The sequence below is a fragment of the Myotis daubentonii genome, chromosome 3, assembly GCF_963259705.1.
Source record: "Myotis daubentonii chromosome 3, mMyoDau2.1, whole genome shotgun sequence".
Taxonomy (NCBI): Eukaryota; Metazoa; Chordata; class Mammalia; order Chiroptera; family Vespertilionidae; genus Myotis; species Myotis daubentonii.
This window is the reverse complement of record NC_081842.1, coordinates 1,626,857-1,695,964: the sequence shown is the minus strand read 5'-3', so window position 1 is coordinate 1,695,964 and position 69,108 is coordinate 1,626,857. Positions and strand designations below refer to the sequence as shown.

Sequence of the window (69,108 nt, the reverse complement as noted above, 5' to 3'; positions counted from 1 at the left end):
CAATGACTGGCAGGGGAGGGGCGGTGCAGGAGTGCTGCGGTGGAAATGGGCTCGCTGCGCAGGGACCGCTCACGAGGTGACCTGCTGACCCCGTCTGGTCCGGGCCTTTTCTCCCAGGTGTGCCCCTCTCTCCTCGTCCCCTCCCAGCCGCCAGGTTTGCAGCCTCCGCAGCCGGCCAGCCAGGTGCCCACATCCCTCTCGATGCCGCCGGGCCCCAGGGACCTGCCAAGGCCACGGAGGCACCGGGCCCAGAGGGCACAGCGGCCTGGGTGAGGCGCCTGGGACGGGTCTTCCTTCTCGAAGTTTCGGAAGTTCCTGCGAAGGTTCACCGCGCGAGGTCTTTCTCACAAAGCAGGGCCGCCCGCGCCTGTGCCCTTTGTCCATCTGGTCAGAGAGAAGGCTCACACCCATTCGAGAGGAACACTCTTCAAACAGCTCCAGGATGCGAGAGAGACGGCGGGCAATCCTAGGGACAGGAGGCCTCGAGTCCTGAGCTGACGAAGCCGGAATGCCAAGCCCTGGCTCGTGTGCCCAGTGGTTGGAGCGCCGTCCTGGGCACCGAGGGCTCGGGCTCATTCCCCGGTGAGGGCACGTACCCAGGGTTCAGGTTTGAGCCTTGGTCAGGCTCCGGACAGGAGCAACCGATTGGTGTTTCTCTTTCTCCCTTCTCTCTGTGGAATCAATGAGAAACACGCATCTCCAGGGAGGGTTAAGGACAGAAGCAGGTGCAAGGGCCTTGCCAGGGCAGGACGGCTCCCTGGGTCCTGCGCGTCCTCCGGGGGCAGTGGGATGCCGTGAGTCTGAGGCCTCCGCCCTCTGAGTGAGCCCCGAAAGCTGCGCGGCCACACAGGCCCAGCCCAGCCCGTGCGGACACACTGCGCGCAGGGCACGTGCCCAGCACTCCTCGGCCGTGTGGGGCCGCCGCCGGCGCACAGGGGGTCCCCAGCAGCCCCTCCCCGCCAGGCTGCAGGGAAATGGCACCGCCAGGAAGATACTGGGACAAACACCCTCTGAGCGGAGCAGCAGCGCCTGTGAAAGGCCACAGGCTTGTTCTAACAGAGGCCCGTTGTCGGCGGAGCTGAGAAGATTCTGTGTTGAACTCGCATGGGAACTGACACATGCCAGAATGACGGCTCTGTGAGCATTTGCACATTCATCAGCTTCCCCAGCTTTTTATGGTGAGAACTTTTAAATCTATAAAAAAGTGGAATGCCTAGATACCCTGCACCCAGAATCTCTTTACACTTCACCGCACACCTACACACAGCACACACACCACACACAGACCACACTCATCACACACCTGCACACACACCACACACACAGCACCCACAACTGCACACACACACCACACACAACTGCACACACACCACACACAACTGTACACACACACACCACACTCGCCACACACAGACCACACTCACCACACACCTGCACACACAGCACACACACACCACACACACAGCACACACAACTGTACACACACACCCCACACTCGCCACACACTTGCACACACACCACACAAACCACACTCACCACACACCTGCACACACAGCACACACACACCACACACAACTGCACACACACCATACTCGCCACACACTTGCACACACACCACACACAGACCACACTCACACACACACCTGCACACACACACACTTGCACACACACACCTACACACAACACACACACCCCCACACCCAGTGCACACACACATACACACCTCTACACACACACCTGCACACCCCCCGCACCCTCCCCCCACAGCACACACCTGCGCACACACCTGCACACGTTTAGCATCTCTGACACTCAGCAGTGCCTAATAATCTAGCTTAAATGACAGCATCTCCTGTTCTCCCCCAGGTCCCAGCGCTGATGGTGCCTCGTGCAGGTGCTCACAGCTTAGATCTGCAGACAGACTGGCGGTGTGCAGACAAGTCGGCGCCAGCCACGGCTGGACGGGGTTGTCTGTTGTTCCTATGTCAATACGATGGTGAATTGTCTGGTTCCCCCTGCTCTGTCAGTCAGACCTATTTCAAAGCTATGTTGCTGAACACACCTAGGTAGGAGCTGTGTTATCTCCCTGTGAACTGGCGCTTTTCATGATTATACTAGAGGCCTGGTGCACGGGATTCATGCCCTGTTGGGGGGTGGCCTGTGGGGATGGCCCGCTGCAGGAGGAGCCTCTCATCCCGGTCAGCCGATTGGTGCTCCCACTGTGGGAGCGCACTGACCACCAGGGGGCAGATGCTCAACGCAGGAGCTGCCCGCCTTGGTCAGTGTGGTCCCACAGGAGGAGCGCCGCTCCGCCAGAAACCGGGCTCAAGGCTGGAGAGCACAGCGGTGGTGGGGGGAGCCTCCCCCGCCTCCGTGGCAGCGCTAAGGAGCAGCGAGCCGAGTGGTAAGGAGCAGCGAGCAGGCAGGCAGGAAGGAGCGAGAGGTCCCAGACTGCAAGAGGGATGTCCGTCTGCCGGCTTAGGCCCACTCCCGGGCCTCTGGTGTAGGATAGTGGTCCCCTTTAACCCTAGTAATACCTTTAGCCTTAACATCTACTGTGCGTGATACTAATATAGTGAAATCAGCTTTCCTGGCTGGAGTCCGCCTGGTATATCCTGTGCCCGCTCTCTACTTCCAGTTTTTCTATAGCCCGATGTTTTCTGCAGATACTTTAAAAACAGCGAAAGATTTACTATTATTTTAAAAATGCAGTCTAACAATCTTGTCTTTTACAGGATTATTAGTCCTTTTACTTTGGGAATTATTTCTGTTGCATTACTTTCTGTTTTCCATTAGTTCTGCCTTTTTTTTTTTTTTAAGGGATCTGTCCTCTCTCGTGGAGTGGTCACGTGGCGGAGTGGCATTTCTCATCACTGTTCCTCCAGCACAGACTCCCCAGCCTCTGCAGACACCTGGGGCCGGTGACTCTTCGCTGTGGGTGCCGACGGCCTCGTGGCGTGCGGGTGCACCCTGCCTGCTATCCTCCTGCCCTGCTTCACCTCCTACCGTCACCCTCCTACTCCCCATTTGTATGTTTCCCTGAACGGCACCCTTTTATGTTCCCACTCACTACAGGCCAGTAACCCCCTCTGTCCAAACAGCCAACAATGTTCCCAGACACGGTCGGATGGCCCTGGGGTCACAGCTGCCCCTCTCCACACCGAGAGCCCTGCTCTAGTGACGAAGGTACCGTAACATGTTAGCGCATTAGTCGTACCCATGTCTCAAGTACGTCCTTGTTATTCTCCGAAACACAACAGGACTCCCAGACATGTCGCCTTCCACTGCCCCCTCTTGTCGTCTGAAACCCGGTGATATCTGGATTTCCTCAGGTGTCCCAGTTTCCTTCCTCTAGTTCTTCTTGCGGCTTGTAACGCCCGGAACGTTTCCTTCCGCCTCAATATGTTCTTTAGATGTCAAAGCTCTCACCTTTGTCCGTGTGAGTCTTTCTTTGATCCCTTTTCCTGAAAGCTGTGGTGCAGGGTGTGCGGTTCGAGGCTGGCACCGATTGCTGAAGGACTCCCGGCGCCGGCGACCCCTGGCGCCGGTGACCCCCGGCGTCTACTCCTGCTGGGGTTCCCGTGGTGTCCCCGCTCTGCCGTGGGGGGACCTGCCTTCTCGCCTCTGCTGTCCTGGTCCTTCACTCAGAGGTGGTTTCCTCTGACTCAGTCAGCGTGGGGTTTGTCGGGGCGCCTGTGGAATTTGTGACCTGGAATCTTTCATCAGCCACTACTTCCCAAAGAGTCCAAAGCAGGGACGCTCAGAGTGTGGCTCGGACCCAGACACGGCGACGCAGCACAGGAACTGCGCGGCTTGGCAGTGCGCAGACGGTCCCGCGCACCCGCTCGCCTGTGAAGCAGGCAGCAGCACGGTGTCGAGTGAAACAGTGCGTGTCCCTCATGGAAGGTGCTGCCACAGGCGCTGGCCACCACCTGAGCCTTCAGGGGTCGCAATCCCCGTGCTGATGGAGGGGCCTCCACTTGTGAAGCAGATGCAGCATCTGTGAGACACAGTGAGGCGAGGTGCCGCCTTTCTCCGTCCTTCCTCACCTCCCGAGACCGATCAGACACCTGCTATCACCTCATCCGCCCTCGCACAGCGCGAGGCCTCGCCTCGCCGCCTTCCCACGTCCAGGCTTCTCTGCGCTGCCCCTGGGTCACTGCTCAGATCCCCCTCAGTGCTGGGCACTTTTGAAAAACGTCACCCTGGGATGATCCCCCCACCCCCACCCCAGTGATTGGTAGAGAGAGTGGAAGGCGGGGGAGAAGAGGGAGGCAAGAAGAGAGAAACATGGATGTGAGAGAGACACATCGATTGGTTGCCTCCCACACGCACCCCAACCAGAGCCAGGGATTGAACCTGCAGCCCAGGTATGTGCCCGTGACCGGGAATCAAACCGGCAACCTTTTGGTGTGAGAGCTGATGCTCTAACCACTGAGCACACCGGCCAGGGCAGTGCTGGGTACTTATCTGTGCAAACTGGACAAGGCCCCGGTTCCCAAACAGCTGCTCAGTGCACGCAGGCTGAGCGTTGCTGCAGAGCACCGTTTAGAAGAGATTAGCGTTGAAGTCAGCAGACTGAGTAAAGCAGACGCCTTCCATGTGTGGGTGGGCCTCGTCTAGTCAGTTGAAGGCCCTGAGGGGAGGGACACTAGGTCTCCAGGGGACGAGGGGCTTTGCCTTGAGGCAGCTTTGGACTCAACTGGAAGATCAGCTCTTGCCTGTGGGCTTTCCCCCCACAGTCTGGACTTGCCCGCCTCCACAATCCTGTGAGCTGGTTCCTTAAAATAAGGGTTTCTCTCTCTGTCTCTCTGTCTCTCCCTTTCCACACACACATCACACCTGATTAGTTCTGTTTCTCTGGAGAGCCCTGATACACTCCTTCTATCCCGTTTACTACCTCTCTCTTCCGCTGTGTCCAATCTGCTGTTAAGCCCATCCTCTGACATTTATTTATTTACTAGAGGCCAGGTGCACTGGTGGGGGGGCGTGGCCTGTGGGGATTGGCCCACTGCAGGAGCGGCTGCTCGTTATGGGTTCAATCAGCGAGACAGACCGCCGACTCAGCCTTTAGTAAGCTGGCCAGTGACTACAGCACGTCCCTCCTCACAGGCGGCCTCGTACTGCAGTAGTGACCAAGGGGACAGCAAAGCTTTTATTTGCAACAACTACAAAGCATTTCATTAGCTGTTCCTAGAACTGGCAGGGTAAAAAGTTCAGAAAAAATTCACAAGTACAAATGGGAGGAAAACGGGGTCACACCTGGCTGGGTTTAATCGTCATACATTGTTTTTCTAAGAGAGTAATTTTTCTATGCCATGTTCCCTGCCCCTTAGCACATTATGTCCCGGTCCATGTCCAATGGGAGGATTTATAAGATCAAAATAACTTTCTATTGTTAAGCCAAACAGCAGGGTTAAAGTGAAACTACAGTTTTCACCTGAGATGACTGCTACTGTACTTCACTGCTCACCCGGTCAGCTGAGCGGCGCTCCTACTGTGGGAGCGCACTGACCACCAGGGGGCAGCTCCTGCGTTGAGCGACCCTTTGGTTGACCGGTCGTTCTGGTCGTTCTGCTGGGCTTTAATATATAGGATTATTTTTCATCCTCACCCCAGGATATTTTTCCATTGATTTTTAGGAAGAGTGGAAGAGAGAGGGAAAGACAGAGAGAAACACCGTTGTGAGAGAAACACATCCATTGGTTGCCTCTTGCACGAGCCCTGACCAGGGCCCAGGCCAGGGAGGAGCCTGCAACTGAGGTATGTGCCCTTGACTGGACTCGAACCCGGGACCCTTCAGTCCGCAGGCCGACGCTCTATCCACTGAGCCACACGGGCCGAGCCCATCCTCTGACGTTTAAGTTTCCCTGGCTGTCCTTTGCATTTCCAGAGGTATTTGCCTGCTCCCCCCAAAAGGCATTTTCCCTTCTTGGTGTGCAGCAGGGATCACGGCTCCCGAGCACCCTCTCCCTCCCCAGAGTGAACTGTGCTCTCCCTCCTGCTGTCCCTGCGTTTCTCCCGGAGCAGCCCTGCCCCACCTGTGGACCCTGACCTGTGCCACGCGCTGGCCGAAGGCATGAGGGCGGAAGCGCTTGCCCCACGCCCGGCAGAAGCTTCGGGACCACGGGAGGGTGGCACTTCCTTCCCCTTAGGCACCTCCTTCAGCCCCGGCCCGAGAACGAAGTCCCTGAGGTTGGGACAGAGCCACAGCGGCCCCTGCCCCACACAATGAGGAAGAAACAAGCCTGTTTGTGTGTTTCTATCAGGGCTGTTTCTGTTCTTGCTCACGATGCTTCCTGTTTGGGTCCTGCCTGTCCGACAGCCAGCCCTGAAGTGTTCTGTTTTCTGTGAATCCTCCCCCAAGGATATTTCCCCATGATATTCAGAGATTTAGAGAGAGCAGAAGGGAAGTGGGGGGGGGGAGGAGAGAGAGAGAAACATTGACGTGAGAGAGACATTGATTGGTTGCCTCCCCCACGCACCCTGACTGGGGCCAGGGGTTGAACCTGCAACCCAGGTCCGTGCCCTTGACCAGAAATCGAACCCGTGACCCTTTGGTGCACGGCTGACACTCTAACCACTGAGCCACCGGCCAGGGCATAGCCCTGAAGTGTTTTTTTTTTTTTAAATTAATCCTCACCTGAAGATATTCCTCTATTGACTTTTAGAGATGGTGGAAGGGACAGGGAGAGACAGAGGGAGAGAAACATCGATTGGTTGCTTCCCGAATGTGCCCCTGTTTGCTGGGAATGGAACCCGCAACTCAAGTATGTGCCCTTGACCTGGAATAGAACCTGCAGCCCTTTGGGGTGTGTGTGTGTGGGGGGCACACTCCAACCACTGAGCAACATGGGCCAGGTGGCAGGTTTGATCCTTAAAGCAGCGGTTAAGACATAAACAGAGACAATAGCTAAGAGCTGGAACAGCCCCAGTGCCCGTCCGTGGAGGAGTGGATAGAAAAGCGGAGGGACAGGCACACCCTGGAACACTGTGCAGCTGTGAAAAGAGGGATCTTACCCTCTGGGGCAGCACGGATGGACCTGGAGAGCATGATGCTCAGTGGAATAGCCACACTGAGAAAGACACAGATCACATGATCTCACTCATCTGTGGCATCTAATGAACAGAGTGACCTGACCAACAAAGTAAGACCCGCAGCCGGGAGGCAGGGAGCAGACTGACACGCCTCCATGTGGGGTTGGGGGCGAGAAGAGAGAAACCAAAGACCTTGTATACGTATAGGCACAGCCCATGGACACGGGCCACAGGGCGTGAAGACCTGGGGGTGAGGATGGTGGGAGGGGACTGGGAGGAAGGAGGTAAAGTGGGGAAATGGAAGACATCTGTGACACTATCAACAATAAAAAATATTAAAAAAAGAGACATAAACAGAATTGTTAGGAGGACAGAGAATTTGTGGGAGGACTTGTTTTCACAACTAAACAAATATCCGTCAGAGCAGGGGGAGGTGTGAACAGAAGGAGGTGTGAGCAGGGGGAGGTGTTAGCGGGGCAAGGTGTGAGCAGGGGTGTGTGTGAGCGGGGCAAGGTGTGAGGAGGGGGAGGTGTGAGCAGGGCAAGGTGTGCACGGGGGGAGGTGTGTGCTGGGGAGGTGTGAGCAGGGGGTGTGTGTGCAGGGGAAGGTGTGAGCAGGGGGAGGTGTGAGCGGGGGGAGGTGTGAGCAGGGGGAGGTGTGTGCAGGGGGAGGTGTGAGCAGGGGGAGGTGTGTGCTGGGGAGGTGTGAGCGGGGGGAGGTGTGAGCAGGGGAAGGTGTGAGCAGGGGGAGGTGTGAGCAGGGCAAGGTGTGCACGGGGGGAGGTGTGTGCTGGGGAGGTGTGAGCGGGGGGAGGTGTGAGCAGGGGTGTGTGTGCAGGGGAAGGTGTGAGCAGGGGGAGGTGTGTGCAGGGGAAGGTGTGAGCAGGGGGAGGTGTGAGCAGGGGAAGGTGTGAGCAGGGGGAGGTGTGGGCAGGGGAAGGTGTGAGCAAGGGGAGGTGTGCGCGGGGGAGGTATGTGCTGGGGTGTGTGTGTGCCGGGGAGGTGTGAACAGGGGGAGGTGTGAGCAGGGGGAGGTGTGATCGGGGGGAGGTGTGAGCAGGGGGAGGTGTGTGCAGGGGAAGGTGTGAGCAGGGGAAGGTGTGAGCAGGGGGAGGTGTGTGCAGGGGAAGGTGTGAGCAGGGGGAGGTGTGTGCAGGGGAAGGTGTGTGCTGGGGAGGTGTGTGCAGGGGGAGGTGTGAGCAGGGGGAGGTGTGAGCAGGGGGAGGTGTGAGCAGGGCAAGGTGTGCACGGGGGGAGGTGTGTGCTGGGGAGGTGTGAGCGGGGGGAGGTGTGAGCAGAGGGTGTGCAGGGGAAGGTGTGAGCAGGGGGAGGTGTGTGCAGGGGATGGTGTGAGCAGGGGATGGTGTGAGCGGGGGGAGGTGTGAGCGGGGGGAGGTGTGAGCAGGGGGAGGTGTGAGCAGGGGAAGGTGTGAGCGGGGGGAGGTGTGAGCGGGGGGAGGTGTGAGCGGGGGGAGGTGTGAGCAGGGGGAGGTGTGAGCAGGGGGAGGTGTGAGCAGGGGAAGGTGTGAGCGGGGGAAGGTGTGAGCGGGGGAGGTGTGAACGGGGGGAGGTGTGAGCAGGGGGAGGTGTGAGCGGGGGGAGGTGTGAGCGGGGGGAGGTGTGAGCAGGGGGAGGTGTGAACGGGGGGAGGTGTGAGCGGGGGGAGGTGTGAGCGGGGGGAGGTGTGAGCGGGGGGAGGTGTGAGCAGGGGGAGGTGTGGCCCCAGCCTCCAGCTCGTCCTGCCCCCCAGGACTCCCACCTGCGAAGGAGGCTGCTCTGTCCACTCCTCCCTGGGAACCCACAGAGCGTGTCTCTCTCTAAAGATGTTTTATTGCTGTCAGAGAGGAAGGGAGAGGGCGAGGGCTTCACGCAAGGAGGACGCTCCTCAGACGGAGGGAGGGTTCAGGCAGATCAGCAGGAAGGATGCGGAGGGACCAGGGCAGGGGAGGTTGCTGAGGGGCAGCTCCTTTCTTCTCTCCTGAGCCGATGCGTCCCCAGGCCTCCCGTCACCCCTGGGGGAGGAGCCTGCGGGAGGTAGACAAGCAGTTTCTCCCTCATGGGAGACAAGCCCCAGCTAGAGTGAGGGCCCTGAGAACTGAAAGCATGGTGGCCACTCCCTCACAATCTGCTGTGGAAAATAATGTTAAAATTTTGCACCGTAAAATGACACAAGGAAAGCGCATGGACATCTGGTCTCCACCCAGGCGTGTCGTTAAAAATGCTGTTATTTCAGGTTGTGCTTTTCCTCTTTGGGGGCCTTTGAATCTGCTTTGCTGGGCGATGTGGCACAGGGAAGCGGGGTGTGTGGCAGAGCTGTTTGTGGAGTTCAGGTCACACCCGCGAGAGTATATTTCAGGTAAGAACAGCTTTGTGGAGTGCCTACTGTGTGCGGGAGCAAAAGCACCTACTGTGTGCGGGCAGCAGGAGTGCCTACTGTGTGTGGGCAGCAGGAATGCCTACTGGGTATGGGCAGTGGGAGGGCCTACTGTGTGCAGGCAGCAGGAGTGCCTCCTGTGTGCAGGCAGCAGGAGTGCCTACTGTGTGTGGGCAGCAGGAGTGCCTACTGGATATGGGCAGTGAGAGGGCCTACTGTGTGTGGGCAGTGGGAGGGCCTACTGGATATGGGCAGCAAGAGGACCTACTGTGTGTGGGCAGTGGGAGGGCCTCTTGTGTGCGGGCAGCAGGAGTGCCTACTGTGTGTGGGGAGCGGGAGCACCTACTGTGTGTGGGCAGCGGGGAGGCATCTTTAACGAGTGCACTGAGCCCAAGGCCTTTGCCTCCCTCGTCCAGGTGGGGAAACGGCTCCCAGTAGACAGCAGGCAGGACTACCAAATACCCGCTGAGTGAATGGACATAAAAAATGACAGCAAGCCCTGGCCAGTGTGGCTCAGTGGATAGAGCATCAACCTGTGGACTGAAGGGTCCCAGGTTCGACCCCGGACAAGGGCATGTACCTCGGTTGCAGTCTCGATCCCTGGGCCTGGTCAGGGTGCATGCAGGAGGCAACCAACGGATGCGTCTCTCACATTGATGTTATCTCTGTATCTCTCCCCCTCCCTTCCATTCTCTCTAAAAATCAATGGCAGAAAACAAACAAACAAACAAACAAAGAGATAAGATCAAAATCAATGGGAAAATGATGAGGAATAACCAAAATAATAATAATAATAATAACAACAACAAAGAAGGCCCGCAAGAGCCTCATGCAGGTGACAGCCCTGCGGTGTGGCATCGTGAGCACGTGGGGACCAGAGAGAACTTTATTGGAGCGCCGGCCCCACGTAGAACAGGAGGAACAGGACCCCGAGGAGGCACCCCGAGTCCGCGCTGTCCAGAACCGTTTCCCAATGGCCTGTGGGTGGTCGGTCGGTCGGTCGGTCGGATCTTACAGGATCCGCTCTTATCCCTCAGGCCAGTGCTTTTCTTTCTCACAACTGAGGCGTGTCCCTATGTCAGTGAGCGGAGAGGCTGAGCAGCACGGCCCCTGTGGCGGCTGCTAACTCACCGGGGCCTCTGTGAGCAGCCGGGCCCCCCGCGAGGAGTCCTCGGGCCGAGTGGCCATTGGCAGGTAAACCCAGGCTTGGGTTCGAGGCTCCGGACCTGGCCCAGCGTCTGAGTCCCGGGCTGGGGTCCCGGCCTCGTCGCTGGTCGCCCTCAGGCAGCGCTGAGAAGTGGGGTGTACCCCTCCCCAGGGACTAGCTGGAGGGCAGGCCCTGCCCCGACGGGGTCCCGAGGCTGCCGCTGTCCCCTGGGGGCTGCTGGCTGCTTTCTGAGACTTCGACTTCGGTGACGACACTCAGTTTGTCGAAAACCTCGTTCTGGTCCGAGGGCGGGAAGGAGAGGAGCAGGAGCCGGGTGTGCTGGGGGCGGCTCAGGAACTGCGGGGAGAGGAGGAGAGAGCGAGTGACCAGAGGCCCCACTGGTCTGGGCTCAGAGCTCGCGGCTTTATGTTTATTTGTTCAGTTAATCCTCACCCGAGGATATTTTCCCATTGATTTTAGGGAGGGTGGGAGAGAGAGGGAGAGACAGAGAGAAACATCGATGTGAGAGAAACACATCGATGGGTTGCCTTCTGCATGCGCCCCGACGAGGGCCTGGGCCGGGGAGGAGCCTGCCACTGAGGTACCTTGACCGGGATCGAACCCGGGACCCTTCAGTCCGCAGGCCAAAGCTCTATCCACTGAGCCAGACTGGCTAGGCCTGGAAAACATGGTTTTAAAAAATATGACAAGAACAGTATGAGAGTTCCTCACAAAATTAGTGACCATGTGACCTGGCAATCCTCCCTGGGAGACCCCTAGAGACCTGAGGCAGGGTCTCGAAGAGGTACCTGCACCCCCAAGTTCACAGCAACATTCGTGGCCACAGCCAAGAGATGAAAACAACCCAGGTGCTCACTGGCAGCTGAACGGATACACAACGTGTGGCCCATCCACACAAGGGACACTATTCAGCCTTGGAAGGGAAGGAAGCTCTGCCGCCCGGTGTGGCTCAGTGGTCGAGTGTCGAGCTGTGTCGCAGTTCGATCCTCAGTCAGTGCACAGGCCCGGGTTGCGGGCTCGATCCCCAGTAGGGGGCGTGCAGGAGGCAGCCGATCAGTGATTCTCTCTCATCGTTGATGTGTGTCTCTCTCCCTCCCTCTCCCTTCCTCTCTGAAGTCAATAAAAATATATTAAAAAGAGAAATGACAAATAGGCACCTCGTTTTCCGAGGGACCGCCTGCAGGTGCCTCGGAAGGGGGAGGGGGTTTGGCGCCGGTCACACTGCCGCTGCCCTGACATAGCCCACGCGCCATCTCCTCCAGGAAGCAGGGCTGTGCGGGCATCGGGGAGCCGGAGTGGAGGGGGCGCGGGGGGGGGGGGGGGTGTCCTCAGGCTGAGCCAGGGCCTCGGGTGCTGGGGAGCCACGAGCCCACCCGAAACGCAGCTGGTCCCCATCGGCAGGTGCGCTAAGCGCGAAGCACATGCCAGGCTCCCGAGGCCGGGGTGGGAAAGGAGGTGTTTCAGTCATTGCCTAAACCCTGGCTGCCTGTCGAGGCCTCTCGGCTATGCTGGGTCCCATACAACAGCTTACAACTAGTGTTGCCTGCCCCTTTCACTTTGGAAACGGTGGCTCCTGGCAAGTTAAAGCCCATGTGGCCTGCACTGTGTGTCCACCCTGCATGTTATGGACACGGACTCCTCACGGCAGCCCGGGCGCGTCGGGCCGGGGCCACCGTCCGGTCATCCTGGGTCCAGCTCTTTGGTTCCTGAACTGCCTGCTGACTTCGCGGCTGCATTTCTATCCCCGGGGTCCACCTCGCTCTTCATCTCCAGGGGGAGACGGAGGAGCCTTCTTTAGAGCTCTGCGCGCCCACCGTCCCCAGCCTGTTACTGGTCCCCCCTAGGCCAGCGGCGGGCCCCTCCCGGATGCGTCGCTGCGCAGGTCGCTGCTAAGGAGGAGGATGGGGGCTGAGTTTGGCTCCAGTTGGCCTCCCTCCTGAAGGTGACACCTCACGGCTGTGCGTCATGGTGAGGCCTGTGTCTGCTCTGTACCTGGGCTCTTTCCAGCCTTCCACCCATTCCCACTGAGTTGAGGTTTTATTCCATACCTAGAGGCCCGGTGCATGAAATTCGTGCACGGGAGTGGGGTGGGGGTGTCCCTCAGCCTGGACTGCGCCCTCTCGTAATCCGGGACCCCTTGGGTAGGGTCCCTAGGCCTGGCCAGTGATCAGGGCCTACCAGGGCTTTCCTTCCCTAGCCCGCCGCTGCCACTGCTTGCCATCTGTGCAGTGAGGTCCCCGCCCCCCCCTCCGGCCCACCAGTTGCCTCCCTCTGCGGGTGACAGGCGTGGGGTGTGACTGCTTGGCTGGCCTGGGCCTCCCTCTGTGGCTGCTGGCTGGGTGGCCTGTGCCTCCCTCTGTGGGGCAATCAATTGCCGGGCGCCAGCCGGTGGCCTGGGCCTCCCTCTGCTGGGCGATCGATCGTGGGGCTCCGTGATCGATGGCTCTGCAGAGGGAGGCCCTGAGATCGATTGTCCAGCAGGGGAGGCCCAGGCTACCCGACCGGGATTCCGCGATCAATCGCTGTGCCGGCTGGTGGCCTGGGCCTCCCTCTGTGGGGCGATCAATTGCGGGGCCCCCAGATCCATCACCCCACACAGAGAGGCCCCGCCCACCTGCCGCAGCACCGCCAGCCGGTGGCCTGGGCCTCCCTCTGTGGGGCGATCGTGGAGCGATGGCGGGACCCCCTGACCAATCGCATTGCACCCGCCTTGGCCGGCCTGGCCCAGTGTTTGTCATAGCACGGTCGTCCGGAAGGTCATCCGGACGGTTGCTCTGCGGTTTGGTCGTTCAGTCAGTTTGCATATTATGCTTTTATTATTATAGATAGTTGACCTGTTGTAGTAACATAATGTGACCTCACTCGGCCCTGACGTGACTGATCTCAGCTGCCGGCTGCACTGCCCACTGGGGTGGCCCCAGGATCTGCCTGGGGGAGGGCGAGGGAAGCATGTCGGATCTCTGGTGCGTCAGGGAGGAGGCTGGGGGAAAGGGGACCCTCCCCCATCCTCAGACCCTGGGGATGCAGAGAATGGACTAGACGCTGCTTCGATTCTCCAGGAAAAGGGGCAGAGGTGAGAGCAGGGGAGATGTGCTCGGGCTCAGGAGCGCACCCACCAGGCGGCTCTGCTGGCTGGACCCGGAGCCGGTGGTGGTGCAGTGCATCCCAGCTGCATGCAGCTCACAGTGCAACTCCCCACCCCAGCAACTCTCCCAGCCCTGCAGCATTGGGGGGGTGGGCGCGGACAGGTGGGGGGGGGGGGCGCAACCCTCTGCATTGCAGTCAGGGGAGAGCGCCTGGGAGGAGCCTGACCTGCTCCCAGCTCCTGGGCTCCCGACCCCCGCGGGCCCTTGTCCAGCAGCCTCCCCCCCCACCCCCCCCACCCCGGTTTCTCAGCTGCTACAGGGCTGGTGCCTGGTCACGTCTGCAGAGCTGTCCAGCCCTGGAGGCGGCGGGGGGGGGGGGCGGGGGGGGTTTCCACTTTGATTGTCACAGAGCCCCCACCCCTCCTTTCCTGCCCAGGACTCTTTGATGGCAAAGCCCAGAGCAAAAATAGCACAATAGTGCGGCTTCCTCTCGTTCTCCATTTCCGAGGCACCTTCTACCCAGAGGAAGGTGTTTTTCCTGCTGCGAATGCGGTTCCACCTTTCGCCTCTAGAAGATTCTTTTTTTAAAAAAATTACTCTATTTAATTATTTTATTGCTTTTTAGAGAGAGAGGAAGGGAGAAGGAGAGAGAGAGAAAGATCGATGATAAAAGAGAATCATGGATCGGCTGCCTCCTGCACGCCCCACACTGGGGATGGAGCCCGCTATCGAACTGTGACCTCCTGGTTCACAGGTCAACGCTCAACCTCTGAGCCACAGGGTCTGGCTAGCTTTGGAGTTTTAAGTGGTTATTTTTTAAGTGGTTATATAAATATCTACATAAAATCTCGGTTTTGCCTCTTGACCTGCAAAGCCTAAAATATTTGCTTTCTGGCCCTTTAAAAGCATCTGCTGACCTCTGGTGGACAGGGTTCCCGCAGGAGACACAGCAAAAACCCGTGGGACCCCAAGTCAGGGCTGCCCCTCCTCACGCCGGGCCCCTCTGGCCAAGAAACCAGCCGGCAAGGAACGGAGCCGCCACCCTGGTCGCCAGGGGCAGGAAAGGCTGCGTCCATGGGTGGCACTCGGGTCACCGGGCGTCTCCTGGTGGTGCCCGCCCAGTTCTGAAGGCGGAGGTTACAGGACGCAGCCCCGGCCGGAAGGATGGTCGGAGGTGCAGCCCTACCTCCTTCGGGATGGGGCGGGGGCGGGGGGCACTCACCCCCGGGTGCCCAGGGCCTGCTGGCTGCTGACACAGGTCCCCTTGCCGGCAGCCCCCTCCTGGGCGTAGCCGCCCCCACCCCTGGGGGATGTGGGGCTCACAGGCCCTCTGCCCTCAGCATAGGGCACCTCCACGGAGCCGTCCCAGCTCCAGGGCCTCCGGACCGGCTGAGGCCGCTGCTATGACTGCATCCCAGCTCTGTGCCCCCACACCCTGCTGCCCTGCACCCCTAGAGGCACTATTCCCTGCTTTCTTCTCTCTCTCTTTTTTTTTAGGGAGGAAGAGAGAGAGAGAAATCAATGATGAGAATCATTATCGGCTGCCTCCTGCACGCCCCCTACTGGGGATCGAGCCTGCAACCCAGGCCTGTGCCCTTGACCGGAATCAAACTGGGACCTTTCAGTCCGTAGGCCGACACTCTATCCACTGAGCCACACCAGCTAGGGCAGGCCTGCTTTCATTCTAAGTGTCTGCACATGCCCCGTGTCGCTACGGCTGAGTCCTCCCGGCTCCATCCAGACACAGCCTCCTCCCTAAGCCCCTGGAACAGCCCCGAGTCCAGGATACACGCCCCCCATTCCAGTCACTCAGCCAGCCCGCTCCCAGCGGGTTGCTGGCCGGGAGCCTAGGGTTTTCCCTTTCTTCCTCCCGGTTCCACTCTGAGCACCGCCTTCCTATCCCAGAGCCAGCGGCTCCCTGACAACCTGGGGCTCAGGCAGGGCAGGTCCGAAAGGGCACGACCTCCAGGTGGGGGGACAGCTTCTGGGACGACCTCTGCCCCTCCCTTCGGGCCGTGCTGAGCACAGGCGCCAGGCGGGACCAGCAGGCGCCCCGCAGGCCTGACCGACTCAGCAGGAAGCTCGGGCACCCGGCACCCCCGCCCCCCACCGCCCCCCACCGCCCCCCACCGCCTACCTCCTTCAGGTGCTGCGGGAGCGCGTTGCCCGGGGAGAACGTGTACTTGGTGCCCTTGTAGACGCTCCACAGCAGCCCGAAGCAGCCGGCCAGCAGCAGGCAGGCCGCCAACACCGAGGCCACCAGGACCATGGCCACCACGATCCAGGAGGGGGCGCTGTCTGCAGGGAGACAGCAAGGGTTACATTCTGTCCGTCCCTACCAAGTGGCTCACAGCCACCTAACACTGTGCCCACGGCCACCCAACACTGTCCTCTCGGCCACCCTAACACTGTCCCCACGGCCACCCTAACACCGTCCCCACGGCCACCTAACACTGTCCCCACGGCCACCTAACACTGTCCCCACGGCCACCCTAACACTGTCCCCACAGCCACTAACACTGTCCCCACGGCCACCTAACACTGTCCCCACGGCCACCCTAACACCGTCCCCATGGCTGCCCTAACACCGTCCCCACCACTGGACCCCAGCACACCGGGAGCAGGGCCCATCCATTCATCCCAGGAGGTGGGGGGGGGAGAACCCAGCAGCTGTTTGAGGACAGGACCTAGCGTCCTTTTCCGTTTGGTTTCAGCCATGGGGCGTGCACGCGTGCACACACACACACACACACACACTCAGCAAGACCTCGATGCCCTCACCCCCTCGCAGTGGCCGGGAGCCCCAGTTCTGGAAAAACCGCTTGTCCCCGCGCCGGAGCCCCACTCAGACGCACACACCACAGCCTTGGCGAGGACCCGAGGGGAAGAGGGCGAGAGGACCTGCTTCCCGCAGGCCCGGAGCTCCGGGCGCCCAGCCGCCCACCCGCCCTGCGCACAGCGACCGCAGCTCAGCTCCGCCCACCCCGGCGACCCGCTGTCCCTGCTTCATCCGCAGGGACAGGGCAGGGACAGGACACCGCCTGGGCCACCCAGGGAACTGACCCGCGGGAGGAAGCACAGCGCAGTGGCCTGGGCCTCGCCAGCCTGCGCTCGGCCACTGACCAGCGGAGGGAGCGACGTCGGGGCATCAGCTCCCCCTCCGAACCCCTTTCCGCCCGGAGGAGCAGAGGGGACCTTACACAGCGCGCAGCACAGGGAAAATGGTGGTGAGCTTTAAACGAGGCCACCCCGTCTAAACAACCCCGAGTGGCGTGCGGCCAAAGCCCCTTTCCACTGGTCATCCTTCCCCTTTTCTTGTAGAAAATGTTGCTTTTCGTTAGTTAATGGGCGATCACTTATCGCCCCAAATACTGGAGAAATTGTTCTTTTTGATCAAGTTACGTGGCTCCGGCCACGTTCGATGGGATAACCCGTCAGGAATACTCGGCGATGTGGTTTCCCTGCGACCTGAGGAGCAGCAACGAGGCCGGGCATCCATGCCGGCTCGCTCTGCGCACTGCCTGTTCCTCCCATTCCCCCCCGCCCCATGCGGCCGCGGGGGGCGCAGGCCTGTTAGGACGCGGCCGGGGCGCAGGAGGTTGGCGCTCACCGCGGGAGGGACGGGGTGTGGGGACGCCGGGCCCTGCGTGGCGCTGTGGGAAGGCGATGGCAAGTGTTTAGAGGGAAGAGGGGTGATTGCAAGGTCGGGGGTTCTAGCGACTCCGCAGGATGGGGGCCCCCGAGGTTCAGCCCAGATGACTCCTGAGCGGAGTGAAGTGAGGAAACCGCAGAGCGGGGCTGGGACCCGGTGGCGGGCGCCCGGCTGCCGGCTGTTACCTGAAGGTGCGGCTGAGACCAGGGCAGGGGCAGGCAGGTCCCCTCGCCACTGACCGTGGGCGGGGACGGGGGCAAGGGGGCGCGGTAGTGGAGGGGCAGCAGGAAGAGAAAGGAGGGTGGCCAGGGTGTCCCCCCCCCCCGCCCCCGGGGCAGCAGCCTTCCCGCCCTCCGACGAGGCTGCTGGTCACGAGCCCAGGACGGGACAGGGCAGGAGTCCCACATCTGTGCCAACTGCTTATGCACTGACGAAAGCAGAGAAAAAGCCAAGATGATTCCGGAAACCACAGGTCAATGAGCTTGAGGCCGCTCCCGGAAACAACACAAACATTCCAGAACGGATCACTCAGTGGCAGCCTCACGCCCTCACCCTTCTAGATGAGGACGGAAACTAGAAGCATAGCAGCCGGCACCCCAAGGAGCGAGCGCCCGGCGGCTGCCTCCCGTTGGACGAGGTTAACCACAGGTCAAGTGGGGCCCGTCACGGGCAGGTGTGACGAGCCCTCCAAGAAGGCGTGGAAAGGTCAAATGCGCTAAGAATGCGGACACTGTGGAGGGTAAGAGATCAACCGAAGGATTGGTGTGCGTGCATATAAGCATAACCAATGGACATAAGACACGGGGGGGAGGGAGGCCAGGGGATTGTCGAGGACGGGGAAAAAAGGAGACATATGTAATACTCTTTGTAATACTTTAAGCAATGAAACAATTAAAAAAAAAAAGAATTCGGACACCGGGCGGCCTTTCCGAGAAGGAAACACCACCCTCCTCAGGCACCCAGGGGGCAGGCTCTTAGCCTGAGAGTCCCCGAGGCCTCGGAGCACAGCTGCGCAACGCGGCCCCAGGCCCCGGGTGTCCATTTCAGCTGGTATTTGCAAAGTCTTTCCCACGGCTTTGTGGACAAGTACAGCCAAGTAGCTTATGTAACAGCCCGCCCTATCCAGAGGGGCCGGCGCCCTGCAGGCGGGTGGTGCGAAGCCACAGGGGGAGGGGTGCCCTGGAGCACACCGATGCTCTGACTCTGAGGACCAGGGGGCAAGGGTCCCACCGCTCCTCTGGGCAAAGCCGCAGGTGAGACAAAGCAAAATGGGGCGAGAAATGAGGTCAGTGACAAAAACCAGCCTTTAAGAAGAACCTGAGGAGGAGAAACCAAGATGGCGGCATAGGGAAACACCGGAGATTGCTGCCTCGCACAACCACTTCAAAAATACAACTGAAAGACGGAACGGACATCACCCAGAACCACAGGAAGGCTGGCTGAGGGGAAATTCTTCAACTAGAAGGAAAGAGAAAAGCATACCGAGACTCAGAGGAGGTGCAGTGCGGAAGTCAAATACTAAGGTGCAGAGGTGCATGCGGAGCAGGCTGGCGGCTGTTTGTCTGTTTCAATCGGGAGGGAGTCTCAAGCTCTGGGCTCCAGTTCCGGGCGAGTCTCTGGGGACCCAGACTCAAACGGGAGAAGCGGGACTGTCTGGCATCGGTCGGAACTCTGAGGTACTTGCAGCAATTGCTGGGACACTGAGAGGCAGAGCCTCTGGGGATGGGACTGAGAGCCGCCATAACTGCTCATTCGGCCCGCCCTGTTGATCCCCTGGGACCCGCCCCGCCCAAGCCCTGCACAGAGGCATTTACCAGATAGCCTCAGGCAAAGGCTAGATTAGCACCTCCCTAGAGGACAGAAGTTCTCCCACTGCAGACACAGCTGATTCTCACAGCCAGTTGGCCTGGAGGTCAAACCCTCCCTGGGATTAGCTACAACAATCAAGGTTTAACTATAAGATTGCGCACAAAGACCACAAGGGAGTGCACCAAGAAAGCATAAAAAATGCGGAGACAAAGAAACAGGACACAAATGACAGAAATGGAGGAAAGCAAACTGCTGGATATAGAGTTCAAAACCACACTTTTAAGGTCTTTCAAGAACTGTCTAGAAGCCACCGATAAATTTAGTAAGGCCCTTGAAAAGACTGGTGAGACCGCCGATAAATGTAGTGAGATCCTCAAGAAATCTAGTGAGACCTTCGATATTGTGATAAAGGACCAACTAGAAATTAAGCATACACTGACTGCAATAAAGAATATTATACAGACTCCCAACAACAGACCAGAGGAGCGCAAGAATTAAGTCAAAGATTTGAAATGCAAAGAAGCAAAAAACACCCCACCGGAAAAGCAAAATGAAAAAAGAATCCAAAAATATGAAGATAGTGTAAGGAGCCTCTGAGACAGCTTCAAGCGTACCAACATCAGAATTATAGGGGTGCCAGAAGATGAGAGAGAGCAAGATATTGAAAACCTATTTGAAGAAATAATGACAGAAAACTTCCCCTACCTGGTGAAAGAAATAGACTTACAAGTCCAGGAAGCGCAGAGAACCCCAAACAAAAGGAACCCAAAGAGGACCACACCAAGACACATCATAATTAAAATGCCAAGAGCAAAAGACAAAGAGAGAATCTTAAAAGCAGCAAGAGGAAGAAACTCAGTTATCTACAAAGGAATACCCATACGACTGTCAGCTGATTTCTCAACAGAAACTTTGCAGGCCAGAAGGGAGTGGCGAGAAATATTCAAAGTGATGAATGCCAAGAACCTACAACCAAGATTACTTTATCCAGCAAAGCTATCATTCAGAATTGAAGGTCAGATAAAGAGCTTCACAGATAAGGAAAAGCTAAAGGAGTTCATCACCACCAAACCAGTATTATATGAAATGCTGAAAGGTATCCTTTAAGAAGAGGAAGAAGAAGAAAAAGGTAAAGATACAAATTATGAACAACAAATATGCATCTATCAACAAGTGAATCTAAGAATCAAGTGAATAAATAATCTGATGAACAGAATGAACTGTTGATTATAATAGAATCAGGGACATAGAAAGGGAATGGACTGACTATTCTTGGGGGGGAAAGGGGTGTGGGAGATGTGGGAAGAGACTGGACAAAAATCGTGCACCTATGGATGAGGACAGTGGGTGGGGAGTGAAGGCGGAGGGTGGGGCGGGAACTGGGAGGAGGGGAGTTATGGGGGGGAAAAGAGGAACAAATGTAATAATCTGAACAATAAAGATTATTGTGACAGGAGCAGAAACACAAGGCGGGGACCAGCTGGAGCCGTCAGGAACATCGGCCACGCTGTTCACCGCGACGGCTTTGTTCCGGGGAGAGAAGGGGCCTGCGCCCCTGGCTGGTGGCTGCACTCGGGACCTGGGGGCTCACCTGGAAGTGCGGCCCGTCCTCCCGTCGGGGAGCTGCCGCCCGCCCTTTGAAGGCCCCGGGCCTTTGCATACCCACAGGCCTTTGCCGGTCTCCACGCCCGCCTTCCGGGTACACTGCTCATTTGCCCTTTTGCCTCCTTCCCATGTAATCCGAGTCCTTCTACCAAACAAGCAGCCGGCTTATGGGGGTGCAGAGCAGAATGTTGTGGGTGATCCCCTGCTCTCCCGCGCTGCCGGCAGGATTGGAATAAACGCTCATCTAGGATTCAGCCCCGTCTCTGCTGAATTGGCTCAGGGAGTGACAGGCAGCCGGACCCCTGGTTGCCCGGTGACAGACGCAGCACGGCAGTGCCCTGGGACCCGCACAGGGACAGCCCAGGGAAGGCCTCCCTCTCGGAGGGACTGGCCGTTACTGTGGCCCCAGCCCGGCGCCCTGCTCCCAGGAGCACGGAGCCCACCAGGCAGGGCGGACCTGGGGAGCCTGGGCTGCACGGCGACGTGGAGGGGCCGCCCGCCCGCACAGCGGCGCGTGTACAGCTCTTGGAAACGGCGGGGAGAGCGGCGACTCACCGTCGCTGATGGTTCCCTCGCAGACGGGCTCGCTCCACTGCCCGGTTTTGTTCCGATCGGGAAGAAAGCCCCGGACTTGAACACAGTAGGTGGTCCACGGCTCCAGGTTCCTGAGGACCTCGAAGTCATACTGACAAGTCACTGGATACTAGTCAGGGAGACAAAGATAAGAACAGGTCTCAGCAGGGAAGGGACATGGGCACCCCCCCTCCCCTGTACCCCCTCCCCCCAGGTATAATCTGAACATCAGGCTCAAGGCAGGAAGATGAAGGGACCACGACGTCTCCCAGCTCATCCCGGGGTCCCTTCTAAGAGGGGGGCAAGCACTGACTGATCCTCACATACGTGTTTCTTGTTAATCCTCGTCTGAGGGTATTTTTCCATTGATTTTTAGAGCGAGTGAGAGAGAGAGGGAAAGACAGAGAGAACATCGATATGAGAGAGACACATCGAATGGTTGCCTCCTGCAGGAGCCCCAACCAGGCCTGGGCCAGGAGGAGCCTGCAACCAAGGTATGTGCCCTTGACCGGAATCGAACCTGGGACCCTTGGTCTGCAGGCCGGCCCTCTATCCACTGAGCCACACCAGCCAGGGCACAGATGTGTTTCTTTAATTCTTTACTTTAAAGGACACACAAAGCATCCCACTTCCTTTTCAAAAAGGATCTACTAGTTGTACATGTTGCATTGTGCACCCCCCCCCCCATTCACACACTGAAGTCCTAACCCTTGTGCCTTAGAGAGAGACCCAGTTGGATATAGTGTGGGCTTTACAGGGACAGTCAGGTTAAATGACATCCTTAGGAGACCACCAGGCTAAGAGGATGCCAGCATGCCCTCTGTCCTTATACGCAGAGGACGTGTGGACACCGACACGCACACAGGGAGGTGGCTGTGTGAAGACGAGGGCAGAGATGAGAGCGATGCTGCTACAGGCCCAGGAGCCAAAGGTTATCAGCGACCAGCAGAGGCTGGGGAGGGGCCTGGAGCAGCCGGTCCCTCAGCCTCGAGGGACCCAGCCCAGCAGATGCCGTGACCTGACCTCCAGCCTCCATCACCCTGTTCCTGAGGTCGCCGCCTGGGGTGTTTTGTTACAGCAGCCGAGCTGACTGATACACGGTCATCTACAGTGAGACTCAGTGTGACTTTCTTTCCAAGTCAAGAGCCTGAGTCTGAGCCTGGCTGCTGGGGTTCCCTCTGCTCGTGCACCCGGGTGCCGCCCCCCCCGTAGTGGCCCACCTCACCCACAGGGCCCACACTACCTCCTGCCTGGAGGGCGCCTCCCTGACTCCTCTTAGCTCGATCTGAATGTAAAACATCACAATTGAATCTGAGAATCCAAAGCCATTTCTGGCAAAACACAGGGGACGAGGAGCACCTGCTCCTCGCATGTCCATCCTGTTGGAACTGCCTATGAAAGGGGCCACGGGAAGTCTGTCACAGGCACGGGGACGTCCGCGGAAAGTGAGCACAGACCGGTGCTGTGTTGGGAGCTGGCTGTTTCCTTTGGGGGTTGGGTTGGTCGGCATCTTGCTGATGTTCCTTTATTGCATGAGAAGCTGAGTCCACGGAGGGAAGGAATTGGATTATACCCGTCGGATACATGAAGGGGATTGTGTGACTCCGAATAATTAAAACCAAGAAGAAAAGCCCCAACTCCTGGCTTTCATTTCTGGAAATCCAATCCCTCTGGCACCGTGCGATGCTCTTGTCAAAGGCGACCCTGGGAGGCAGAGCGGGAGCAGCGGGGCGGGGGGCCCTCCCATGGCTTCTCCAGCCCTCCTTCCCTCTGGGCAACTTCTGGCTGCACTTTCTCTCTTTCTCCCATCAGGAAGCAATAGCATTTCTAAAGCCGTGTCTGCTATCAGTTAGGGACATAACTCGGGCCTCTGGAAGCATCTGAGGCGAGAAGAGACCACATGGTCTTGTTCGCGGGGCGGGGGGCAGGGGGGGGCTGCCTCGGCAGAAAACCACAGACGGGGGCTTATAACAAGTGTCCTCACAGCTCTGAGGCTGGAGTCCCAGGTCCAGGTGCCAGCAGACCTGTGTCCAGTGGGGAGGCACTTCCAGGCTCAAAGCTGCTCTTTCCTCGGGGTCCTCACAGGGCGGGAGGGGCGAGGAGTCTCCGGGGTCTCGTTCATAAAAGCTCCCCCTTCACGACCGGATCACCCCTCCTCCCGCCACCATCCCATGAGGGCTTGCGTTTCGACACGTGGACTCGGGGTGGGGAACATAGACCTTCAGCCACAGCACAGATCAACCGGCAATGGCTCCCGGCCGGCGCGGCTCAGTGGTTGAGCATCGACCTATGAACCAGGAGGTCACAGTTCGATTCCAGGTCAGGGCACATGCCCGGGTTGCGGGCTCCATCTCCATCGTATAGGAGGCAGCCAATCAATGATCCTCTCTCATCATTGATGTTTCTCTCTCTCTCTCCCTGTCCCTTCCTCTCTGAAATCAATTATATACATTTTTTAAAAAAAGGTAGGTGGATATTTTGCATACTTTAATGGAGCATTTTCTGGGGGGAAAAGTTAACCTGAAATTTTGTGGGGCGCTATGCAGTACATACACGTAAATTTAATTACAACATTCCTGAGACAATACACATGGCTGACCCTTTGCCGCCAAACGCTTGAGTGATAAAATCGACATCGATGCAGCGGAGGTAACACCCATGTAACGTAAGGGACATAACACGCAGGGACGTCCGTTTAGGGCCACACGTGGCTGTCGGCTCAGAAGCACTAAGAATGAGAATAAAGCTGACCCAGGACGAGGGCAAACCACCTTCACGCGTCCGCGTCCGGGGAAGGGGCCCCGGTGCTGCCCCCACGCTGGCCTGGCGATGGAGCGCGGCCCGGGCTCTCCTGGTGTCCTCCGGCCCCCAGCCACCCCAGCTGCGGCTGTTCCCCCGCTGTGCTGACGAAGTGGGTCACTGTGGCTGCGGTGCAGACATGAGGAAGCTGAGGTCAAGCATGTGACCAGAGCCACTCGGTGGCAGGGGCCACGTCCCAGCAGGTCTGCCCACTCCAGCCCATGTTTTGAAAAGGATGGTCCCCCAAAGAGGGGGGGGTGCTGGGGAAAAGTGGCCCCAACAGGTACCACGTGACACTGCTCAGCCTGGGGTGGGCTGCCTGACCGTGGACTGGACTGTCCTCTGGTGAAGGTGGGGCTGAGGGTTCAGGCCACAACACGGTCATCATTCAGCGACCGCCTGACTCAGTGGATCACCTGACTCAGCCTCTCCAAGGCCCCCAGCCAACCGCTGAGTCAGCGCTGCCTTCGTCCACAGCTTCCCTTCGGGGAAGGCACGGGTCTGCTCTCCGGCACCAGCACCCAGGAGGTCTGCTCCGGGCACTTGCCTGGGGCCTGGGGGTGTGAACGGGGGCACCGGTCCTCCCTCAGACCGGGGCTTCGGGTGCTCACAGGCCGCAGGTCCCTGGACCTTAGGGTGCTGCCTCCTTGTAAGACCCTGGCCAGAGGGCCCCCTAGCGCCCTCCCTCCATCCTCATGACCTCACACCCACACGGAGCCAAGAGCAGGGAGCCTACGTCTGCAATGCCCATGGCCTGCCCAGCTCACCTTGGTGTCCGAGCCGTTTTTCCAATATTGCATGTGATAAAGCCACGCGCTATAAATGTTCTTCATGGTCCACGTCTCATGTTCATTCTCAATTCTCGGGGCCAAGAAACGTATGTGTAAGGAATTAGCCAGTGCCTCCACTTGCACGCCAGGAGGTCCGATCGCGGCTGAGGATGAGAACAAAGCACAATGACAATCAAAAAAATCATCGTTTAAAAACATCAACATTTAGTTTTCATAACCGCGCAGACCCACTGGTCTGCTCTTGGATATACCCCTGCTCTGACACGGACTGCCGTGGCTAAGGAGGGCGGCTGGATTTTGTTTCTGAAAAATAAACCCGACAACCTTGGCTTTTCTTCATCATTTTGGTTCATTTGCATTTGTTGTAATTTCTGATGTCTTCCAAACTATTCCAAGTACCTTACTTTGTGTTTCCTGTAAAGACTGCTCCCCCCGCCCCCACCCCGGCTTACTAGGTTGAATTGGCTTCATCTCCTTGGCTGGGTTAGAAGCTACAGAGGGTATTTCTGCTATTCTTAGTGTTTAACAGATACAATGAACCACGTACGCGTTCCAATGGAGCCTGAAGTTGTTGCCTTCCAAATGCTCTTTTACTAGACGTGCATAGGGCTGGGTCTCAGCTCCAATGCTGCCTCCAGAGCCAGAAGCTGCTCGCCCCCGCCGCCCGCCCCCCACCCCCCACCCCCGCCGTGTGAAGAGCAGCTCCACCACCTCCTGCCCGGGGCCTCGCTTTATTTTCCTGACAGCCACAGCCACTCTGTCATAGACATGTATCTAGCCGGGCTGGCGTGGCTCAGTGGTTGAGTGTCGACCTATGAACCAGGAGGTCACCACTGGACTCCCGGTCGGGGCACCTGCCTGGGTTGCGGGTTCCATCCCCAGTGTGGGGCGTGCAGGAGGCAGCCGATCCATGACTCTCTCTCGTCATGGATGCTTCTCTCTCTCCCTCTCCCTTCCTCTCTGAAATCAAGAAAAACATATTTTATATGTTGCAGGGAGCAGCCGGGAAGAAGTCAATGGGGGGGGGGGGAGGAGACATATGTAATACTTTCAACAATAAAAAATTTAAATTAAAAAGAAAAAAAACATATTTAAAAAAATATGTATCTATTTGTGTGTTATGTGTCTTCCCCATTAGAAAGGAGGTTCCACGGGGCAGGATTTCATCACTTTCTTGCTCGCGGCTGCGGCGTCAGCTCCGAGAATGTGCCTGGCACTCGGCAGACGCGCAGGAAGAACGGGAGAGCGAATAATGAACACAATGAACGGCTCTGGGCAGCCCGCTGCCTTCTCTTCTGTATTCTCCTCTGGCTGCTGTGAATGGGCCTCTGCCTGCATCCTACCCCATTTCTAATCTGCTTGCTGGTGGCTCAACACCAGGCATAAAAACCCATTCGCTGTTTTTCCAAAGCCAGTATCCACAGGCTCCACACGACGTTGAAGCATTTTCCTATCATACAAACTCAGAGAGGCAAATGCCCAATATAGGGCACTTGCTGCTAAAAGTGGGGTGCAGGGGCCTGGTCAGAACAATTGCTCCCTTGCTCTTCACCTCTGTGACCTGGCAAGCTGCTTCTCTATTTCTGTATCCGCCCCCAAAGGGAACTTCCAAAGCAAGATTCTCTAAAACAGCATCTGTAACGAGTCAGGGCCCGGCAAGTTGCTTCGCAGTTCCAGGAGCAGAAACCGTGCGATGTTCTGGAGACCTGACTGCTGACAAGGCTCTGTACTTTCCAATGATTACGTTTTTCTTAGATTTAATAGAGCGTCGACCTATGAACCAGGAGGTCACCATTGGATTCCCAGTCGGGGGCACCTGCCCGGGTTGCGGGTTCCATCCCCAGTATGGGGTGTGCAGGGGGCAGCCGATCCATGATTCTCTCTCATCATTTCTATCTTTAGAAAAGATCATATAACTCGAATAATTTCTGACTCCAGAAATAAGAGTGTTTTTGGGCAGCCTGGGGACTGGGGACGCGCGGAAGGACACCCTGGCTGCATTCCCTCCCCGAGTGAGCGTAACTGGGGGAGCCCCCAGGGCCCAGGGCAGGGGGTGCTATAGAGACGACCCTCCTATGTGTCTCCACGCCCTGGAAGGCTGTGCTTGAGTCTGTTCATGAGGTCCCTGTAACCTCTCGCAGTGGCTGCACAGTGGTTTAATCAGTTTCCAATCCCTGAGGTCCTGTTACGTTCCCCTCGTGACCTCTGGGGACCCCAGGAAGTTCCAGATCTCACCTGGGCACCGTGTCTATGCTTCCCAGCCAGCCTGACCCCACACACCTGCCATCTGCTGTGTCCACTGCTCTGCCCTTCGTTCTGGGCAAGTGGGCTGTCTGCACGGTCTCCCTGTCCCTACACCTGCCTGGAATACCTTTATTCTTGGCCTCTGTCACATTTAAGTCCTAATTCCAAACTCACTTCCTCCCAGAAAATGTCCTACAGTCACACACTGCGTAACGGTGTGTCGGCCAATGACGGACCACATGTATGACTGTGGCCCCTTAAGATTATAATGAGCTGAAGATTCCCATTGCCCAGAGATGTCATAGGCATCATGATGTCATAGAGCAGTGATGGCGAACCTATGACACGTGTGTCAGAGGGGACATGCGAACTCATTTTTTTGGTTGATTTTTCTTTGTTAAATGGCATTTAAATATATAAAATAAATATCAAAAATATAAGCCTTTGTTTTACTATGGTTGCAAAGATCAAAAAATTTCTATATGTGACACGGCACCAGAGTTAAGTTAGGGTTTTTCAAAATGCTGACATGCCGAGCTCAAAAGGTTCGCCGTCACTGACATAGAGCAACGCGTTACTAACAGGTCTGTGTGATGCTGGTATCAAAAAACTTTTTTTCAAAAGACTGATACTAGTATTATATATATATATATATATACTTTTAATATATTTTTAATTGATTTCAGAGAATAAGAGGGAGAGAAAGATAGAAATATTAATGATGAGAGAGAATCATTGATTGGCTGCCTCCTGCACACCCCCTACTGGGGATCAAGCCTACAACCAAGGTACATGCCCTTGACTGGAATCAAACCTGGGACCCTCCAGTCTGCAGGCCAACGCTCTATCCCCTGAGCCAAACCAGCAAGGGCTGGTGTCAAAAAACTTAACTGCACTTCCAATGGCATAAAAATATTGCACATACAGTTATGCACAGTACCGAACAGTTGATGGTAATAAACAACTGTTACTGGTTTATGTGTTTACTGTGCTATACCTCTTACTGCTATTTACAGGAACCCTTCCTACTTACGAAATAAAAACGTTTGCTGTAAAACAGTAGCCACTTTATGCCAGAAGTAGCTCCCTACATCTCCCGTCCACGGCATCTCTTGATTGCATCATTTTCTCTCGTGTGTGATGTAACCTGGCGTTTTATAAACTTAGTGGAGCTACATGTGCCGTGTTTATCGCGTCTACAGAGGTGGCAGTAACGTCCTTGCCTTCTCGTTCACTCGCCACCCACTCAGCGACTCCCCGCGAGCAGCGGCCAGTCCTGCAGGCTCCGTGCAGAGAGAGTGTCCTACACAGGAGAGCCATCTTTACCTGTCATGCCGTATTTTTACTGCACCATTTCTTTCTTTTTTTCCCCCCTTTTCTTTAAAAAATATTTTTATTGATTTCAGAGAAGAAGGGAGAGGGAGAGTAAATAGAAACATCAATGATGAGAGAGAATCATGGACCGGGTGTCTCCTGCGCTGTAGGCATGTGGCCTGAGTGGGAACTGAACCGGTAACCCCTTAGTTCCTGGGTCGATGCTCAACCGCTGAGCCACCCCGGCTGGGCCCTTCTCTGTGTTTAGATACAGATACTCACCATGCGTCCCACCTGCCCACAGAACTCAGTGCAGCGACGAGCTGGCCAGGCCGTGGCCCAGGAGCCCGGGGCCGGACCACGCGGCCCAGGTGTGCAGTGGGCCGTGCCGTCCAGGCGTGTGAGGGTCTCTGTGGTGACTGCCCACTGAGATCACCTGGCGACACATTTCTCAGGGGTACCCCCTGGCTCAGCGGTGCACGACTGTACGTTAACCATCCAGGTCTTCTCGTGAACAGCCCTGGCCCCAACTCTTCTCACCTTGAAGGCACCCCGCTACTACATTTCTACTTACTTCCCTTACTGACTTTCTGCCTGCCCTCCCGTCTCTCCCAGCAGCTTCTTGAAGGCCACAGTCCTCTCTGCTGCGTCTTCCACAAGTTCCTGGCACAAGGCCATCAACTTTGTGGGCACCCAAAGGGTTCTGGCTGACGGGCAGCCGATGGGGAAAACCCCAAGGCGTGGCGAGGACATCACAGTGAAACGGAAAGCAGGGCGACTTACTGTCATCGATGGGACAGAAGGTGACGTTCACCCAGTCGGAGTGCTCGTCCCCGAGCTCGGCCCGGACGCGCAGGGTGTGGTCGCCGTACTTGGAGAGCTCCGAGAAGTCGCACTCCGTGGCGGTGGTGCCCACGCACCTGTCCTGGAACTTCCTGTAACTACAGAACCGGAGACAGGACATCTGAGGCTGTTACTCACTGACGGGCGGCCTCCTGAACACCCCCCACTGGGGATCCAGCCTGCAACCCAGGCATGCGACCTTGACCGGAATCGAATCGTGACCTCCTAGTTTATAGGTCACCACTGAGCCACACCAGCCAGGTGAGCACGCAAATTCTTCATCATCAATGTTGACGACTAGGATGCATCATTTATGAGCATTTTACTCACTGAGTCCCACGGGACTTCGATGCTCCTAGAGCAGTGGTTCTCAACCTTCTGGCCCTTTAAATACAGTCCCTCATGTTGTGACCCAACCATAAAATTATTTTCGTTGCTACTTCATAACTGTCATGTTGCTACTGTTATGAATCGTCATGTAAACATCTGATATGCAGGATGGTCTTAGGCGACCCCTGTGAAAGGGTCGTTCAACCGCCAAAGGGGTCGTGACCCACAGGTTGAGAACCGCTGTCCTAGAGCTATTTCAAAAATGGCCCATTCCAGCCTGGCGGGCGTGGCTCCGTGGTTGAGCGTTGACCTGTGAACCAGGAGGTCTAGGTCAGGGCATGTGCCTGGGTTGCGGGCTCAAGCCCCAGTAGGGGCCTGCAGGAGGCAGCCGATCAGTGATTCTCATCATTGATGTTTCTATCTTTCTCTCCCTCTCTGAACTCAATAAAAATATGTTTTAAAAAATGGTCAGTTCCAGCCCTAGCCGGTTTGGTTCAGTGGATAGAGCATTGGCCTGCGGACTGAAGGTCCTGGGTTCGATTCCGGTCAAGGGCACATGCCTGGGTTGTGGGTTTGATCCCCAGTAGGGGGTGTGCAGGAGGCATTTCTCATCATTGATGTTTCTCTCTCTCTCTCTCCCTTTCCCTTCCTCTCTGAAATCAATAAAAATATATTTAAAAAAAAGAAAAAAGGTCGGTTCTAGGGTCAAACAATTTGGGGCAAAAACTGGGTTGAATGTGGAGGGGTGCCTGTGTTCACAACAGAAGTTCTGAGACTTCCTGTCCCCAAGCACATGCCAGAGGGAGCCAAGCATCCCACACACGTGACGAAGGCACCCCCCTCCCAGTTATGTGCTCTGAGAACAGGCACAGGGCTGTGCCAGGTGGACGCACACGGGTCCGCCGCAGTGAGCACATGACAGTGATTTCACACGTCCTGCGCGTGACTTCGCTGTGATCTCCCTGGAAAAGGGGGAAACAATTGGTTGACCTCCGCTCCCCGCCTGACACCAGCCACTGAGGGGAGGGGGGCCCACAGGTGAGGAGGCAGCACAGGGGTGTTCGGGAGCCCCCGCAGGGGTGTGACTTCTCCTCCCCGCAGCCCCGAGGGGAGGGCACTGAGCTCCACCTGCCTGAGGAGAGCCAGGCTCTGTCCCACCGGTTCCTCGCCTGCCTGCCCCCTGGGCGCCACAGCCGGGGAGGCTGCGCTTGGAGGTGGCCAGGAAGCTGCTGATAAAACTGCCGACGGCTCACACCTGTCGCACTGGTGTCAGGTGAGCCCTGGGTGTGCTGGCCCCACCCCAGGAGGGCGGCTGAAATGGCCCCTGTGTCACAGGTGACGCGCCCCGCCGTTCGGAAAACCCCAGGGTCCTTTCATTACGGGGGTTTCCTCGCAGGCGGCGCCCCCCCTCAGCTAAACTGAAGCCTCCACTGGGGGGAACACAGAGTATTTCCAAGTGGCTCCGCGTAACCTCTCCTCCACCAGGTCACCTTGATCGCATTTAAGAGTTTTCTCCCCATTAAATAGGCAAGTGACCCCTCCCCCATATTTACATTTAATTGTTTAGATGTTTCTACATTAAAATCACGAGTGCCCCCCCCTGCCCCCCCCCCCACGCACACACAGGAGACAGTCTGTGCCAGGCCCCCTCCCCGCCCTGACGGGCGGAATTCTCAGCCAAGCTCCCCAGAGCCAGGGGTCGCTCGGGTGGGAGCCTGAGACCGTCCTGCTCTTAGGAAACGCACAGGGAGACGGGCAAAGGGCGCGTGGGAGCGGCCGGAAGCTGGGAGCCGGGGGAGAGGCTGCTGGGAAGCTCTCGGCTGTACGTTAGCGTGGAATTACCCTGCACGGTGAAGTGAAAAACAGAGGCGCGCCGGACTGTCCTCACCTCCCACTCCGCTCGCACCAGCAGGCCCGGGTCTGCGAGCGGAAGGCTGGGTGCGAGGAGCGTGGGGTTCACGGACTCCCGGACCCGCGTTTCCTCCTGCTCCACGAGGGCACCGTGTCTGTGGGCTGCTGTGTCGCCCGTGAGCAGGTGCCGGCTGCTGGCTGCACCGGGCGCACAGGGGCATCCCCGCAGGCCGGCGGTGGCATGCGGGGTGGCTGCGAAGGGAGGCCCGGCGCAGAGGGAAGCCAGCAGGCAGGCTGGCCTGGGAGGTCAGCGCCCCACGGAGATCCTGGGGTCTCACACTCACCCCCTCACTTCGCACACCCCTGGGGTTTCGGAGACCAGCCTGTTAGGCAGGACTGTGCTCAGTCTCAGGCCACGGCCGCGGAGCTCCCTCTGTGCGAACCGCCGGCGGCGAGGGGGGCTCACGGTCTGTCACTGGGGGGAGGGGAGATGGCAGGGGCTTGCGGACTTGGCCTCCGCCCTCCTGGACGGCTCTCACCGGGTATTGCCGACTTCTAGCAACACGACTCTAACTGGGGTGCTATCAGCGACAGTTTCTCTTAAAAACACCCATGTGCCTGAGCGGCGTGGCTCAGTGGTTGAGCGTCGACCTATGAACCAGGAGGTCACGGTTCGATTCCCGGTCAGGGCACAGGCCCAGGTTGCTGGCTCGATCCCCACTGTGGGGCGTGCAGGAGGCAGCCGACCAATTAGTCTCTCATCACTGATGTTTCTATCCCTCTCTCCCTTTCTGAAATTAATAAAAATATATTAAAAAAATAAAAATAGCCCTAGCCAGTATGGCTCAGTGGATGGAGCCTGCGGACTGAAGGGTCCCAGGTTCGACTCCCAGTCAGGGCACCTGCCCAGGTTGCGGGCTGGATCCCCAGTGGGGGGCGTGCAGGAGGCAGCCGATCAATGATTCTCATCATTGATGTTTCTATCTCTCTCTCCCTCTCCCTTCCTCTCTGAAATCAATAAAAATATATTTAAAAATAAAATAAAATTAAAAAACTGTGGTTTGTGTCAGTGCCAGAGAGATGTCTCCTATTAAAAAACACACAAGCCCGAGATGTTCGCTTCAGCGTCGGGGACCATGCGGCCGCGGGCATCCCGTCCTGTGATAACACGCCTCCCTCTCCCACCACCCCTGCCGCGCCCAACCAGGCACCACAGGGCAGAGTAAGACGCGTTTCACCCGTCTGCCGGGACAGCGCTTTCACGGGCGGGGGCTGGACAGAGGAAGCGGCTGCGGGCGGCTCCGTGGGCGGCCACGGTCACATGGGTGACGCAGGCGCGTTTCCCAAGGCCCAGCCGGCGCCGGCCCAGGGCCACCGTCCTCGCCACCTTCCTGCCACCCACCCCCAGGCTCACCTGAAGTACTGAGCTGTGAAAGTCAGAGTCCCATTGGGAAAAGCAGGCGACTCCCATTCCAGAATGTTCTTGAAATTAACAGAATTCATTCTGACGTTTTCAGGAGGAGGCACCATTCCTAATGCTGTAAAAATCAAAGGAAAATGGTTGCGACTTTTTCCCTGAAAGGTCACCGCAGCCTGGACAGCTGGGCCAGTGGTTAGAGCGCCCGCCTGTGCACCGAAGGGCTGAGGGTTTGCTTCCCAGTCAAGGTCAAGTACCTGGGTTGCAGGTTCGATCCCTGTTTCCAGTTGGGGCACATGCATGTGGGAGGCAGCCAACCAATGTGTCTCTCTCACATTGATGTTTCTCTCTCTCTCTCTCTCTCTCCCCTTCCCCCCTCCTTTCTACTCTCTCTGAAAATCAATGGAAAAAATATCCTCGGGTAAGGATTAAAAAAAAAAAAAGAAAAAAGGTCGCCCAAGAAAATGACCAGGTCCAACCCTCAGGTCTCCCCTACGGCTCCCCATCTTCCCATGGGCGCGGGGTCAGGGAGAGGAAGCGGTGAGGTGGGCAGGTGGGTTTGGACACACTCCCAGAGGCATCGACTCTAGACCTCAGGCACGTTTGCTGCGGAGACGGGAACTTACTCTCCACCCCTGGCCTGAGCACCCGATGCCGACGCCGGGTGGGGCTGGGGGCCCGGGAGGCGAGGGGCGCACTCCAGCAGCACGAGGCTTGGGGTGCTGGGGACATGCCCCAGGGGTGTCTGGGACAGCAAGGATGAGTGACTCTGAGGCTAGAGATGGAAATCATTTAAAAACTTGTTACGAGAACATGTTGAACATCCATAAAAGCAGAGAGAGGAGAATAGAACCCCACTGTCCCGTCACCCAGCAGCACCCACAGAGGGGTCTGAGCGTGGCCGCGGCTGAGGACCGGTGTGGGGAAGGAGGGCCCGAAATGGACCCGGCAGGTGGAGGGTCCCCGTGGGAACAGCGAGGGCAAGGGGATTCTGGGAGGGCACGTGTCCCCGTGTCCCCGTGTCTGGGAGGCCGGCGCGGCCGCCCGAAAGGAAGGAGGGCAGGCCATCCCGAGAGCGTGGGACCAGGAGGCTGGGACTTCGACGGCCTTGAGTTTTAAATCCTCGCCTGGAGACCACATCTTTCCACACCTCGGAGCCGGGTGTCTCCCCCCAGCAGCCCGAGGCAGCAGCCGGGTGGGAGGTGGGGTCACCAGTGGGACCCCTGCAGGTGGAAGGGACACCCCGGCCTCAGTTCCGTTCCAGCTCCTGAGCCCCGTGGCTGCCCCACTGCGACTCTCCAGGGAGACCAGGCCGGCAAGGGCGGGGTCAGGGCTGCCCCCAAGCCGGGAGGGGGTTCCTCGCCTCCTCTCCTCCCCCACCAACTCCCAGAACCCCAGCCCCCAGCCCCCACCCAGTCTGTCACCTCCCCGGCTTTGGGGAGCTGGGCTAGCCCATCCTCCTGGGGCGCCATTCAGGGTACAGCAGCTGTCTCTCCCCTGCGCCCACGTCTAGTGTCCGCCCTGGCGGGTGGGGGGCCGACTCTGTCGTCCAGGGCGGGAAAGGTGTCCCTGGACTTGGGGCTCAGCACCAGAGCTTGGAGTTGGGGGCAGAACCAGATGGTGGGTGCTGAGCGTTGAGTAGGCCAGTGAACACGGGTGACTTGCAGGGTGTCTAAGGGAACCCCTCAGGGTGGCCCTGGGGGTTATCGCTGCCCGACGTCGCCACGGGGCTCCCTGGCTCCCAAGCGCCTCTGCCGGCGTGCGGGCCCACGCGGGTCCGGGGCCGCGCGCAGGTGGCCGGGCCGGGGCGAGGGGGGTGGGAGGGGGGGGACCAGCCCGGGCGCAGCGCTCACCTGTCACCAGCAGGCAGCCGCCCAGCCAGCTCCGGAGGCCGCGCGCCATGGCCCCGGGGTCCCCGCCCCGAGGGCGCTGGGGGCGGCGGGCAGCCAACGACGCACCGGGACCCAGCCCCGAGGCCGCTTCCGGGAACTCGGGGCGGGGCCACCGGAGCCCCTTCGCCGCCCCGCCCCTCTCCCCGCCGCCCCGCCTCTCGCCCCGCCCCTCCCCCGCCGCCCCGCCCCTCTCCCCGCCGCCCCGCCTCCCTGCTCCTGCGCGCCCCTCCCCGCGTGCGCCCCAGAGCCAGAGGCCCCTGTCACGGGACGGGCAGGGCGTGCGGAGCAAGGAGGGGCCTGGGCCGCCCTCCCGGTGAGTGGAAAACACCGATGTAGTGAAACAGGTTGCGAAACTGGCGCTCAAGGTCCCGGAATGGAGCTCACAGAGGCCAGGCCATCCAGGCGCCTCCTGGCTGGGTGTCTCCTACCATCACCTGGCTGGGTGTCTCCTACCATCACCTGGCTGGGTGTATCCTGGCACGTGTCCTCCGTGAACCAGCGAGTCCCTGCCCCCTTCCCACACACACACTGACTTTATAGAAGTCCACGGCAAATCCGGTTTCCCCTTCCTCTCCAGGGACAAGCGTCACAGACCCAAGTCAGTTATTTGTCAACGACTCGTCTCTCTCACAAGCTGGGGAGGAGGGTTAATTTCCTCTTTTTAAACGGGCACAGGGAGACTGGGAGTCCCAGGGCAGGGTCAGTGCTGGGACCGCCCGTGTCTGCCTCTGAGACACCCACTGGCCCCAGTGCAAGGGTTCCCGCAGGCCTTCCCGCAGAGGTGAGGCGGTTGGTGCGGCGTGGCCATGCCCGCAGAACCCGTCCACGGCATGTGCGCTCTCGTTGAGAAACAGCCCCCAAAGCTGGCGCGCTGGGCAGGCCTGGGTGGCTCAGTGGGTTGGGCGCCCTGTGCACTCACGGGCGGCTGGTCAGGGTGCAGCGCATGCCTGGCTTTGTTTCCCTCTGGTGGGGGAACACATGAAAGGCGACTGATTCATGCTTTTCTGTCACACGGATGTTCCTCTCTCTCTCCCTCTCTCTAAGCATGTCTTCAGGCAGGCGAGGATTAAAATAACAAAATACGCCACGTTTCTATTAAAAAGTATCTCTGTATTATCCTTTCCCAACCTCCAACCCTTATACAAAATTTAAAAACACAGGTACACATGCTGCCAAAGAGAGGTTTCCGGGAAAGGTCACTCTGGAAATCTCCCACAGTGCGGCTGACCGCCAGAGACATGGACAGCGTCTACGACAGTGACTGCCGACCGGTGGTCCGTGAGGTCCGAAAGGTTGGCGACCGCTGGTCTATGACTCTGTCCATTTGCTACAGAACCCATCAGATCGACACCACCCCTCTCTCGGACCCGTCCTTTGAGTTACTTTAGAGCAACAAGAAAATAATCTATTCAAAGTCCTTGGCCTAGTAGGACTGCTGTAAACTTTGTTCCCTCCTTGGAAGGATCCAGAAGGAAGGTCTGAGGACCCTGATTCTGGGTGAGGGACCAAGGTCAGGGGGTTCTATACCCTCCCTTCACCCCAGAGCCTCCTGGGCTGTGCCCCTCCGCCTGTCATCAGGCCTGTGTATCTATATATAGAAAAGCCTAATATGCAAAGTGTCCCCTTGGGAGTTTGACCAACTGGGAATTCGATTGCTCGCTATGACGTGCGCTGACCACCAGAAGGCGGCGTGGAATGAAGGCAGGCCCCGGCCAGCAGCTGGCAGCTGCTAGGGACCTTACCCGTGCACGAATTTCATGCACTGGGCCTCTAGTTTCCTAATATTTCTCCCAGCATCACAGGGTCTTGGAGATGACCTTGTCCAGTCTCCTTATTTCACAAGTGAGTACACAGGCTCAGAGAGGCTGAGCAAAGTGCTCAGGGCCACACAGCACAATGGGCTCAGAAGCAGGAGTCCCAGTCCTGGGTGTCTGCTACTGAGGCTCTGGAGCCTGCCCCTACCCCCAGTCACAGGACTGTCGTCACAAGTAGGGCATTGGGTGTCAACACACATGGCCGCGTCTTAAATGGCTAAAGGACCAGAAACCTCAGGCCTTCATTCTCCCGAGGCCAGGAAGGCCTCCTGGCTCCTCCCTCAGGCTCTTTCCCTGCTCTGTCCTGGAGCCTGTAGGAGCCACTGTGGACACTCCAGCCACTGCGGTGGCCTGGCTGTCTGCTTACTCCCCAGGGCCCTGGGCCACCCCTGGAAACCCCAGGGGACCCTGCTCCTTAGGGAAACTGAGGCAGGAACGGGATCAGTGCGTGAACAGAGGACAGGGCATTCCCTCCAAGGCCTGTCCCTCTGAACATGTGAGAGGCCCCAGTGACCACACGATGGCACTGGGTCTCCCCTCCCCACGGGGATTTGCACAGGTAACGTCCCAGGAAGGGGGCGCTCTGCCCCCCTCCCAACACTTGCCCGCCACAGGAGCAGCCAGGGGTGGGGAGGTAGCTGCCGGGTAAGCCCATATTTTGGGGTCATCTCATCATATAACCGTCCCCGATGCCCACGTCGGACCTGGAGGTGTCATTTTCATCAAAAGGAGCGTCTTCAGGCCCCCCGGCGCTGTCCTCGGGGTCGTCAGAGTCCACCGTCTCCTCCGGGAGACAGAGCCCGGCGGGCGCTGCGGAGCCATCCCCGTCGGGGACCCTCACAAGCACGGAGTTCAAGTCCACATTGAAGAAGATCCGGTCCCCGGGGCTCTTGCTGGGGCCGCTGTCCTCCCTGGGAAAGGGGTCCGCCGGCCAGGTCCCCTCCTCCTCGGAGGCCTCACTCGTGCTCTGGGCCCCCCAGGTCCCCTTCCCCTCGTAGGCCCCACTCGTGCGCTCGGCGGGCCAGGGCTCGGGCCCGGGTGCCATCAGGGACTCGGCTTCCTCGCTGCCCCCCAGGGTGGCCGAGGAAGGGGAATCCGGGCACAGAGCCCTGACTGCCAGCCCGTGCATGGTGTAGCCCCCGCCGCTGGCTCGGGGGGCGGCCTCCTCGTCCCCGTCGCTTTCGTCGTCGTAGCTGTAATCCCACACCTTCCTCTTCCTGTGGATGTGAATGACCTCCGCCACGGCCACAGCTTCCAGGGGCGGCAGCTTGGGGAACGCCCAGATGGCCACGCCATCAAAGTTCTGGGGGGAGGGGAGGGAGAGAATTGAGTGTTTGTTTTTCATTTTTGCATGTAATGAAACTTTAATGATTGCCCTAGCCGGTTTTGCTCAGTGGTTAGAGCACTGGCCTGCAGACTGAATGGTCCCGGGTTCGATTCTGGTCCAGGGCACATACCTCAGTGGCAGGCTCCTCCCTGGCCCAGGCCCTGGTCGGGGCTCGTGCAGGAGGCAACCAATCAGTGTGTTTCTCTCTTTCTTTCTCTCTCCCTTCCACTCTCTCTAAAATCAATGGAGAAATATCCTCGGTTGAGGATTAGCAAAACAAAACAAAACAAAACACTTAATGAGATGAACTGCACAGAGATGGGGTGGTGATGGCAACAACGAAAATCACAGCGACCAGTTCTAAAATGTTTGCTGATTTCCAGGCACAGCTGAGCACTTGACATTCATCCCCCTCACAGGTACCTCCAGGAAGTAGGTTTACTGTTCTTAAAAAAAAAAAAATTAAAAAAAATCTATATCTCTATCTATTTCTGTATACCTATATATATAGATATAGATAGATAGATATAGATAGATAGGTAGATTTCAGAGAGGAAGAGAGAGGGGGAGAGAGAGAAACATCAGTGATGAGAGAATCACTGGTCAGCTGCCTCCTGCACGCCCCACATGGGGATGGAGCCCGCAACCCGGCATGAGCCCTGACCGGGAATTGAACTGTGACTCCTGGTTCATAGGTCAACGCTCACCCCCTGAGCCCGCCGGCCGGGCTAAGCTTATTGTTCTTACCCCCATTTTACAGATGAGAAAATGAGGCAGACAGGTTCGGAAACTGGCCCAGGGCTCATGACCGGTGAGTGTGACCTGAGATTTGAACTAGGCCCTGGGGCTCAGCCCATGTCCGGGCCAGTTGTCCCTGCACCTGCCCCTCCCTGCACCTGCCCCTCGCTGCCACCTGCATTCTGGCTGGGGATCCCAGTTCTGGAGGCCGAGACATTCTTGAGGGGGTCAGGAAACTGGGTGAGGAGAGACCGAGGCAGCTGATTCCATTGGTGTCAGAGCCCCCGGACTGACCTTGAAAGGGTCTGGACAACTGAGACTGGGGCCCTGTCTAGTCCAGCCCTTAAAGACGCCTCCAGGACACGCAGGGGCGACTAAGGAGAACACAGGCGGGTGGGTGTTCACTGTCGCCCGCGGACCACAGAGGGCTGGTGACGCGGAGGTGGGCATGGCTATCCGCGGGCCCAGGCCCCCGGCAGCATGCTCGCCCTGGTCCCCAGACCCAGCCGGGGTGGGTCTCCTACCGGGCCGTCCACCTTTCCCCTAGTGACCCACAGGCGCTCCTTCCGTAACCCAGATGCTGACTATCGGTTGGTTATGTCCCCTGGACCGTCCCTGTCTGTGGTGTCATCATTTGCTCCCTTTATGATCACATTTGAGAAAAGGCGATTCTTCATTTTCATGTGAGAAAGCGTATCGGGGGTCTTCCTTTATGGTGCTTGGTTTCTGTGTCTGACCCTTCCTTACCACAGAGCCACCAAGAGTCCCCGTGTTGCTTCTAAAACTCGACAGTCTTGCCTTTCCCATCACAGTGCAGGCGAAACCCCACACAACCGCTGCCTCTCACAGGCACAGCCATGCCAGCGGAGCTCAAATACTAATGGGGATTAAAATCTCCAAAAGCACACTTACTGCCCAAATAAACCCTCCCTCAACCCACCCAAACCAATAAAACCAGCAAGAGGAAGAAGAGTACAATTTTATCAACTGTGGAGGAATATTTAAATATGTGGCTGTTAAAAGATTAGAAGTATAAGGTGAATGAGTTCAAACATCTATCTATCTCTATCTCTATCTCTATCTCTATCTCTGTATCATCTATATCTATATCTATCTCTATATATGGATATATATAAAAGCCTAATGACGGGAACAGTGGAATGACCAGAATGACTGGAACGACTGGTGGCTATGACATGCACTGTGGCAGCCAACCACCCTGATGTGGGCTCCGATTGGCTCCCCCCACCCCACCCCTGGCCAGCCCAGCCCCCAACACCCAATTGGGAGCGGGGCCAGCTGGCCAACTGCCCGCCCGTGGCCCCTCCCCGCCTCCCTCCCCCGCCCCCGCTGGCCCAGCCCGATGGGCTCCCATTGGGGCAGGCTGGCTGGACCCCACCTGTGCACGAATTTGTGCACTGGGCCTCTAGTAGAAAAATGAGATATTTCTGAATGAAAAAAAATCACAAAACTAACATAGAAAGAAAGCAGTAGGCCTGGCTGGCGTGGCTCAGTGGTTGAGCGTCAGCCTGTGAACTGAGAAGGTCACAGTTAGATTCTTGGTCAGGACACATGCCTGGGTTACAGGCTCGATCAGGAGGCAGCCGATCAATGATTCTCTCTCATCATTGATGTTTCTCTCTCTTTCAGCCTCTCCCTTCCTCTCTGAAATCAATAAAAATATATTTAAAAAAAGAGAAAGCGGCGGGATAGGGAAGACGATAAATGATGGGCAGCCGCAGTGGAGTCAGAAGACAGGAGGAGGTTTTAGAAACATGTACGATACCCAGCCTGGGCGATGCGTAGAGGCTCAGAACAGAGACTCTGCCTCAGGGAGCTCAGGGAAGAAGCCGGCTGGTTTCACTAACCACGAAGCCAACACAGAGGAGAGCATGTATGGGGGGCGTCACCCGCACGACGGAGGGACAGAAGGGTCCCAGGGACCGGTGAACGCCAGCAGAGCTTTGGAGGAGTGTGCACACTGGTGTCGGCACTGGAGGCCTCAGTCCCTTCCCTCCTTCTTACCAGATAAACCCACTATGTACACAGGCGCCACTGCAGTAATGACAAATAAGGGCATCTGTATAAACATGTTCACCGCATTCTTTTTTTTTTTTACTTAAAAAAATATTTTTATTGATTTCAGAGAGGAAGGGAGAGGGAGAGAGAAACATCAGTGATGAGAGAGAATCATCGATGGGCTGCCTCCTGCAAGCCCCCCACTGGGGATGGAGCCCACAACCCGGGCCTGTGCCCTGCCTGGGAATCGAACGGTGACCTCCTGGTTCTTAGGTCGATGCTCAATCACAGAGCGACGCGGCCGGGCCACTACGTTAGTCTTAATGGCCAAAGAAGTGAAAGGAAAAGAAATGAAAAGGGGATCCAGGCCAGTGCTCCGCAGCGGGGAGATGACGGGGGGCGGGGGGGGGGGGGGAAGGCGATACATTCAGGCCAATCGGACTGCGGTGTGATCCCTAGAAGCAACACGTGGGCCAAGTGGAAAGGAAGACAGAGAGTGCAAACTGTGTGCTTCCGAGGAGGGAACAGAACCCCGGGCCCCGGAACCCCCCAGGGTCTTTAGAAAATGGGACTTCCTTCTGCGCAAACACCCAAGCACAGAAGAAACGTTCTTAAGCGAAAATAAAAAAGACGGAAATGAAAAAACAGCAACTGCCTACCAACACTGTGGGGAACTTGCTTCGTAAGCAAATGTAACCGGTCCGCCTCAGCACCGCGACGGCGCCCCCGAGGATGGCCATCAGAAACAGAACCGTCAGGCCTCCGATGCCGGCAGACTCCGAGGACACTGTGGGTGAAAAAGTCAATGACGTCATTTCAAAATAAATCCCACAGGTGCGCGCCGCTGGGGCAAACGCCCCTTGGCCTGGTGGCCAAGGAGATGTCGAAGGACGGTAGCTGGAAAGGCTCTTGTGGAATACAAAAATGAAAACGGAAAGCAATCCAAATACACATTTTTCAAATGATAAAAACGACAGATTTAATTTTTAAAAGTAAAGTTACTTCCATTTTATTTTTTAAAACGTATTTTTATTGATTTCAGAGAGGAAGGGAGAGGGAGAAAGAGATAGAAACATCAATGATGAGAGAGCATCATGGATCGCTGCCTCCTGCAGGCCCCCCAACTGGGGATCAAGCCACACCCCAGGCCTGTGCCCTGACCGGGAATCGAACTGCGACCTCCTGGTTCGTAGGTCGACACTCAACCACGGAGCCACGCCGGCCGGGCACTTCCACTTTGAACTTACGTTCCATGACAGCTCTGTCCAATACGGCAGCCCTGAGCCACACGTGACGTGACTACTTAAATTTATTTGCTAAAAACTGAAAACACCCCTCAGCGTCTGAGTCACATGTCAGTGTGTGCCGCAGGCGGGAAGAAGTGGGCGATGGGGTTCTGCCTGAAATCAACAGCTGGTCATCCTAAGGTGGACTTGGGTCACGCCAGGCCCCCAAGTCCGGGCTCTGCTTAACTCTCTCTGTTCTATTTTGAGTTCCCCCTTAGAATCTTGCCTAGCCCTGACCAGTGTGGCTCCGTGGGTAGAGTGTCAGCCCGTGAACTAAGGGTCCTGGGTTTGATTCCAGTCCAGGGCACGTACCTTGGTTGCAGGCTCCTCCCCGGACTCCTCCCTTGGTCAGGGCGCATGCAGGAGGCAACCGATCGATGCGTTTCTCTCATATCAATGTTTCTGTCTTTCTCTCTCTCTCTGAAAATCAATGGAAAAATATCCTCGGGTGAGGATTTATAAAAAAAAAAAAGAACTGAATTTAATCGCGATTCCTTGACGTAAAAGTGTTCCCACTGCAGGAGGGTTTCGGGCCTTTAAAGGTAGATATCTGACCGTCCCCATGGCTCGGCGACAGAAGTGTGACTCACCACCCAGGGGAGACTGGCCACCCAAAGCCCCCTGGCCCCGTGTCTCTGGTGGAAGAGAACACAGGGCTCCCGGCCTTCGGGGTCTTGCCCCCCGAAGGGAAGCAGAGCGCGGATGTGTGAGGCCTGGCATACCTGACTCCGGTCTGGGTGGGAGGCGGGTACACTTCCAGGGAGATCTCAGTAGTTTAGACAGATTCTCAGACTTCAAATAAACAGACACACAGTAGTTCGTGTTTGGAATGAGCTTGTCGATGACGTAAGTGAAGTTTCCAGTGGTGCGTTCATCTATTTTGAGCAGATGCTGTAAAATGAAGCAAAAACAAAAGATCGGTAAGACTTGGCGTAGAGCAGCAGTTCTCAACCTTCCCGATGCCGCGACCCTTCAATACCGTTCCTCATGTTGTGGGGACCCCCAGCCATAAAATTATTTTTGTTGCTACTTTATCACTGTAATGTTGCTACTGTTATGAATCGTCATGTAAATATCTGATATGCAGGATGTATTTTCATTGTTACAAATTGAACATACTTACAGCATAGTGATGAATCACAAAACAATATGTAATTATATATGTGTTTTCTGATGGTCTTAGGTGACCCCTGTGAAAGGGTCGTTTGACCCCCAAAGGGGTCGCGACCCACAGGTTGAGAACCGCTGGCGTAGAGTTTTATTGAGAAGCAAGCCTTGAGAACGTCTTTGGGGCGTGGCCTTCAGGTCTCACATCGGGATAGAAGGCTCACACGCTCAGCAAGAAAAGGGGTTCATTCGCCACCTGGGACGAGCCGTTTCTCACACGCACTCACATGTCTAAACTATGAAATCTCATTGTACAGACGAGGAGAGAAAGCCCCCATGAGGAACACAGGTCTCCACGAAGTCATTTTTGCAGCCAATCTTATCGTGCCATCCCAGGGTCTTGTTGTATTCATGGTATCTATCCACTCTCCATTCCAGGAAGTGCTTTCATTAACATGCACTCACGGACCATCAGAACAGTCTGCAAAGCAGGCGTGATTCCTACTGCCCAGACAGCCTGGGGCCACACAGCCTGGGGCAGACCTGAGGCCGATGCCTGGCTCCCTGGCTTCCCCCTGAAACCCTGGCCTCTTCCTTCCCAGGCAGTTCCGGGCTGTTCTGGAGTTAGGAAGGCCCTTTTGCATAACGACCTATAGCTTTCAAAGTCTGGGGCTATCTTTCCGGTTTCGAAACAGGCACAGCTCACTCCCGCCGGGTAATCCCCCCCGCGTTCTCCCTCATCTGTGTCCACGGCCCGAGACCAGCACCACGTTTCTGGGTCTTTTCTTTAGCTCCCCGTTTGTATTTCTCAAGCGTCTACACCAGGGGTGGGCAACCTTTTTGACTCGAGGGCCACAATGGGTTCTTAAACTGGACCGGAGGGCCGGAACAAAAGCATGGATGGAGTGTTTGTGTGAACTAACATAAATTCAAAGTAAACATCATTACATAAAAGGGTACGGTCTTTTTTGTTTTTTAGTTTTATTCATTTCAAACGGCCGGATCCGGCCCGCGGGCCGTAGTTTGCCCACGGCTGGTCTACACTCTGGTCGCATGCGCTGCCCGCCCTGCAGTGGCTGCCTGGCCAGCACCCCGGGCCGGGGAGTACCACGTGGGCGTGTTCTTCCCAGGAGCACCTGGCGGCCCCCCTGGATTTAGGTCTGGGTGCTTCCTCTTCCTCCACCATCACTCTCTGATTTGTTCCTTTTTTAAAAAATATGTATGTATTTTTAATTGAGTTCAGATGGGAGAGAGAGGGAGAGAGAGATGGAAACATAAATGATGAGAGAATCATCAATCAACTGCCTCCTGCATGGCCCTGCTGGGGATCGAGCCTACAACCCAGGCATGTGCCCTTGACCGGGAATCGAACCCTGACCTCCTGGTTCCTAGGTCGAGGCTCAACCACTGAGCCACACTGGCTGGGCCCTCTGGTCTGTCCCTAACACCCCAGCCAGGATGCTCCCTCCTACTCCAAAGACTCGGACCCACAAAGACCTGCCAATTCCGGCCCCATGTCTCCCTGACCTCTCCTCCAATTTTCTTATCTCGGTCACTCCGTTCCAGCTCCCTGCTATTTCCAAACCCACGGGCCCACTCTGGCCGCAGGCCCTCTGACTGCCTGTGCCCTCTGCCCGGAATGCCCCACCGATGCCTGGCAGGCTGGGCTTCGGCAATGCCAACGCGAGCTGCTCTTTCGGCAAGGCCCACCAGCGAGCATGGCTGTCCATCTTCCCTCACTTCAGCATCTTTTTAAAAAAAATACATATTTTTATTGACTTCAGAGAGGGAGAGGGAGAGGAAGACAGAACCATCAATGATGAGAGAGAATCATGGATCGGCTGCCTCCTGCACACCCCACCATGGGGATCGAGCCTGCCACCTGGGCCTGTGCCCTGACCGTGTCCTTCGGGTTCATAGGTCGGTGCTCAACCACTGAGCCACGCCAGCCGGACTCACTCCGGTATTCTTAGTGAACTAATCCAGAGAACAGAGCACTGAACCACCCTGACACCGGAACCACCCTGAGGCTCCCGACACCCAGCTAGTCCTTCGGGGAAAGCGGGAGGGAGCGGAGCTGTGGAACAGCACTTTCCCTGACAGCGCGTGGGCGGGAGCGGGAGATGCAGGTGCTTTAATGTGCCGCTAAACCAACCCCTTCAGAGATCTCCTGGACTGCAGGGATGTGCCTGTTCTCCCCCTGCACCGCACGCCTCTCTCTCTCCTGTGTGCCCCTTGCACAGGGCTAATTCCCCGGAGGAAGTCTGCGCGGTGGGGCCGTGTCAGTGTAGTTCCATGATGAACGAATGCTGGAGACCTCTTTTCCTGAAATCAGACCACACTGACCTCGACCCTTCGGGTCTAATTGCTCAAATCATTACAAATACCTTTATTTTCATTTGATTTACTTATTTTTTTAAATCCTCACCCAAGGAGATTTTTCCATTGATTTTTAGAGAGAGAGAGAAAGACAGAAACATTGATATGAGAGAAACACATCGATTGGTTGCCTCCTACACACACCCTGACCAGGGTCTGGGGCAGAGAGGAGCCTGCAACCAAAGTACGTGCCCTTGACCGGAACCGAACCCAGGACCCTTTAGTCGGCAGGCTGATGCTCTATCCACTGAGCCAAACTGGCTAGGGCAAAAATACCTTTATTTTTTAAAAAAGTGTATACCCTATATAATAAAAGCCTAATATGCTAAGTGTCCGGTCAACTGGTCGGCTGTTCAACCAATCAAAGCATACTATGCTAATGATATGCTAAGGCCGCTCAACCGCTTGCTATGACACGTACTGACCACTGGGGGCAGACACTCTGACCGGTAGGTTAGCTTGCTGCTGGGATCCGGCCGATTGGGACTGAGTGAGATGGGCTGGACACGCCCTGGAGCCCTCCCACAGTCCCTCCCCCGCTGGCCAACCTCCCGCATCCTCTATCGTGCACCCGTGGGGCCCCTCGGCCTGGCCTGCACCCTCTCGCAATCCGGGACCCCTCGGGAGATATCGGAGAGCTGGTTTTGGCCTGATCCTGCCCAACGCAGGAGCTTCCCCCTGGTGGTCAGTGTGCTCCCACAGGGGGAGCACCGCTCAGCCAGAAGCCTGCCTCATGGATGGCGAGTGCAGCGGGGAGCGGGCCTAAGCTGGCAGTGGGACATCCCCCGAGGGCTCCCGGACTGCCAGAGGGCACAGGCCGGGCTGAGGGACACCCCCCTCCCCCACCTGAGGTCTCTAGTATATGTGTAAAAGAGTGTCATTACCAACTCAGAAATGTTTTGACCTCTTACCTGCCTCACAATCCCCTCTGACTCCTCTTCTATGGAAAGTGACAGGCGAAGCCATAGTCCTTCCCCAGGCGGCAACTTGGGCAAGGAGGGTGGAAATCTCAGTATCACGTTAATGTGGTCCACAAAGCCAACGATCTCAAACTCGGGGGGTTCCAAAATCACTGTGTAGAAAACAAAGTCAGAGGCAAACCCCGCGCCAGCCAGCAATAGCGCCCGCGTCCCGAGAGGGCCTTCCTTCTGCCCAGCCAGCGGTCCGCTTTTCAATCTGCCTGCGGTCCTCCTTGAGGCCTGGGTTTTACCTGTTTTAAATTACTTTTCAGAAGCGTTCTTTTAGTTCTCTTTTTAAATGATGAGAAACTGGGACCAACAAAAGTGACTTATTTAGTATTACCCCACGAAGTGGGACAGAAGTCAGTCCTTACCCCATGTTGAGCCTAGATGCTAAATACAGAAGGAAAACTGACTTCCTGCCCCATTACCATTGTAAGTTAGGGACAAAGGCCTCTCTTTTTCCCTCTGAGGCCCTTCCACAAGTTATGAGAAGCACCTGGTAATCACACCCCATGACTGACGGCTCCTCTGATTCAAACGGGACAAGGTAGGCTACTGTCAAGGCTACATTCCTGCATCCCCCTCCTCCCTGCTGCTACCACTCAGGGATCATTCCCACCAAGGAAGTCCCAATGCCCCTCCCCTTCGAACAGGCCTCTTTTAAACTCTATAACCTTTGCTCTAAGCATGTTCTGCAGGGTTGTGGAAAACGGCGATAAGACACTTCCCTAGGACATCGGTCTGGTTCCTAGAAAACAAACCAACCCTTCAGGATGGCCTCTGGTATCTGCTCCTCCCAGCCCCCAACCCCCGCCCTTCCTTGTTGCTTAGCAACAGCCACTGCTTAACCGATCAGGCCACCCTTGGCTCCGTGCCCTGTAGCGACCAGCAGCAAGACTTGGCCCTTTCCTCCCTCGGAAAGTGATATGAACTTCCTCTCTGCATCTCCTCTCGCAGTGTGAATTCTTTCACAGCCCGAGTCACCGCCAAACCCTAACAGCGACGACAATACCCAACCACTGCAGACATATCAGCAAACACGGACACTGTTTCTGAACGTGGTTGGTCATCTTCTGTCTCTACTGTATGTGTGTGAACAGACACAGACATATATAAATGGAACTCGTGTGCGCGCACACACCCTCCTAAGCGAACTTCAAACCACTCTTTACCCACACTGTTCTACACGGCATATGTTTTCACTTAGTTCATACATATATCCACGCATATTTATCGATACGAAGGGCTGGCGAACTCCGGCCTGTGGTTGAATTTCTGCACAGCCTGCAAGCTGAGAAGGGTTTTTAGTTTTGAAAAGGGTGTAAACAAATGAAGACTATGTCACAGAGACCACATGTGGCTCGCACAGTCTAAGGCAGTGGTTCTCAACCTTGGCTGCACATTAGAATCACCTGGGCGTGTAACAGAGACACAGAATTTCCGGAGGACGAGGCCCAGAAATCAGGATTTTAAAAAGGTTCCCAGGGGATTCTAACGTGCAGCCAGGGTTGAGAACCACTGGGCTAACGGGTTTTTCTCTGGCCCAGAGAGTCAGCTGACCCCTGACCTTCGTCACACTTTCTCACGGCTAACTATCTCCCGCGAGGCGGCTGCACCGCGATTGAGCGGACTCACTGCTTTGATTTTTCTGAATAGAATCTGTGTATCTATGAGTATTCTTGGAGCTAAATCTTTGCTTTTGCCCATCATCTCTTTAGGATAAATTACGGCAGGGGAGATGTGGGTCAGGGCAGGCAGGGGTTAAGGTTTCTAATCCTTACTGCAATACCTTCCGAAAGACTGTGCCAAAGCAAATGCCCTACCTTTCCTTAAACCTGGGCATTTACATATTTTTAATACCTGCCGTTTTGAGCTTTGAAAAATGATATCTCATTTTTACTTTCTTTTTTAAAAAATATATTTTTATTGATTTCAGAGAGGAAGAGAGAGGGAGAAGATCATGGATTGGCCGCCTCCTGCACACCTCCTACTGGGAATGGAGCCCACAACCTGGGCATGTGCCCTGATCGGGAATCAAACCTCGACCTCCTGGTTCACAGGTCAACGCTCAGGCGCTGAGCCCGCCGGCCGGGCATCTTACTATGACCTTAATATGCTTTCGTTCACGCCCTCACGGCCACAGCCTGAGCCGTGCTTTCTTCTTCTTTGCGTGGGGACACAGAGGTGCCTGTGTTCACACCACAGGAGCGGCCCGCCCCCAGGGCCTCCGGGGGACCTGCCCTGTCCGCCCCCGTGGCAGGCGGCTGTCGTCACCGCTCTGCTAAGCACGCCCTCGCCGCCTTCAACAGGGGCGAACACCGAACCTTTCTCCTGGAAGCAGGTTGCAAATGAGGACACTGAGAAAGCAAGAAGCCGTGGGGTCTGGCCGAGGCCGCTGTCGCCTGCCGTGGGGCTGTGAACTCAGGCGCCATCGGGAGCGGAGGGAGGGCAGGCCACTGGGCCGCGGCCTTGTCTGAGCCTGGGCCCCGGGCATGCCCACCCGGCGCTCACATGTCAAAAGGCTCCTAAGATGTGATCTGGGGGAGGCGTTGCAGGACTAAGGAGAACATTGGCCCCAAGAGGGGTGACAGCTCAGGTAACAGGCCGGGGGACCCTGCTCCCACTTCCCGTCAGGCGGTGAAACAAACCACAGGGCCCGGCCGTGTGGCTCAGGGGTTGAGCATTGACTTATGAACCTGGAGGTCACGATTGGATACCCGGTCAGGGCACAGGCCCGGGTTGCGGGGTTGATCCCCAGTGTGGGATGTGCAGCAGGCAGCCGATCAATGATTCTCATCATTGATGTGTCTCTCTCTCTCTCCTCTCCCTTCCTCTCTCTGAAATCAATAAAAACATACAAAACAAAACAAAAAAGCAAGCCAACAGGCAGCAGAGGCTACTGCCCGTGTCTGCCTCCCACAGGGGGAGCCGCTCCACTGTCCGGACAGGAAAACCGAGGCTCAGAGCAGCGAGGAACCGCTCGGCCACAGGCCACAGAGCCGGGCAGCGGGCGGCCGGGAGGGAGCCTGGCCCGAGGCCCAGCCCCTTGCAGACCTGCCTGCTTCCGGGCAGAACACGACACTGCGATCGTGGGGACACCGAGGCTGAGAAACGGGAGAACTCACTTTCCAGGACCGGGGAGACCTTGCCCATGCAGTTGACCAGTGTGGCGCTCCCCCGGGACCCGATGACCCAGGGCAGGTATGTCTCGACCAGGCTGCGCCACGCGTGCGTGACGTCGCAGGAGGGCCGCGTGATGTTGGCGCACCCCGGCACCAGCTCCAGGTCTGCTCCTTTACTTTGATAGGAAAAGAAACGGGACAAGGAAAACGGGTGTTTACGTGGTGGGACTCCGTCTGGGGTGCGGCCGGGGGTCCCAGTCCCTCCCCCCGGCCCGCCGCCCTCTCCCCACTCGCTCCCTGTACATGTCCGTTCAGAGCATCTCCCACCCGCTCGGTGTACCGGGATTGTTCATTGCCGTCTGCGCCTGCTGCCAGGGTGTCTGCCAGCAGGACCGGGACACGGGGTCACGCCGTCCCCGGCATGTAGCAGGCGCTCGGGAAACACCCGCGATGGATGAGCGAGCGAGCCCGGGGTGTTCAAGGGGGAGGCCCTGCGGCTCCCTGCCCCTCCCGGGCAGTCGCGGGTGCCCCGCCGAGACCCTGTCTCTCCCAGCTGAGGACCCCGAGGCCCTGTGCTCAGCCCGCCTGTGCCCTGGAGGCCGGCATGGCCCTGAGGGCTCCTTGGCGGGCGGCTCAGTGGTTGAGCGTCGACCTAAGAACCAGGAGGTCACAGTTCGTTTCCTGGTCAGGGCACAGGCCCGGGTTGTGGGCTCGACCCCCAGTGAGGGGCGTGCAGGAGGCAGCCGGTCCATGACTCTCTCTCATCATTGATGTTTCTACCTCCCTCTCCCTCTCCCTTCCTCTCTGAAATAAAAATATATTTTACGCCGAAACCGGTTTGGCTCAGTGGATAGAGCGTCGGCCTGCGGACTGAAAGGTTCCAGGTTCGATTCCGGTCAAGGGCATGTACCTGGGTTGCGGGCACATCCCCAGTAGGAGATGTGCAGGAGGCAGCTGATCGATGTTTCTCTCTCATCGATGTTTCTGACTCTCTATCTCTCTCCCTTCCTCTCTGTAAAAAATCAATAAAAATATATTTAAAAAAAAATATATATTTTACAAAAAAGCAAAAATAAAGGTGCCTGGTGTCTGTCAGGAGTGGTATCAGCTCGATGGCAAATAAGCAATGAACGAAAGGACAGGCTGAGGGGCTCCGGGCCCACATGGGACCTGGGAGGGTGACTGTCCCACGCAAGGAGGCGCGTCCATCACACAGTTAACCCTGCAAGGCCCCGGGCGGGAGGCTGAGCTCGGACGGAGCTCGGTGGCCAGGTGGCCAGGGCCCCAGGGTGACAGCGGTGACCAAGTTGCACTCTGGACCCGGGAGCTTTTCCCCATGCCTCCTGGCTCCCCGAGCAAAGCAGAGTGAGCCAGGCCATGGCGCTGGTCCCGGCCCCTGGACTCCTGACCCAGAAAAGGGCACACTTTCCAACAGCCCAGGCCCCGGATGAGGGCGGGCCTGTGGGAACCACACACATCGTGCTTCTGCTCGGAGGCGCTGCGCTGTGGGAACCGGCCTCGGTCACTCGGTCATCCCTGTGAGCTTTGTCCCAAACCGCAGTGAACTGTCCGCTACTCCACCCAGTTAACCCCTAGAGTGCCGGGAGCGCTCTCTATCGCGCTCCTCCCGCAGCGTCCCTGTTAGATGCTGGCAGTTCACTCTTTATTGACAGACGGCACCTAAGTGCAGGTTACTTGTGATGCCGAACGTTTGTAGTTCTGAAATTGACCACTGGCACTCATCTGCCTAATTTTTTACAGGTACTAGATTTTATGAAGTTTACTCAGATTTTGTAGCCCTAAAGCTTCGAAAGGGCGTCCAGTTCTAAGTCTGCTTTTATTAGTGATGATGACATTGCTAAATATGTCAATTCTTGCTGTGAAGATGACGATTTTGTGGAAGATATTGGAGAAGGGTGTCCCTCTATGTTAACATTATATGTTTTGTTCAATTTTTTTTCTACTAGTATTTTATAATACAATCAGCAGCCCTAACCGGTTTGGCTCAGTGGATAGAGCGTCAGCCTGCGGACTCAAGGGTCCCAGGTTCGATTCCGGTCAAGGGCATGTACCTGGGTTGCAGGCACGTCCCCAGTGGGGAGTGTGCAGGAGGCAGCTGATCATTGTTTCTCTCTCATCGATGTTTCTAGCTCTCTATCCCTCTCCCTTCCTCTCTTTAAAAAAAAAATCAATAAAATATATTTAAAAAAAATAATACAATCAGCAAACGATGTATGTCAAAGATGAAAACAAATGCAGTAAAGGTTTCCTTAAGTGTTTGAATATGTAACTTCATTTACTTGCGATTCAAAATTTTTTTCCTGAACTGCTGTAAAATCAGCAAAAATGCCTTGGCAATTTTAGCATAGTTCCTAGGATATTGGTTGGCACTCAAAGGGTTAAACAGATAATCGTTTGTCTCTGGGTTTTTAAAGCTCCCAAGAAAACACACACACACATACCACACCCCCCAGAGGGCGGGGTGGGGGGTGGAGAGAGAGAGAGAGAGAGAGGGAGAGAGGGAGAGAGAGGGAGAAGCCTGCCTCAGAAGCGACCCTCCCGCCCAGAAGTCGGTCATGTATTCAGCAAGAGAAGAACGCGACGCAAACCAACCTCATGATCGTGTGCCGCAGCGTGTAGTGCGTTGGGACAATGGAGCGGTTTGTTAATTCCCAGGATAATATTGGCCGGAATTTCCTCAAGGTCAGGCTGAAAATGCAAGACTCATCTGAAGACGCTAGAGGGAAGCAGGAGAAAAAACACAGAACGCTGAGGCAGGGGGCCAGGGCCGGGTCCTGGCTGCCCCCTGGGATCTGGAGCCCACGTTCCCGGCAAAGAAGCCCGGAGCCCGGCGCCCCTGAACCCGCGGGAAGGGAACGGCTCTCCCGATCCCGTTAACCAACGAGCAGCACAGGACCCAGGCGCGTTCAGGGCACACGCAGGCCGTCAGCAACGTGTACACAGACTGGGCCCCCCAGTCTCACCGAGCTCAGCGGCTCACTGGACCACAATGCCCGCGCCATCTTGGCCCCCCACTCCCTCGGCTCCCCTCCAACTCCTCTCCCTGCCCTTCCTCCGCTGTTCCTGCTGGGAATCCCCCGCTGACCTCATTCTCCGTCCCAGGGGGTGGGGAGAACCTGTGCGCCAGGCACTGAGTCCCCACAGCCATGCTGACGTGGGCGCTGCAGACCCATTCTGCAGACTGTGAAACTGAGCCCGAGGCCCCCATGCTGGGCAGCTGGGACGAGGGAGCGGCCGAAGGGAGCTACGCCTGTCAAATCTGCCAGGTCTGCTCACAGTGCTTCTGACCCTCTCAGTCTCCCACCGCCCTCCCCCAGCGCCCAGCACGGGCTGGACACGCATTTAACACGGAGGGAAGCTCGGTGGGCAGGCCTGCATATGTGCTCAAGAAGTTTAGTTTAAAAATGCTTTTCGACGTGGGGTGGTAAATGCACAATGCGACACACAGATGGTGTGCTGTGGAGCTGTATGCCTGAAGCCTGTATAACTTTATTAACCAGTGTCACCCCAACACAGACAACTACAAATTTACTTTCCTTTATCGGTACAGGCACGGGGGGACTGGTGGAAGAACGCCAAATGCAGGGGAATTATTCCTGGACCATCTTTTGCTTGGCGTAGCCTGCGGCTCCCGCATTCTCCTAGTCAGGGCTTTTAAATGGGAGAATCGTCTAAGGCAGCGGTTCTCAACCTTCCTAACGCCGCGACCCTTTAATACAGTTCCTCCTGTTGTGGTGACCCCCAATTTCATGGTTACAAATTGAACATCATTAAAACGTAGTGATGAATCACAAAAACAATATGCAATTATAGATGTGTTTTCCGATGGTCTTAGGCGACCCCTGTGAAAGGGTCCTTCGACCCCCAAAGGGGTCGCGACCCACAGGTTGAGAACGGCTGTTCTCAGGGGCTTTAAAATGGCCTCTGGTGTTAATTTCTTACAATAATTTTGTGAGGCAAAGGGGACCATCAAACAAAACGGGCAACCGATCTGGGATCGGAAGGAAACTTCCCCACATCTTAGGCGTCTGACCGGTCACCCCGCCCCCGACCTTCCAGCGTCCAGTGGGTCAGGAGACGCCTCTTACCAAGCGAAGCCTCCGGCGCACCCAGCGAGGGCCCGACGTGCACTAGGAGGAAGAAAGCCGCGTTAGACCGACCGCACTCTCTCGGGGCTCCGTTCACACTTGCCGCTCCGCGCGGGCCTCCTCTCACACACACACACACACACACACACACACACACACACACACGCGCGTGCGAGCACGGAACCGAGTGGGCCCCACAGGAGAGTGGGCGCTGGTATGAGCACAGGGGCTGCTGCGTGGCGGGGTGAGGGGGCTGCCCGGAGAAGCAGTCGTTCGCCCGGAAAAATCCTCCGAATATAAAGAAGCATGTTGCTCATTAATAAACCTCAGAGGTGAAGATGGTCACCGAGGGGGGGGCAGGGGGGAGGAAGGGTGCAGGGGCTGGGGACGCGCTCGTCCTCTGCCTGCCGGGTGTTGCGGTGAGCGGGGGACATTTCCCGTCCACGGGGCCCCGGAGGCTGCAGATACCCCGCGGTGACGGGCCGTCCTGCCCGGAACAGATGACAGACGGGGGACACGTGATGCTAAAACAGAGTCACCGGAAAGGCAGGGGGAGGCAGACGTATGACGGAGGAAAGCAATCAATGAAAAAACGGAGCGCGGAGCCACAGGTCAGGGTCGACGCTCAGTGCGGTGACCTTGGCCGGACGTAAGGGCTTGGCCTCACGCCAAATCGGAGACGGCACGAGGAGGCGTTAGGAGAAACGCCAGCCAGGCCCACAGGTGGGACTTCCCGTCCTTAGCGAGCCTTAAGCCGTTCTTGTTTTTGTCTGTTTTCCTAAAAGCGACCGTCGGGCAGAAACCTCTCAGCGCCGGCTTCCTGTCCACCGTCCCCCTGGCCCTGGACCGTGGGCAGGCCGAGGCCGGGTCTCAGCGTGCTGCCCGCCCCCCGCCCCCCGAAAGGGCTCAGTGACGATGGCTCTGCAGGCTGGCTCCCACAAGAGCGACGATAAAAAGTGTCACTTACCCATGAGATACAAACTAGCCAGTCTAATTGCAACGGCACTGCGGGCGCACGGCATCTCTGTTGCTTCCTGCGTCCTTCCTCACGTTCACATCTGAAAGGAGATCAGTACCGGGCGATCACAATTCGGAAGCGGCTCCTTAAAACGGGCGGAGACAAGACGAGGAGAGACTGCCGGGAGCGGGACCATTTCCCCCCACGTCCACGAGCACCCTGAGCCCAGCTTCTGCCTTCCCCACCGCGGCAGGAAGAAATTTTCACTTTAACTCCTGAGCAGGTAACACAGTAATCTGGTTCCAAAACTTTAAACATACAAAAAAGTAGACAGTGAAGAGACTGGCTTCCTTTAGAAAACGACTTTTGTTATTATTATTTTAATACTAGGGGCCTGGTGCACAAAATTTGTACACTTGGGAGGGGTCCCTCAGCCCAGCCTGAGCCCTCTCACAGTCCGGGAGCCCTCGGGGGATGTCCGACTGATGGCTTAGGCCCGCTCCCCAGCCTAAGCCGTCAGTCAGACATCCTTAGCGCTGCTGCGGAGGGAGGAGAGGCTCCTGCCACTCCCACTGTGCTCGCCAGCTGCGAGCCTGGCTTCTGGCTGAGTGGCGCTCCCCCTGTGGGAGCACACCGACCACAAGGGGGCAGCTCCTGCATGGAGCATCAGCCCCCTGGTGGTCAGTACATGTCATAGCAACCAGTCATTCAGCCCTCCAGTTGATTTGCATATTAGCCTTTTATTATATAGGATATTTTTATTGATTTCAGAGGAAGGGAGAGGGAGAGAGAGATAGAAACATTAATGATGAGAGAGAATCAGATGGGCTGCCTCCTGCACGCCCCCTACTGGGGATCGAGCCCACAACCTGGGCATGTACCCTGACCGGGAATGGAACCATGACCTCCTGGTTCATAGGTCAACACTCAACCACTGAGCCACACCAGCCGGGCTACTATTATTTTTTTGATGAGCTTTTCAGAATGCCTTTAGGCATCAGCAAAACAAACCTATTTTCTCCCACGTTTTTATATAAAAGATGGCATATCCATGCCCTGTCCTGCCCCTGCTCCTCCACTTACACACATACGGGGGGGGATCTGTCTATATTAGCACCAGAGTTTCCTGTTGTTTTGAAATAGTCGCTCTGCCTGTTCTGCGGACGTGCACCATTCATATCCCCAGTCCCCCCGGTGGCGACTGGAATTGCTTCTCGTCTCTTCTGTGCTGAACGACCTTGGCCCTGCTCCTGGGCATGTCCTTCTGCTCATGGGCGTGTCTGAGTGGAGGAGAACTTTCCAGGTTGGCCCGATGGCCAAAGGGCCTGTGAGTCAAAGTCCCCACAGCGAGCGGCACCTGTACGTCAGGAAATGGTGAGATCGTCTTCAACCACCAGATGTGTGAACAGGATGTAGGCAAACTGTGAATGCAGCAGCTAAAGACACTACAGCGGGGGCTGCCTCCCACCCTGGGTCCGAGGGGCAAAGGGCAGGTGCCAATCAGGGCCCTGGGAGGAGAGGCTGTGGCCGGAGCCGGACTCAGCCAGCCCGGGACGTGCAGGGAGGGCGCTGAGGGGCAGAGAAACGACCCACCACGCTCCTCCCGCCCTCCCCTCGGGCTTGAACCCAACTGGAAGTCAGCGGCAGGCGCTGGTGACTGTCCCCGCAGAAGACAGGATCCCAGGCAAAGCAAAGGGTGGGGGTGGAGGTGGGTCCGGAAGGGCAGCGGTCGGCACCGGGCAGAGGGCGCATCTGCGATTCCGATGGGAAAGGCCGCAGCATCGAACTCGCTGGCCCACGGAAGGGGGAGGGTTCCAGGGGAGGGGAGGCCCCGGCCTCGGGGTGAGTCACCCCTTTTCTCTCCTTTCCTGTCAGTTGCCCATCGATGTGTTTATGCTGGATCTTGTGTTTGTTTTTTTCAAGCCACGCCGAAGTTTCTGAGTGTGATGTTTTCATAGTTCAAGGGATTTTTTTTCTTAGCGTCTGCATTTGCCTCTGAAAGCCTCCTTTCTCCGTGTGACGAGGGAAGGCTCGCCCCCAGAGCTTCGGTCCGCATCCAGACGGAGGTCTCTGTAGACGCGGGGGTCCCGGCCCCAGCAGAGGCAGCAGCCAGCCCCTCAGCAGGAAGGCTGCCCGCAAAGGGCAGGCGGAGGTCACGCTGAACACACGTCGAGTCCTCCTCACTGCGGGGGCAGCGCAGGTACCAGCAGGTGCTCCCCTCGAGGGACCTGGGACTCCAGGCCCACCCCCCCCAGGAGATCCCAGGCCCCTCTGCCCCAGCGCAGCCCCTAACCCTGCACCCACTCGGAACGCCCACAGGGATGTCTCTGTCACCCGTGGCCGCTCCCACTCCCCTCCGCAGAGGCTGGTGTGGCAGGGACATTCCTCAGCCGCGGGCGCACCCAGACTGCAGATGCCAACCCGGGGTGGCTCCCTGCGCTGAGACCGGCCCTGTGGCCTCTGGTGGGGGGCGGGAGGTAATCACCAAAGACCCTGTGTGCACGTCTGCATAACCGTGTTCTTCCGGGCGGCCCCGCCCTGCGGCCGCATCTACAGAGCAGGCTCAGTGCCTTCAGCAGCCCAGACACACACACACTCACACACAACTACACACAACCACATACACACACAACCACATACATACAACAACACCCACACACACAACCACACACACAACCACATACATACAACCACACACATACACACACAATCACACACGCAAACCTCACACACAACCATGCACAACCACACACAACCACACACACACAACCACATACCCACATATATAACCACACACACACATCCACAACTATACACAACCACACACAAACCACACACATCCACAAACACACAACCACACACACAACCACATACATACAACCACACACACACACAACCACACACGCAAACCTCACACACAACCACATACAACCACATACACACAACCACATACACACAACCACATATACAACCACACACACATCCACACACAAACCTCACACAACCACATACACAACCACACACACATCCACACACGCAAACCTTACACACACAACCATGCACAACCACACACACACAAACCTCACACACAAACCACACACAACTACACACACACACAACCTCACACACATACGACCACACACACAGACAACCTCACAAGAAGTCTGCTCTCCAAATCTCAGAGGGAAGGCGGGGGAGGGTGGGTGGGTGGATTGTATGTACGTGGTTGTGTGTCTGCATAACCCATGGACACAGACAACAGGGTGCTGAAGGCCTGGGGTGGGGTGGGGTGGAGGGGTCGATGGGGGGGAAAGGGGACGTATGTAATACTTTCAACAATAAAGATTTTCAAAATTTTTGAGGGGAAAAAAAAAGTCTGCTCTCTGAATCTGGGCCAGGGGACCCAGGAAATGCACCCCCCCCTTGTTCCTGGTGACTCACACTCCCCTCTCTGTCTTTCTTTCTCTCTTTTTAAAAATATGTTTTTATTGATTTTAGAGAGAGAGAAAGGCAGAGGGAGAGAAACATCAATGATGAGAATCATTGACCAGCTGCCTCCTGCACGCCCCACACTGTGGATCGAATCCACAACCCCCCTCCCACCCCCACCCCTCCTGTGCCCTGACCTGGAATAGAACCGTGACCTTGTGATTCATGGGTCAATGCTCAGCCACAGCTGCAGCTCACACCCCGCTTCCCACCAGAATGCCCTGGGCTCTCGCTGGCTCAGAGATCCCGTGCCTCGCCTGGCGTCCGGCCTGACATCGCTCACGAAGCTGCTTGTCCCCTGACGACAGCAGGCCAGCCCGTCCCCCGCTGCCGGCGGCTCTGCCCCAGGCCCGTGCGCAGAAGGCCCACCCGTGGTGGCTGCTCTCGGTGGCCGTGAGAGTTCTGAACGACTTCATCCTCGGATGGTCTCTGTCGGTTAAGTCTGATGGGCCCCCGGGACCCCGAGCCCGGGCTTGGAGCTCCATCGGCCTGGCTCCCCGGCCTCTGCAGGGGAGGGTGCCCCCATGGGGCGGGATCCCCTGGCCGGGGAGCCCATGTGGCCGAGAGGCCGTCCTGGGGTGTGTGCAGGGAGGGTGGCAGCGGCCCCTTCCCGGCCGGCAGCGTCCTGCTTCCCCGGGGGTGGCCACCCAGGGCCGCCCTGCACAGCATGCAGCAGGCGGGAAAGCACGCGACTCCTCTGGAACTTGGCTTTTCAGTTTGGAACGACACTAAGTAGCGACTGAAAGTGCCCAGTTGACCCCAGAGACGGAAGAGCGAGGCTTGACTGGACGGGCGAGCCCCGTGCTGGGAAGCGGCGCTTCTTTGGCCTAAGGACCATTTCTGCTTCATTTCACACCGTTCCTTTCCTCCCGTTTGTGCTGGCACTTGCGTCCCGTTGGCGGGTCTCCCCGAGGCCTGGGGGGCTGTGCGCGCCCATCGGGCTCTTCCTCGGGACTCCACCCCGCCTCTCAGCGGCCCGTGGGCGATGCCGCCCCGTGAGACGTGCTTGCCCGGCAGAGCCCAGGCTGCCGCGTCCTGTGTCTGCTGTTGGGACGGTTCCAGCGCCTTCAGTTTGCTCTCCAGGCTGCAGCCTCCCTTTCACCTCGGCCCTCACGTTCTCTCACCTCTGGGCTCGTTTCTCTGAATTCTCACTGTCATCAGGTCGGTGGAGGATGGGAGGCGACCGGGACATTTCCTTCTGAACAAGAGCGCTACCTCCTCTCCAGGCAGACTCCCCGCAGCCACGGCGGTCCAGGCCGTGTCCTCCCCACAGCGTCTCTGCCGCCTGCTACTGCCGTGCAGCGCGTGAAATCTTGACTCTTCTTACAACCGTGCCCAGTTCCACTTGGTTCTGTAAAGGCTTTACTTATTTTAAAAAATATTTTTTTATGGCTTCCAGTGAGGGAGGGAGAGGAAGATAGAAACATCAGTGATGAGAGAGAATCATGGATCGGCTGCCTCCTGCACGCCCCACACTGGGGATGGAGCCTGCAACCCGGGCCTGTGCCCGGACGGGAATCGAACCCTGACCTCCTGGTTCAACCACTGAACCACGCGGCCGGCTGGGCTGTTCTGTAATGACTCTGGCTCAGAGGGTGGTGCTGGGATGGGGACCAGGGAGTGCACCTCTGTGGGAACGCCTGGGCCCTCCGAGAAGGCTTTGTGGGGTGTCCTGGGGGCAGCCTCCCGGCTCCTGGCTCCCGGGAGGGCAGAAGCGAGGCCACCACTGGTCCGCGGGAGGCCCTTCTGGTTCCGGGCTGGTTGTCCCTGCTCGCCCAGGGACCTGCCCACCACCCTGGCCTCTGGCCAGCACGAAGGGCCTGCGGCTCTATCAGGAAAGGAGAGAGCCGCTGTGCGAAGGCCCCTCCCTCCTCTCCTCCTCCCTCCTCCCCCGGGCATTTTCAATTGCGCCTATCGATTCCCGGTCTAGTTTCTGGTGGTTGTGCGAACACACATTTTAAATGTTTTTTCAAGCCTCAGAACGAAAACAGCGACGGCAATGCCTCAGAGTACGCCCCCCTCTCCCTGTACAGCTGGAGAGCCGGCCCGCGGGACACCGGGGTTCCTGCGGCCCCAGTGGGCTGGCGCTTTCTCTGTCTTCTCCTCCAGTTCTCCGCACCTCACCTTGGCCAACGGGCGCCCATCCCACCAGGAGCCCTGCTCTTCCCGGAGCCGGAGCCTCGGACCGTTCATTCTGCAAAGCAGCGGAATCCCCAGGAAGAGCAGCGAGTGCGTTCCCGATTGGAAGTGCCCACTTCCTCCTGACAGGCGGACACCCCTGCCATCTCCGTCGCCCGCGGGGCAGGCGGCGTGGCTGACAGCCTTTCCTACCTGGTCACAGGAAATAAAAGGGCACCTTACGCTCAACCGCATTTTATTTTTTTTTTGTTCACCCTCATCCGAGGATATTTTCCCATTGGTTTTTAGGTCGGGGGTGGAAGAGAGAGGGAAAGACAGAAGGAAACACCAATGTGAGAGAGACACGTCGACTGGTTGCCTCCTGCACGCGCCCTGACCAGGGCCCGGGCCAGGGAGGAGCCTGCAACCGAGGTACGTGTCCTTGACTGGAATCGAACCCGGGACCCTTTGGTCCACAGGCTGGCGCTCTACCCACTGAGCCAAACCGGCCAGGGCTCACAGCATTTTAGATTTGGTGAAATATAATGACTGGGAGTCAAAGAATACGTATGCCACGACCCCTTCCATAGCAGGAAAATGAGGCCCAGCTGGCTGTGTGCAGGTGGGAGGCTGGGGTAGGGTGTTAAGGAAAGCTTCACTTCTAAGACAGTATCTCTGGGACGATGGTTCTTCTAATTCTTTTTTTTAATTTTTATTTTTTTATATATTTTATTGATTTCTTACAGAGAGGAAGGGAGAGGGATAGAGAGTTAGAAACATCGATGAGAGAGAAACATCGATCAGCTGCCTCCTGCACGCCCCCCCCCCCCCACTGGGGATGTGCTCACAACCAAGGTACATGCCCTTGACCGGAATCGAACCTGGGACCCTTCAGCCCGCAGACCGCCACTGAGCTAAACCTGCCAGGGCTCTCTCTCTCTCTTTTTTTTAAAGACAAATTACCATTTGTCAAGTCATAGGAGCCCAATTCCGGGCAGATCTCCTTTCACTTTCAAATAAATACAGGAGACACGTTAGAGGAAATACAGATAAGAATGAGAGAGCCGCGCGGATTATTGAGGCTCTGAAGTGGAAAAGCAACTTGTAAACGACAGCATTTACAAGCCCAGTCCTTTCCAGACACTTGGCCGCCCTCCCAGGCGTTCCCTCATCCCGGGGCAGGTGTGCGGGAGTTTTCTGTCGCCTGGGCAACGCCCCCTCCGGCCCTGCTCCTCCCTAAACCCGAGGGGCAGGTGTGTGGGGGCTGGGGAGGGTACGCAGAAGCCTGGCCAAGTGAGGGCCGGTGGTGGCTCGTGACCCCCAGCGCGAGTGGGGGGGGGTGGACTCCAGGACTCCCCCAGCCTGCCCCTGCCCCCCCCCCCCCCCCGGCTCTGACCCCGGGGCATGGTCAGACCTCTAGGAAGGAAACAGCAAAGCAAGGGCTCAGTGACCCGCTGAAGGAGGCAGGCAGCGGCATCTTCCAATACAGCCGTCCCTGGACACGAGCGTGGACCGACAGAACTCGGGACAGATGAACTGGTCCACTGGCCCGGGGTGGAAACTCAGTCCGACCCGCACCCAGTCCCTCATCCCCTCCCGACCCTGGGGCGGGTCCCCTCCTCCCTCTCGCCCCCTCCAGCTTCCCAGCCAAGAGTCCGGCAGGACCGGGACCCTGGGCCGGGCCGCTCCGCTGCGCCCCCTCCGCCCGGCGCACACCCGTGCGCCCAGTGCCCGGGGGTCTCGGGCATCCTCGCGGGGGGAGGGAGGGTGCAGGTCCGGGTGGGACCGGGATGAAGCCGGCCCAGCGCGGCCGGGGACAGACAGACGGACAGACGCGCGCGGGCGGCGGAGGGAGGGCGCCCCGCGAGGGATTCCGGGAAGCGGCTGCGGGCGCGCACAGGCCGCGCGGTCCCTTCTCCCGCCCCCGCCACCCCGCGGCCCCGCAGTACCTTGGCAGCTTGGGGTCGCCTCTCCGGTCGGGACGCGGGCCGTGGGCCCCCTGCAGCCGGGCTCCGCGCTCCCGGCTCCGCGGCGGTGCGTGCGGCGACCCCTCCCGCGGGCGCGGGCACAGCGGGCACGGCGGGCAGAGCGGGCACAACGGGCAGAGCGGGCTCGGCGGGCACAGCGGGCACCGCGGGTGGAGTGGCCCGTGGGGCCTGGAGACTCGGCTCCGGACGCGCCGGACGGGACCCTCCGCGTCCTCCCCAGACCCCGCGCGCGGGGAAGTCCCGGCGGGTGCGCGCGCGGAGTGCCCGCCTCCTGCGGGGTCGCGGGCGGGGCGGCCGGGCCGGGGCGGGGACACGGCTCAGGGAATCCACTGCCTTTTACTGACAGCGCCCGCCTCGCCCGGCCCCGCCCCGCGCGCCCTTCCCCCGCGCCCTCCACGGGAAGGGATGGGGGTTTGGCTGTTTGTGTCCGCAGGGCCCTCTGGGCATGCCCGGCCCTTAGACGATGCCTGGCGCATTGTATTCATTCAGTAAAAATGCGCGCAGTGAACGGATAACGAGAAGCAACATCATTCAAATGCCCGCCCTCGGGGGGGGGGGGGGGGGGGGGCCCTCCAAGGACTCCACGCCTCCCTCCAAACACCGGACACCCCGCCGCCGGCTCAGGGGTGGAGCCTCCGCCTGGGAGCCAGGAAGTCAGGGTTCGATTCCCGGTCCCGGCTCTTGCTGGGTTGCAGGCTCCATCCCCAAAGCCATAGCAATCGAAATAGCATGGCACCGGCGTAAAAACAGACACCTGTGTGAATGGGCATCATGGGGAGCCCGGAAACAAACCTACGCCTTTATGTTTAGTGAACCGGTAACAAAAGAGGCAGGGACATCCAGTGGGGTCCGAGAGTCTCTTCCATAAAGGGTGCTGGGGAAACTGGATGGACATCTTAGGCATTGCTTAGGAATACATATGTGGGTATGTCTTCTCGGGCAAGGCAAACAAACAAACGCATAAACAAATGGGAGCCAGGGGCGCTCTGGGGAACAAGAGCAGATATTTTTATTTTTAAAAATTAATAGATTTTACTTATTTTTAAAAATATATTTTATTGATTTTAGAGAGGAAGAGAGAGGGAGAGAGCGATAGAAACATCAATGATGAGAGAGAATCATGGATCGGCTGCTCCTGCACGCCCCACACTGGGGATCAAGCCCGCAACCTGGGCCTGTGCCCTGACCAGGAATGGAACCATGACCTCCTGGTTCATAGGTTGACACTCAACCCCTGAGCCACGCCGGCCGGGCTGAATAGATTTTATTTTTAAAGCAGCTGTAGACGGACCGAGAAACTGATCGGAAAATACAGAGAGTGCCTCTACTGTCCCTCCCTCAGTTTCCCCTAATAACACGCTTCTGAGGTCCTTTGTTACAACTGATGAGCCAGTATTGGTGCACAATTATTCACTGAAGTCCCCCGTTTATGGGACGGTTCACTCTGTGTTGTACATTCTGTGCGTTTTGACAAGTGCATGAGGCCGCGTATCCGCCATCAGAGTGTCACACGAGTGGGCTCGTTGCTCTACACGTCCTCTATGTCCCTCCTGCCCATCCCTCCCTCCCCACTGACCCGTGGCTTAGCTTTTCTCCGCGTGACTCCGCGTGGCTCGCGGTTGAAATCTGCAGTGGGCAGCCTTTTCTGTGGGCGCCTTTCGCTTAGCTACGCTCTCTTACGTTTCCTCCGCGTCTGCTCCTGGCTCGGAAGCTCATTTCTTTCTGGTGCTGAACAGTGTCCCACGGTCCGGACGCAGCACAGCTTGTCTCCCCCGCCCGCGGCAGGGCGTCTCGGGCCCCGAGTGTGGCAGCGAGGAGGAAGGCTGTGTAGACATTCGCGCACAGGCGTGTGCGTGGACGGGTTTCCCAGCCATTTGGGTAAACATCAAGGCGTGCGATTCTGGATCATATCATTAAGAGTATTTCAGTTTGGAGGGGATACAAGACGCAGCAAAACCGGCCGCAGCTACGCTCACCTTCCCCGGGCCCAGCTGGAAGCAGCCACCCGAGGCTGACAGGAAGGGCTGGCCCTGTTGGGGGGGGTGGGGAGCAGCTGAGGTTCCCAGGGACACAGCTGTGGGGTTCCCACTGCAAAGCCTGGGGCCCAAACCCCAAGCCAGCTTCCCAGCCCAGAGCACCGGGCTAGATGCTAGTGAGGAGCCCTGGCTCAGGGGCCTCCCCCCACCTTCCCGAGAGCTTGACTGGCGCCTCCCCTTCACGGGAGGTCCGCTAGCCCCACCTTCCCCACCCTGGAGGTCTGGCCCTCTCGGTGGGGCTCCTGGCAGAATCTGGGACAGACCTCCAGGGTGGGGAAGGTGGGGCTAGCTGACCTCCAGGGCAGGATGGGGCCATTTCCCTCTCCCCCAGGGGGTGCAGCGCCCTCCCTCCAACAGCCAGACCCTGGTTTGTTCAGGCCTGATGAACGCTGCTTGCCTCACCCCACATGCACAAACACACACACACACACACACACACACACGCACACGCACACACACATGCACACACACGCACACACTCATGCACACACAGGTCTGCAGGCAGCAGCGTGGCAGCTGGATGGTGTGCCTGGCATTTGCCGAGAGGCCTCAGCCGCAGCCCTGGCTCCCAGTGCTCACCTCACCCGCCTGGTGACTCACAGAGGCCCACGTCCCGGGACTGACTACAGCACCCCAGCCCTCCTGCCGCCGGCCCAGCAGCTAGAGGCAGGCGGAGGGGCGTCTCGGGGTGCTTGGCGCCTTTTAAATCCTCCCCTGAGGATATGCTTTTATTGGTTTTAGAGAGAGAGGAAGGGAGAGAGAGAAACATCGATTGCCTCCTGTATTTCCCCCACGGGGCCCTAACCCACAGCCTAGGTGTGTGCCCTGACCAGGAACCGCAGCCACCACCCTTTGGTGCAGGGATGCCGCTGCCACCCCCGGAGCCACCAGCCAGGGCGCTGGAGACCTTCGCCCGTGACCCGGGCGCGGGGCTGGTAAACCCAGCCTTCGTGCACAGCGCGTCCTCCCGCACACCAGGCCCAGGCGCGACGCCACCCACTGGGGATGCTGTGCAGCTCCTGACAGGCCGCCCAGCCAGTCCCGGCGGCGTCGGACCTGGGCCTGGACCAGAGGCCCCTGTTGGAGCAGGATTAGTGAGGCCTCCCCCACCGCCCTCCAGCGGCGTATCCAGAGGGAGAGCTCGCAGGCACGGGACCTGCCGGGCGAATCCCCCGCCGCGGGGACCCTGTGCTCAGGGCTGGGCCTCGCACTCAGCCGGCCTGAGGGGGGACCCCCGGCACGAACAGGCCGATAGCAATGGAGACGCCCCCACCAGGAGGGCCCTCATTTCCCGCACGGGCCTTCGTGGAGCACCCCGCTCAGTGAGCAAGGGGCCTCACCCTGGGTCCCCCAGGACACGCCCGACGGAAGGCCGCCCAGCGAGACCGGGAGTCCTAACAGATCTACCCCCTGCTCACTGCGGCGTCATTTACATCAGCCAAGACCTGGGAGCAGCCCAGGGCCCGCCGGCAGACGAGTGGGTAGAGGCCCTGGTGCATGGGCCAATGGCGTATGCGCGGCTGCACAAAGGAAGGAAATCTTATCTTCTGCGACAGCACAGGAGGGGCCTGGAGGGCATTGCCCGTCAGAGAAGGACAAAGGCCATAGGATCTCATGTGTGGCATCTAATGAACAACACAAACTAACCATCAGCACAGAAACACTCGGACAGAGAATCCACTGGCAGCTGTCCGAGGGGAAGGGAGGGGAGGGGCGCACTCCGGGCCCGGAGAGTTCTGATGCGGGTCCGACCCTCCCCCACCCCGAAGAGGCAGGGAGAGGGTGTCGCTAGGCAGAACCGGGGCTGGTGTGGCCTCTGCATGAGCCCCTCCTCCGTCGGGTTGACTTCCCAGGCCCGAGGCTCAGCGTCCGTGTCCCCTTGGCAGGTCCTGGCTGAGGTCCCGGCGGCTGTGCCCACGAGAAGCTGGGCCCCCCCCACCCCCCCCAGCTTGTGCCTGTGAGGACGGTGGGGGCCGGTTCCTCCCAGGAGCCTCCGACCCAGAAACCCTGCGCGACCGCACTCAGCAGCTGCAGGGAGAGGAAGTGCTGCCCGCCTCCTCTGGGCGTCATCGGCCTGCACCATCGAGGCAGCGGCCTCCGGCACACCCGGCTCAGCCCGGGTCACGCCACACGCACGTGACCTCTCCTCCCCTGGTTTTCAGAATCGCTCATATCCTCCGCCCCCTGCCTCTTCCTAAGCCAGCAGCACCCTCACCTTCACCCAGCGGCACCCCCACCTTCACCCAGCGGCACCCTCACCTTCACCCAGCAGCACCCTCACCTTCACCCAGCGGCACCCCCACCTTCACCCAGTGGCACCCCACCTTCACCCAGCAGCACCCCCACCTTCACCCAGCAGCACCCTCACCTTCACCCAGCGGCACCCCCACCTTCACCCAGCGGCACCCTCACCTTCACCCAGCAGCACCCTCACCTTCACCCAGCAGCACCCTCACCTTCACCCAGCGGCACCCCCACCTTCACCCAGCAGCACCCTCACCTTCACCCAGCAGCACCCCCACCTTCACCCAGCGGCACCCCCACCTTCACCCAGCAGCACCCTCACCTTCACCCAGCGGCACCCCACCTTCACCCAGCGGCACCCCCACCTTCACCCACCAGAGCTCTTCTGGGGCAGGTGTCAGGCCTACGGCCACCGCACTTCTACAGAACCCCGGTCGCGCCCACGCTTGCCTGAGAAGTGGGTGAAACCAGGAAATGAAGGGAAAGAAAAAAGGAAGTGGGGAGATTAGAATCAGCTTTCGAATCTAGAACATGCTGATGGCCCAGCTGGCGAGATTTGGTGGTTGAGCTTCGACCTATGAACCAGGGGGTCACGGTTCGATTTCCGGTCAGAGCACAGGCCCGGGTGCGGGCTCCATCCTCAGTGTGGGGCGTGCAGGAGGCAGCCGATCCATGATTCTCTCTCATCATGGATGTTTCTCTCTCTCTCCCCTCCCTTCCTCTCTGAAATCAATAAAAATATATTTAGAGGGGAAAAAAGAAAAAGAAATATATTTAGAAGATGCTGGGGGCCCGTGGACGAGGAAGGGGTTCTATGGAAATAACCCCTCAGGGGAGTTGGCCCTAAATCCCTAACTGGGCAGGTCCTGGTGGCAGTCACGCCCAGGCCTGCGCTTCCTTAGCAAGAGGCTTCTCCGGGCCTCCGGCCAGCCCTGTCCCTCCATCGTGCCTGTGCCTCTGGGAGGACACGCCTTCGACATGCCCCCCTACAGGCTCCTCCTTCCAAAGCGGGAGCCCAGCACCCTCCAGCCTGCGGTCACCGCCTCGCGCCCCCCCGCACCTGCCTGTCGTCTCCCCTGACCCTGCCGCCCTCCCTCCTCCACCCCCAGCAAAGCCCTCTCCCAGCGCTGCTCTCCACCCTGGGCCCCGGGAGGAGCCAGAGATGCTCTGTGGACAGCGACCTGGGTGTTTGGCAAAGGGGGCATCAGAGACGGGACCACCTGCCCGACTTCTGAAAAGCAGGGGCTTCTTCCTGGGGCCGGTCCGAGTGGGCATCGCGGAGGGAGGCGCTGTCTGCCCCTGGCCGTGGCGGGGGAGGCCCGGGCGCAGAGCTCAGGTCCCTGCCACAGCCGCACAGCCAGCCCACCGCCTGCTCCTCCCGCTGCAGCCCTGTCCCTCAGCCCCACCCGCGCATCCCCTGGGAGTTTCCCCTGGGAGTTTCTGGTTCCTTCTGGTTTCTCTTGGGCGAATCAGCACTTTGCCGACTCAGCGTCTTAGTTGCAATGAAAGCTGGAACTGGCTTCTTAGACGCCACTGTTCCCGCTGCCCCCCGCCCCCCCCCCCCCCGCAGCTGGGCGCCCCCTTCCTCGCCCCTCAGGGCTGCTTCCACATAACCAGCCACACAAACAGGGAATCCAGGGCCATCGGATGGTTCTGGGAACGGCAGCCAGGAGCCTCTCCCGGAGCCTCCCTCGGGGTAGGGAGACTAGGGGGGGGGAGAGGAGGGGATGGGAGGTGAAGGGAGGTGAGAGGAGGTGAGAGGAGGTGAGGGGAGGTGAGAGGAGGTGAGGGGAGGTGAGAGGAGGTGAGGGGAGGTGAGAGGAGGGGAGGGGAGGGGAGGGGAGGTGAGGGGAGGTGAGAGGAGGGGAGGGGAGGGGAAGTGAGGGGAGGTGAGAGGAGGTGAGAGGAGGGGAGGGGAGGTGAGAGGAGGGGAGGGGAGGTGAGGGGAGGTGAGAGGAGGTGAGGGGAGGTGAGAGGAGGTGAGAGGAGGGGAGGGGAGGGGAGGGGAGGGGAGGTGAGAGCGAGAAATGCTGGCTTCAGCCTCAGGACGCCTGGGTGGGCGGCCAGGAGAGAAGGGCATTTGCGAAGGGCGGTGGCTTTAAGACGTTGCTTGTGCAGGTGGAGCTAATTGCAGAGAGGCCGGCTAACGGGGGAGAATGATCTCTTCAACATCGTGACCAGGGCATTTGCATCCAGGGGGTGCACACGCGGGTCTGCGGTTCTGAGTGTGCGCCAGCTTATTCTTGTACTGTTATTATTACCTTAATAATGATCATTACTATTTTAAGTCTTTATTTCCTCCCCTGCCCCCTCTCCCTGGTTCCCTGCCCACCCCAGGCCTTCACCCTCCTCTCTGTGTCCATAGGCAAGATCTTCAGTTAATCTCGTCCCTCCCCCTTCCCTCTGAGATTCGATTATTGGTTAATTATTGTTTTATTTTCCGTAGGAACAGTGTGAACCTCCTTTTGCCCCACCCTGTACATATGTAAGTGATCAGAAACAGTACATGTTCGCCAATAAGTCTCAAAAGAAGTTTCTTCAGGCACCAAAATTGCGATGTTGGGAAGTAAACAAGTGACGTGGTAGCTGGCGTGCATGCGCCATGGAGGAGCCGGCCGGCCGCGGGC

General features: G+C 57.8%; 2 protein-coding genes and 1 long non-coding RNA gene across 8 annotated transcripts; all 3 read right to left on the bottom strand.

Moving 5' to 3' along the window:
• Nucleotides 1–10,279: 10,279 nt before the first annotated feature.
• IL10RB (interleukin 10 receptor subunit beta) lies at nt 10,280–34,907 on the bottom strand. Of its 3 annotated transcripts, XM_059686343.1 has the most exons (7): nt 34,747–34,906; nt 32,891–33,014; nt 29,236–29,393; nt 24,871–25,037; nt 21,287–21,434; nt 15,803–15,963; nt 10,280–10,915 (listed from the first exon to the last, which is right to left on the bottom strand). In XM_059686343.1, exons 1-7 carry the CDS (start codon nt 34,793–34,795, stop codon nt 10,733–10,735), a joined length of 990 nt encoding a protein of 329 aa, XP_059542326.1. In that variant the 5' UTR covers nt 34,796–34,906; the 3' UTR covers nt 10,280–10,732. The 3 variants fall into 3 exon arrangements, with proteins under 3 accessions (XP_059542326.1, XP_059542328.1, XP_059542327.1); XM_059686345.1 differs by lacking the exon at nt 15,803–15,963 and having other exon boundaries at nt 34,747–34,907; XM_059686344.1 differs by lacking the exons at nt 10,280–10,915; nt 15,803–15,963 and adding an exon at nt 20,623–20,876 and having other exon boundaries at nt 34,747–34,907.
• Nucleotides 34,908–35,874: 967 nt separating this feature from the next.
• Nucleotides 35,875–62,303, bottom strand: IFNAR2 (interferon alpha and beta receptor subunit 2). Of its 4 annotated transcripts, none has more exons than XM_059686338.1 (9): nt 62,163–62,303; nt 54,616–54,706; nt 53,649–53,690; nt 52,153–52,276; nt 49,543–49,715; nt 46,367–46,527; nt 42,692–42,860; nt 41,343–41,470; nt 35,875–37,902 (listed from the first exon to the last, which is right to left on the bottom strand). In XM_059686338.1, the coding sequence occupies exons 2-9, from the start codon at nt 54,668–54,670 to the stop codon at nt 37,264–37,266; spliced, it is 1,491 nt and encodes a 496-aa protein (XP_059542321.1). In that variant the 5' UTR covers nt 54,671–54,706; nt 62,163–62,303; the 3' UTR covers nt 35,875–37,263. The 4 variants fall into 4 exon arrangements, with proteins under 4 accessions (XP_059542321.1, XP_059542322.1, XP_059542325.1 ...); XM_059686339.1 differs by lacking the exon at nt 62,163–62,303 and adding an exon at nt 56,911–57,036; XM_059686342.1 differs by lacking the exon at nt 53,649–53,690.
• On the bottom strand, nt 38,379–39,753 carry LOC132229185 (uncharacterized). Its single transcript, XR_009451648.1, has 2 exons — nt 39,641–39,753; nt 38,379–39,594 (listed from the first exon to the last, which is right to left on the bottom strand). It is a non-coding gene; the product is annotated as an uncharacterized LOC132229185 (long non-coding RNA).
• Nucleotides 62,304–69,108: the final 6,805 nt, after the last annotated feature.

Excerpts from the sequence above, each read along its gene's own strand:
- IL10RB (XM_059686343.1), bottom strand. The coding sequence starts at position 34,795 with ATGGCGCGCGGCCTCCGGAGCTGGCTGGGCGGCTGCCTGCTGGTGACA. Across the intron at positions 29,394-32,890 it reads TTCACAGCTCAGTACTTCAG|TTACAGGAAGTTCCAGGACA; the intron begins GTGAGCCTGGGG and ends CCGGTTCTGTAG. Across the intron at positions 25,038-29,235 it reads CTTCTGTCCCATCGATGACA|CCGCGATCGGACCTCCTGGC; the intron begins GTAAGTCGCCCT and ends TCTCATCCTCAG.
- IFNAR2 (XM_059686338.1), bottom strand. The coding sequence starts at position 54,670 with ATGCCGTGCGCCCGCAGTGCCGTTGCAATTAGACTGGCTAGTTTGTAT. Across the intron at positions 46,528-49,542 it reads GGTCTCCCCGGTCCTGGAAA|TGATTTTGGAACCCCCCGAG; the intron begins GTGAGTTCTCCC and ends TTTTCTACACAG. Across the intron at positions 37,903-41,342 it reads GCAAGTTCCCCACAGTGTTG|AACTTTGATGGCGTGGCCAT; the intron begins GTAGGCAGTTGC and ends CCCTCCCCCCAG.